The following is a 71884-nucleotide window of genomic DNA, read 5'->3' on the forward strand; positions in this document are numbered from 1 at the left end:
AGCAACAAGATAACCTCCTGCATAGTAGGGGGTGATGAGGTTTTCCATTTTCGGAGAATCAGAAGACGAGTAGCGATAAGTATATGTGAGATCCAAGCATGGAAGCGGTATGGGTGCGTGTCGATGCCTAAATGAAGGAGAGCTAGAGCAGGGTTCGGGGTTATGATACAGCCCGTTTGAGAGGCTATATATTTAAAGACGTTATTCCACAGACTTCTGAGGGAAGGACAGTCCCACAGAACATGCAGAAGTGTTCCTATGTGTCCGCAGTCTCTCCAGCATAAGGGCGAGTAGGCCTTGGAGAAGCCAGCCAGGCGGTAAGGAGTGTAATACCACCTGTTGGTGATCTTCATGGCCATTTCCCAGTGTGTAGTGCAGTGGGTATGTCTATGTACTATCCGTAAAGCCTGCTTCCACTGAGTGACAGAGAAGGTCGAGCCAAGATCTGTGTCCCATTTGAACATGGGTGGGGTTTTCAAAAAGGAGGTATTGTCCGAGAGAAGGTTATAGTAATCGGAGAGGCGTTTGGGGTTCTTTGGACAGGTGGTGTATGTGTCCCATAGTCGTCTATCAATCAGTATCTCTTTGAGTGGATGCAGGGATAGAAAGTGTCGGATACGCAAAATATGAAAGGAAAAAGAGGGCGGAAAATTGTAAGTTTGCAACAAAGTGGCACTGGGTAGCACTCGACCGCCTGTAAAAAACTGTGAAATATCCAGGAGACCATGATGTCGGAGGGTCTGGACAGGGAGGTCCGGGATATGTGTGGCTAATAGAGAAATAGGCATGGATGTGGAAGGGAGGATGTTCACTGCGAATATATGGGGGGTGCATTTGCGCCATGCCTTCAATGAAGCTTGCATGGGTAGAGGAAGCATCCTCATGTCCCATTGTAGCCACTTATCGCTGAGGAGGAGTAGGCGTAAGTTTTTGGTAGGGGCAATACCCCTTTCCAAATCTACCCAAAGTGGAGGTGAAGAGTCTTGAAACCACAATTTAGTTTGGGATAGAGTAATTGCCCAATAGTAAGCGGGGATGTCAGGTAGGCCCGCTCCACCCCATTGCTTTCGTTTATGGAGAAGAGAGGGTGCACACCTAGCGCGTTTGCCCTCCCATAGAAATTTATGGAGTTGTTTAGTAAACAAAGAGAGGCTAGTATATTGGAAGGGAATGGGTAAGTTCCGGAACAGGTAAAGAATTTGCGGGAGAACTATCATTTTGTAAGCTGCATGGCGCCCGCTCCATGTTAGCTCTGTTTTCTGTATATGTTGTAGAGTGGCCGTAGTTTTCTTAAGAATTTGTCGTAAGGTAACGGGGAGCAATGTGCAGGGGGTTATAATATACTTTCTAATATAGAAAGCATATTATAGTGTATTTGGGTACTGCAGAAATTTTGCCTCTTTCGCTGCTTTAACTCTGGGTAGCACTCGACCGCCTGTAAAAAACTGTGAAATATCCAGGAGACCATGATGTCGGAGGGTCTGGACAGGGAGGTCCGGGATATGTGTGGCTAATAGAGAAATAGGCATGGATATGGAAGGGAGGATGTTCACTGCGAATATATGGGGGGTGCATTTGCGCCATGCCTTCAATGAAGCTTGCATGGGTAGAGGAAGCATCCTCATGTCCCATTGTAGCCACTTATCGCTGAGGAGGAGTAGGCGTAAGTTTTTGGTAGGGGCAATACCCCTTTCCAAATCTACCCAAAGTGGAGGTGAAGAGTCTTGAAACCACAATTTAGTTTGGGATAGAGTAATTGCCCAATAGTAAGCGGGGATGTCAGGTAGGCCCGCTCCACCCCATTGCTTTCGTTTATGGAGAAGAGAGGGTGCACACCTAGCGCGTTTGCCCTCCCATAGAAATTTATGGAGTTGTTTAGTAAACAAAGAGAGGCTAGTATATTGGAAGGGAATGGGTAAGTTCCGGAACAGGTAAAGAATTTGCGGGAGAACTATCATTTTGTAAGCTGCAAGGAGCCCACTCCATGTTAGCTCTGTTTTCTGTATATGTTGTAGAGTGGCCGTAGTTTTCTTAAGAATTTGTCGTAAGGTAACGGGGAGCAATGTGCAGGGGGTTATAATATACTTTCTAATATAGAAAGCATATTATAGTGTATTTGGGTACTGCAGAAATTTTGCCTCTTTCGCTAATTTAACTCTGCTACACACAGTGACAATAGTTACTAGAAAATATTTTTCATAACTGGTGTGATAAACAAGTGGCCCCCCAAAACGTCAGATTGAAGCGGAGTGTTATACTTTCATAAGAGTGTATTTGGGTACTGCAGAAATTTTGCCTCTTTCGCTGCGTTAACTCTGCTACACACAGTGACAAAAGTTACTGGGAAAAAAATTATTATAACTGGTGTGATATGCAAGTGGCCCCCCAAAACGACAGATTGAAGCGGGGTGTTATATAACAATATACTTTCATATTAGTGTATTTGGGTACTGCAGAAAGTTTGCCTCTTTCGCTGCGTTAACTCTGCTACACACAGTGACAAAAGTTACTAGAAAATATTTTTCCTAACTGGTGTGATAAACCAGTGGCTCCCCAAAACAACAGATTGAAGCGGGGTGTTATACTTTCATAATAGTGTATTTGGGTACTGCAGAAATTTTGCCTCTTTCGCTGCGTTAACTCTGCTACACACAGTGACAAAAGTTACTGGGAAAAAAATTATTATAACTGGTGTGATATGCAAGTGGGCCCCCAAAACGACAGATTGAAGCGGGGTGTTATATACCTTCTTCCACATATACTGCGCTTCTCTAGAGACTTTTGTCACAGGGTCATTTAAAAAATGTCAGGCAGAGGAAGAGGCAGGCCCTTCCGCAGGGGTGGTAGGGCTAGGGCAGGAGCACCAGGCCAGAGGCAAAATGGGAAGTTGCAGAAGGTGCGTTAGATTATGTCAAAGGACGCACCAGACTTGGTTGAGTGGCTCACTCAGCCTTCCTCTTCTGCACCCTCCTCATCCTCTCTATCTGCACCCTCTTCACTCTCTGCTGTGTGCAACCCCAAAGACACCAACACCATATACCCTCCTCTTGAGTCACAGGAATTATTTTCCGATCCATCACAAGACATTTACGGTGCGCAGCCATTCTTGGCATCGGATCAGGAAGAGGAGGTAGCAACAGCCACCACTCAGCAGTCTGACGACAGTACCTAGATCAGCCCAAGGAGGTTGGTCCCCACTGTTGCTGCCTACTCTGAGATCTCTAATGTTAGTGGCGGGGAAGGTGACGTCGATGATGCAGAGGCAAAATGTGTGCAGTACCCAAATCCCAAATACACTATTATAAAAGTATATTGTTACATAACACCCCCGCTTCAATTTTTCGTTTTGGGGGGCCACTGGTCTATCACACCAGTTTTAATACTTTTTCTAATTGCGTTTTTCACTCTTTGTAGTTGTAGTATCGCTGCAGAACTGCTCACCAGTCACAATGCTGCACAATACAAATCCACTATAATATGCTTTCTATTGTCATCCAGCATTGCGACTTCCTCATCTTCCTGCTCCTGCTCCTCGACGGCTTTATCAATGACACAATGCAATGCACGCTCCAGAAAGAAGGCGTAAGGTACGATGTCACTGATGGCGCCTTGGCTGCGACTGACCAGTTTGGTGATCTCATCAAATGGCCGCAGAAGTCTGCATGCGTCGCACATGAGCAGCCACTGGCACGGTGAAAAAAACCCAAGCTCCCCAGAACCTGTCCTGCAGCAGAGTTCGTACAGGTAGTCGTTAACTGCACGTTTCTGCTGGAGCAGCCTATCAAGCATATACAAGGTTGAGTTCCATCGCGTCGGGCAGTCAAAAATAAGACGTCTGACGGGCATGTTGTGTCGCTGCTGAATGTCAGCAAGGCGAGCCATGGCTGAGTAAGATCTTCTGAAATGGATTTTCCTGGCCTGATGCAAGACGTCCTGGACCCCAGGGTATTTGACAACAAATCACAGCACGACCAAGTTCAGGACGTGTGCCATACATGGCACGTGTGTAATTTTGCCCTGTTTCAGCGTGCTCAGCAGATTGGCACCGTTGTCGCATACCACTTTACCAACTGTTAAATTGAGTCGTGTTAGCCACTGATCTGCTTGTGAACGCAAAGCTGAAAGGAGTGCAGGACCAGTGTGGCTCTTGACTTTCAGGCACAACTGAAGCAGCACAGCATGGCAATGTCTCACCTGGCATGTCAAATAGGTTCTGGGGATCTTGGGTGGCACAGCGGAAGAGACAGTAGCAGCGGAAAAGGAGGAGTCAGTTGAGGAGGAGAGGGAGGATGGAGTAGGAGGAGGAGAAGAAGAAGAAGAGGCAGGCCTGCATGCAATCCATGGCGGTAAAACCAAATCTACACGGGTGCCACGGGTTACATGCTTGACGGCCGTCAGAAGGTTCACCCAGTGGGCAGTAAAAGTTATATACGTTCCCTGCCCATGTTTGCTAGACCACGTGTCTGTGGTCAGATGTATCTTGGCACCGACACTGTGTGCCAGAGATGCATTCACTTGCCGCTGAACATGGCCATATAGCTCTGGGATGCTCTTCTGTGAGAAATATTTCCTTCCTGGGACCTTCCATACTGGTGTTCCTATGGCCACCAATTTTTTGAAAGGCCTCCGAGTCCACCAGTTTATATGGCAGTAGTTTGTGGGCTATCAGTTCTGACAAGCCAGCGGTCAACCGTTGGGCAAGAGGGTTATCCTGCGTCATCATTTTTTCACGCTCGAACATTTGTGAGGAGAGAGGAGAAGGAGAAGAGGCTGGAGTGTGGCTTTGTGGGTTCTGACGGCGTTGCTCCCACTGGGCTTGGTGATGGGAGTCCAGGTGCATTCTTAGGCCCCTTTCACACAGGTGGACCGTTCAGATCCGCCTGTCCGTTTTTTTGGCTGATCTGAACGGTCCCCCCATACATGTCTATGGGGCATAGGATGTCAGCAGAGACATGTCCGCTGACATCCGATCCAATCCGATCTGTCAAATCTGGACGGATCAAAACCCTATTTTCCATCCGTCCAATGGATCGTCCCTAGGTGAGTGTTGGGCTTACCGCGACTTATGCGTTGACTGCAAAGGCTCCAGCATCAGGGAACGCATAGACCCACAGGTGTCCAACTACATCGGGTTAACGGCCGATGTGGACGCTCTGAGAAGTGATGAACCCCTGGACTACTGGGTGGGCAGGCTTGACCTCTGGCCAGAGCTTGCACAATTTGCAATGGAACTGTTGGCTTGCCCCTTGTCCAGTGCCCTGTCCGAAAGGACGTTCAGCGCAGCAGGGGGTGTCGTGACCAATAAGCTCACTCACCTAGCTCACGACAGTGTTGACTACCTCACATTTCTAAAAATGAATGAGGCATGGATCTCGGAGGAATTCAACACATGTGACAAGTAGACCATGTTTGATTCAAATTCCTCATGACAGGTCACAAATATCCGCCACCACCCATAACAATTCATGTTCCCTGTCTTAGGTAAATACAACGGCATAAAAGGCCTTTTATGTCCATTGAATGCCTAATTGCTAAAGTCTATCCCAGCTCCACACAGCAACCTCTCCCTACACTGACAAAAGACTTTTGTGGACCTATTAGCTAGAGACTTGTGTAACTATACAGTCTGTCCCTGCTCCACACAGCAACCTCCAGCCACAGAATACAAAGTTCTTTGGTGTCAGGTGAACGCCTGTTGGCTAATTTTTGGGGCCTGTACTGGCCGACACTTACTTCTGCATCCTGTGTATGCCTAATGTACCTCCAGCCACAGAAAACCAAGTTCTTTGCTGTCAGGTGAACACCTGTGGGCTAATTTTTGGGGCCTGTACTGGCCGACACTTACTTCTGTATCCTGTGTATGCCTAATGTTCCTCCAGCCACAGAATACAAAGTTATTTGCTGTCAGGTGTACGCCTGTGGGCTCATTTTTGGGGCCTGTACTGGCCGACACTTACTTCTGTATCCTGTAAATGCCTAATGTACCTCCAGCCACAGAATACAAATATCTTTGCTGTCAGGTTAACGCCTGTTGGCTAATTTTTGGGGCCTGTACTGGCCGACACTTACTTCTTCATCCTGTGAATGCCTAATTTTTCAGACTGGCATTGAAAATCAATGGGTCTGTTCCGCTAAATTGTGGAACGGATTTGGACCCATTTTACAGACGTGTGAATGGACCCTATATGTATTTGACATGTATTTACCGGCTGCTGTCAGTTCTGGCTGATTTAGAAAATATATATATATATTTTATCGCAACTTTCCCAATAGCAATACTTCTGGTATGTCAGTGTCCATGTTGTGGGACTATGTGTGCACAGCTAGTAAGTATTTTGTGGCTGCAAATATGACCTGGAGGTTTTTAATGTTCGCCTGCCATTAAAGTAAATAGGGTGCGCCGCGAACTTGCGGTTCGCAAACATTTGAGAAAGCTTACGGATGGCGTTCATGAACCGCCCCGTCCGATGTTCGTTCATCACTAGTTATAAATACAAATTAGAACTAGAGGCAAAACTTTTTTGGACAGAGTACAGAAGAGTTATAATCCTATTAAGGTTTATTTTTGCCATCTGTGTCCCATTGGGGAGATTTTCCTTCACTTCTTGTGCTATAGTCAAAACAGGAAGTGAGAGAAAATCCCTCTAAAATGAAGGAATCCCTTGTTGTCACCAGGGTCCCCAGTGGAGGTTCTCCCCACTATTCCTATTTTGGGGACAACCCAAAATTCAGGATTTTTCTTTACTTTCACTAATAAGGATAAATAAAGAGAGTGGATCCCCTAACAAGGGAACAGGCACAATAAAAACCTGAAAATGAAAACTCGTCTTACAAGCTTTACTAGGAACTGATACAAGAAACAAGGCTGCGATATACTGCTGACGAGAAAACATATTTAGCAGTTCATATTTACTAAAATAATTGCATTTCCATGTTCTGTGTACTGTGGGAGATCAGATATAGTGAATGCAGGATCCTGGGTTTATTAACACTGTAAGCGTTATTAGTGACAAGAATTAGGGTTTATTAGTGACAAAAATTGAGGAATTATTAGTTATAAACATGGAGGTATTATCAATGATAAAAATTGTTGATAAAAATGAAAGGGTTTTTAGGGATAAAAATAAAGGGGTTGTCTTGTCAGGGAGAAGCAATCATCGGGTATTGTAGTCCAGTAATATCATAGAAAACTGCCATATGCTCCATTAGCTTAAATAAAAAAAGGTAACAAATGTAGTCAAAGAAAGTTGAATTTACTGTCAGCTACCCCAAGTCTATCCATCTTTTTCTAGTACAAGTTAGAAAATATCTCATTGCAGATTGAATATCTGATCATAGATTGGCTACCTTTGAAAATCCCTCCATTTTTTTCTCCGCCAGCTTCACTGCCACTTAAAATATTAGTTACTGTTTTCAATAAACATAGAATATCCGTCTCAAAAATGCATGGAGAAAATCTCAGAAACTGCAGGTGGCTGCTGCCCTCAAGTGGTTTGATTCTGAAGTAGCATATTAATGTCATGAAAAAGCAAGATATCTGTCATTGCTGTTCTGCCCTGTAAATGCTAGCTGCTTGGCTGTCAAGCTGACTCTCTTGCTTCAATACCTTGAGAACAAATATGTAGATAAGGACATCTGATTGTTTGTATATGTATGAATAGAATATCTGCTCTTTGGCTGGGATTTTTAAGGCAATTAAATAACAGCATATATATGTAAAATATATATATATTATTATTCACAAAGATAAAAACTGATTAAAAACAGAAAATTGTGTACACCATTTTATATATAAACTCAACAAATGACCAAAATGACATGTTAAAAAATTGTACAATGTTACTTAAGAAGTGGTTTTCCCAAGTCACTACTGGACACATTCCATGTAGGATGATTCACAACAGGTGGGGATATCCAACGCATTTCAAATTAAGTATAAAATAAATTCTTCCTCAGGGATATTATATCCACTTCTGCAACATAAATTAAAAATACAAAAAATTTATATATATATATATATATATATATAGAAAGATCAGTAACTTTCCATTAGCAATCAAAAAATATATATAATATGCTGACTTTTATGTAGGACAGCTGGAAATGTATCCAAGAAAAAGTTGACCCTTCACTAGAAAAAAGGGAGATAAGTGACTCATGTAACAGAGTACTAATAATTCTGGTCCAATTTAATGGAATAGGAACATCTTAAAGCAAGGAGCAAAACAGCTCATACTTACATTGGAAAGTGTCCGAAAAAAGCCAATCTCGTAATATAAGAAAATAAAAATTCCTACTGTTGAATGAGTCTAGATACGAATCTAACTGGAGCTCTCCAAGTGTCTCTTCCCAGCAAAGTGTGGGGAGAAAATGGCGTCAGCTGCGGTCCCTGGCGTCCTCAACATATAGCGCGTGTGTATCGTAACGGTGCGGCCGCGTCAGTTCTGTGTCGCCGTACAGAAACATCTGGAGACCAACCTACACCATGTTTGAGGACAAAACGCCGCCAACACAGATAACCTCTGATGGCTGAGAGTGATACCTGCCGACTTACATCAGAGTATAAATAAAGCCCCAAAGGGAGCCTTTCTGTGCTGGACATGGTGATGATAATGATGGCTAATGCTGTGAGAAAAGAAGCACTCACCTCAGTTACAATGCTTGTTAGATCGCATAGAACTATTTAGAGAATAAAAAGCAAAGGCCAAACAACAATAAGAGGAGGCTACAAAGCTCCACATAAATCAAAAAATTAATGAAAAATTATTATATATGTAAATACAATTAAATTAATTAGAAATTATACCCCAGAAAAGATGTTTTCATTTATAAATTTTCCTGCCGGTAGAACAAATAAAAAAAAAGAAGGAGGAAGAAAAGAGGGGGGAAAAGAGGGAAAGGAATGTGCAGAAAAACATGGATATAGATATGCTCATATTCACACTTTGGCTGTCAGACAACAGGGAGGATATTTTTTAGGAAAGAATATAGTAGGAGATTTAAAGAAAAAAAGTTTATATATGTATAGATTTCCTAGTCAGGTTTAACTGAATTGTAACCTTCCAAAAAGGGTCTAAAGCTTTCCATTTAATTTAGCCCTGGGGGGGGGTTGTGACATTAAGGCCCTTAATGCAATGACCTTTTTCCAACCCCCCCCCCCCCCCAACACTGTGAAGTTTACCAGAGGCATTTTGTATCCATGAGTTTTGGCAACATGCCATCCTAGGGGTAAATACAGATTACCAATCCTCATACTTTGCATATGTTTACTGACACATAGTCCTAGTTCTTGTTTATTTTTACCTACGTAAAAGGAACCACATTGACATTGCATAAGGTATACCACACCTTTTGATTTACAATTGGCTAAATGCTTTAAACAAAAAGTGTTACCATTGGGGAGAGATACCCCGGTTCTTTTTTGTATTATGGCACAATGTGAACATGCGCCACAGGGGAAAGTTCCCCATGTTTTACAGGGATCTTTCCTATATTCCCCTTTATATTCACTCTGGAAAGTTCCCCATGTTTTACAGGGATCTTTCCTAGATGTCCCTTTATATTCACTCTGAACCAGTGTTTCCCCAATGGATCCTGCCTTTCTTTAATAATTGATGGTTTCTTTGTCACCAAGTTTCCAAGAGTTGGATCCTCGGTGAGAATGAACCAATATTTTTCAAGAATACCCATATACAAATTTAATAAGGGATGTTGGCAATTTAACACCCTCAATCATCTGAGAAAATTCTATTTGGACATCTGATTATTTTCCCATTTTTCCTGATCTCTATACTGTGTTGATCAGTGAATTAGAAACACTGAAGTTAGTAGATCACTATAACAACCTTGTAAATACCATTTTTAGAAGAAGTAGGCAAGGGCTTTTCACTGTATTTTTCTCATGACAGGTTAACTTTTAAAAAAAACACTATTTTCATAGTAATCCCCCCCAGACTTAACCTAAATAAATGTGTGAATATCACAATTTTGTCTTTCATTAAGGGCTGATTCACACCAGGACGCAGTGCTGAAAAGGCACATTTCCTTCGCATTTCAAAACACAAGGTCTTTGCAATCTGTTGCAGGTGCCAATACAATGGATTTTGCAATTGTAGTGTATTTGCAGCCACCAAATCGCATGGTACTGCAGTACCATGCGATTTGGTGAGGCGTGTTTTTAAAAAGTGGTGCATGCGCTATGATTGTAAAAGCCGGTGGGATTCACAATGTGAAATGCACTGCAAAATTCACACTACAGGGGAACACACAGGAATCGCACAGGAACGCACACCACATTCCTGTGCAATTCTGGTGTAAACCAGCCCTTAATGGAAAAATGAGCTGTTAGCAGCACACACGTCATAACAAAGTTTTTTTTAACAGAATGCAAGTCATTTGCAACTGCTCAATCATGATTGAAGAATACCTTAGCGTGAGTGTCAGTGAGCGCCTGTGAGTGCTTATGAGTGCCTGTGAATGTCGCTGAGTACCAGAGGGTAAGAAAGTAGAGTTAGGAAGCTAGAAAACAGCCACACAGGACAGACTTAAATGACTGAATCCCCATCAGATTTGATTAGTGGGTACAATGCCCGGCGGGTGTGGAGATGCGATTCGGTGTACATCTTGTGGCATGTATACGTATGTTCCTCGATCATGCAATCGAGGGCGAATACAGCTGCACAAAATGTAAGCACGTTGCTTCCCTGGAAGCTCAGGTCCTGAATCTAAGGAAGCAACTGGCAACACTGAGAAGAATGAAGGAGAGCCGGGAGCGTACCTGTCAGGTGCGGGCAGGGGCCTGCACAGAGGAGGACGGAGATACAAGGGTGCAGGCATCAGAGCAGAGTAGATTGGTGACAGTTAGGAGGGGTGGAGGGGAACAAGGCAATGAGGCCGGTCTGGAGCACCCCAATAAATTCGCCCTGTTGTGTGATGTTGGGGAAACCAATCAGGGAGCAGCATTGCTGGAGCAGAGTGACTCCCCTAGCTGCCAGGGGAAGAACTCCTCCAGTGAGGGTGGGAGAAAGGGAAAGGAAAGACAGGTTCTGGTGGTAGGGGACTTAATTATTAGAAGGACAGACAGGGCAATCTGTCACAAAGACCGTGAGCGCCGAACTGTCTGTCGTTTACCGGGCGCTCGGGTTCGGCACATCACGGATCAGGTGGACAGATTACTGGGTGGGGCTGGGGAAGACCCAGCTGTCATGGCACACGTGGGTACCAATGACATACGCAGAGGGAGATGGAGAGTCCTAAAAAACGATTTCAGGGAATTAGGAGCTAAGTTGAGGAGTAGGACCTCCAAGGTAGTATTTTCAGAAATACTACCTGTACCTCGAGCCACACCAGAGAGGCAATGGGAGATTAGGGAAGTTAACAAGTGGCTGAGGAGCTGGTGTAGTAAGGAGGATTTTGGGTTCCTGGAGAACTGGGCCGACTTCCCAGTCGGCTACCGACACTTTAGTAGGGACGGATTGCACCTAAATGGGGAGGGTGCAACCGTACTGGGTGAGAAGATGGCCAACAACTTAGAGGTGATTTTAAACTAGGTGATGGGAGGGAGGGTACAGATGTAGAATTAGCCAGTGGGGAGCAAGGTTCAGCGGGCACAAATGGGGACATTAGTGATAGGGTGTTCAGAGTTCCTAAATCCAAGGTGGGTATGTGGAAAGATCACAAGAGCAGCCTAAAAACAACATCAAGCGAAGATATAGTTTGAATCCTATGTAGAATTAGCCAGCAGGGAGCAAGGTTCAGCAGGCATTATTGGGGGCATTAGTGGTAGGGTGACCAGAAATCTAAAACCCGGATACAGTATGCAACTGGACAACATTACGAGGGTTGTATACCAATGCTAGAAGCCTGGCCAACAAGATGGGAGAGTTGGAGCTGCTGATGTATGAGGAGGACTTAGATTTTGTGGGGATTACAGAGACTTGGTTCGACAGCCCTCATGATTGGCTGGCGACCATTCAGGAGTATTCCCTTTATCGCAGAGATAGAGAAGGTAAAAAAGGGGGAGGGGGATGTCTGTATATTAAGAACAGTGTCCGGGTAAATATGAAGGATGATATTAATAATGGAGCTATGGAGGAGGTAGAATCCCTATGGGTAGAACTTCAAAGGGAAGACACTATGGGGAAAGTAAAATTGGGTGTATGCTATAGGCCCCCTAACCAGAGGGAGGAGGGGGAGGCGGACCTCTTTTCACAGATTGGAATGGCAGCAAGGATGGGAAATGTCATTATAATGGAGGACTTTAATTATCCAGATATAGACTGGGCAGAAGGAACCGCGATTTCATCCAAGGCTCGGCAGTTCCTAAATGTTTTGCAGGACAATTTAATGGGTCAGATGGTGAATGCACCGACAAGAAACAATGCGGTACTAGACCTACCGATTACCAACAATACAGACCTGCTCACGGATATAGAAATATATAAATATGGGGCAACTTAGGAAACAGTGACCATATGTCAATAAGTTTCAGTATAAGTTTCAGTATTAATCATAGTAACAGGAAACACAAGGGTAATATAAGGACGCTGAATTTCAAAAGAGCCAATTTCCTAAAACGCTCTTAGGGTTAGAGAAACCCTAAGAAAAAATGGGATAGAACCCTGGGAACAAAGAACACGGAGGAAAAATGAGTGCTTCAAGAGCATACTATACAAAGGGATTGGCCAGTGCATTCCAAAGGGAAATACATTTAAAACTAAACCCTGGGTGGCTAAACTCCAACAAAAAAATGCATATTAATGTTAAGAAAAGGCCTTCAAAAAATACAAGGCTGAGGGGTCATTGGCAACATTCAAGCATTAAAAAGAATATAATAAGAAATGTAAAGGTGAAATCAAGGCGGCTAAAATAGAACACGAGACTCCTATAGCGGAAGTGGGTAAAAAAAAAAACCCCAAGAAATTCTTTAAGTATATAAATAGTAAGAAAGCGAGGCCAGAACACATTGACCCCATAAAAGACGATGAAGGGAATCTGGTCACAGAGGACAGAGAGAAGTCGAAAGTGTTAAATAATTTCTTCTCTTCAGTCTTCACAAAAGAATTGGGGGGCTACACTAACCCAGCTTGTAATGCTAAATTAAATACACATAAGGAAGTACCCCCATGGACAACAGAAGTTAGACTTAGAACTAAACTAGAGAAACTTATCATAAATAAATCACTGGGACCGGATGGCTTGCACCCGAGGGTTCTTAAAGAGCTCAGCCAGGTGATAGCCAGACCATTATTCTTTAAGGATAGTCTACAGACGGGTATGGTGCCAGCTGATTGGAAAAAAGCCAACGTGGTACCAATATTTAAAAAAGGGCTGAGATATATACCGGGTAACTATAGGCCAGTCAGCCTAACATCAGTAGTCTGCAAGATTTTGGAGGGGATGTTAAGAGACTACATACAAGACTTTAGTAATGAGAACGGTATTATTAGTAGTAATCAGCATGAAAAATCGTTCTTGCCAGACCAATCTATTAACCTTCTACGATGAGGTGAGTTGCCATCTAGACAAAGGAAAGCCTGTGGATGTGGTTTATCTGGACTTTGCAAAAGCATTTGACACAGTTCCCCACAAGCACTTACTGTACAAACTAAGGTGCATAGGTATGGACCATAGGGTGAGTACCTGGATAGAGAACTGGCTCCAGGGGAGAGTCCAGAGGGTGGTGATAAATGGAGAGTACTCAGATTGGGCGAGTGTGGACAGTGGGGTCCCCCAAGGTTCTGTCCTGGGACCAATCGGGTTTAATTTATTCATAAACGACCTAGAGGAGGGGATATCCAGAACAATCTCGGTATTTGTGGATGATACTAAACTAAGCATGCCAATATCTTCGATGCAGGAAACCTTACAAGCAGACCTGAACAAAATAATGGGGTGGGCAACTACATGGCAGATGAGGTTTAATGTTTAAAAATGTAAAGTAATGCACTTTGGCGTCAGAAACACGAAAGCAAGCTACTCACTAGGGAGGGAACATCTGGGTGAATCTATGATGGAAAGGGACCTGGGGGTCCTAGTGGACAACAGGATTGACAGTGGCATGCAATGCCAAGTCGCTGCAAGCAAAGCCAACAAAATACTGGCATGTATAAAAAAGGGGATTCACTTCAGAAATAAAGAGATTATTCTCCCACTCTACAAGACTCTGGTCCGGCCACATCTGGAGTATTCCATGCAGTTGTGGGCACCGGTCCTCAGGAAGGATGTGCTGGAGCTGGAGAGAGTCCAGAGAAGGGTAACAAAAATAATTAGGGGAATGGAGGACATCAGCTATGAGGAAAGACTACAAGCACTGAACTTATTCTCTCTGGAGAAGAGACGCTTGAGGGGGGACATGATTTCAATAGACAAATACTGTACTGGTGATGGCCCTTGCATAAGGAACAAACTTTTCATAGAAAGGGAATACAATAAGACACGTGGCCACTCACTAAAACTAGAGGAAAACGGTTTAACCTTAAAATACATAAGGGGTTATTTACTGTCAGAGCAGTAAGGATGTGGAATTCTCTTCCACAAGCAGTAGTATCAGCAGGGAGCATCGATAGCTTCGAAAAACTATTAGATGGGCACCTTAAAGACCACAACATACAGGGGTATACAATGTACGGTTGACAGCAAACACACACACACACACACACATCATAGGTTGAACTGGATGGACTGATGTCTTTTTTCAACCTCACAAACTATGTAATATTAAGGGCACAGTCCTTACGAATATGTGGTTTTTGGGTACATACCAACAAGTCTGAATTCCCCACAAGCTTCATATAACTCTCAAGAATCCAACAGCAATCTCCAATCAAGTCTAAACTCAGTAATCATGCCTTAAAGTCTCACTCGTGCGGTTCCATAGGTGAAGTCTAATCTCAATAATTTAACACACATCTACCAACATTAATGAAAATATCATTAACAGCAGAGTTGGGTATTTCAATGCAGAGATGTCACAAAAGTCACTGAATTTCTGTAAATAAACATAAAGCCCATAAGGCAATTTATTTGCCCAGCATTTACAAACAGCTGAAATTTCTCAACTTACACTTGAACTATAGGACAAGTCGCATCTCGCTATTAAAGTAGATATTTTGAAATGCAAATAAGGTGAAGCAAATGGGACCTGCTTGAGATTTGTGTACTTCCGATGAGTAAAATATCACAACATGCTCTGTGTAACAACAGTACTTTATTAAAAAATACAAATATGAAAATGGAAATAAATAATCAAAACTGTATTTTACAAGAATTGCAGAAAAATAGATTTTACAGATTTTAAAGACACATTCAGTTGAACAAATGTCTGATTTTCAGGTTCTCGAAAAGTTTTGGAAGCAAATTAGAATGAATGTAACTGTTAAACAAGTTATTGTCTTGATTTGGATCTGTTTCAATAAAATATAACTCCTGTGCATGAATGTCTGTAAAATTGGCTTCAAATGTAATTGGATTATATCCAACCCATGCAGTAAATCTATAGTCAGATGTTCTCATGGAATATCCCATAATTGTAATGTCTTTCAGATCAGGCTTATCTGAATTCCACTGTGGAGTATCAGAGGGTCTGGGATAGGAGCTGTAAGCAACTGTTTCATCATTTTTTCTTCTGTCCTGTGAAGTAATCAAGTACGAAAACAAACTTTGTCCTTCAGTGCAAATTTCAATGTCAAATGAAGGAACTGGACACTCTGATAGTGGAGGAAGCTGAGCAAGATCAGCAATGGTTGAAAAGAGTGAAACTAACTCTACAGGATCCTCTTTGACATTTTCTAAAAAAAAAAAAAAAAATAATAATAATAATAATAATAATAATAATAATACAAACATAAAACTTCATTTATATCCAATAAGCACATTTCACTCTTGGGAAGAGTTATAACTGATGTGGAAATATAAGTGAATAGCTATACCCTAACTATAGGTTTACTGTTTTACCTGCAAAAAGTAATAGTAGTTGTAATAATGAGCAGCCATTTTTGTGATACACACACCTCTAAAAGTCAGTGAAATTGTTAATTCCTGATTTACCATTACAGCTTCTTGGGTCAGCTTTACGGCTTCTGAGGTCAGCTATCTGTTCATTGAACAAAAGTGATGATACTGATTTACTGTCCAGCAATGTGGCTGGATATGGAGAGGTGATAAAGGAACTGAATTGCTATTTATCTACATGTTACCTGCCTGGTTAAACAACAAGTGTGTCTTGTAAATAGTTACACGTTTCCTGGGATCAATATCAACTGGTGATACTGCTGTCAAAGAATCTGCATGTTTTCTCTGGGTTTCCTGTAAGTGTTTTGGTCCTTACAGAGCCCAAAACCTTCTTCTAGATTAACTTTTGTCTGACTAAGCCTCTTTTTCTCATCCAGGGATCTGTGGCTCTTCCTGAAGTTGCTACAGGTTCCTTTAGCAGTAAGCAAATCATCTTGATTTCCCATCTACACTACTCACCAATGCAAGTGGACAAGTTTACACTTATAAGCAATGTAAGTGGGCACTTCCACGCCAACCACTAGTATTAAGAAACATCATAATTTTTACAGATTTAGTTACTTTTCTGTTATTTTTATTCATGTACTTTTAAAATTCCTAAAAATATGTTGTGGTGTAGAGTGTGTGTTGGGGGGGGGGGGGGGGATCAGTCCTTTTGGAGGTGAAAAGAGCAGCTGGTCCAGGGTTACCCTCCCTTAAAGAGAAAAAGAGCTGCATGACACACATTGGATATGGGGCATGGTGGTCCGGTGAGTTGCTTATGTTAAAGATGGTGGCACAATGGTGATTTTATTTTCACTGAAGATTTGTTTGTTTTACTGAAATAACACTGAAGACCACAGAACATTGCATGGACAGTTTATTGATGGACACTTGATTTGTTGCATATTGGTTTACCATATTCACTATATTGATTGCATTGTATACACACACACCTACATGCATTGAGGTAAAAAACCTTCAGCTTTTAGAACCACTTTAAGCTTTTTTTTTCTTTAACTCTAAATGCCCCTTCATGTTAGCCCTATATGTCCATGCACACTATAGGCATTTACAGGAGTTTAGAGGCAGGGGCATTTAAATGGAGACCCCCCCCCCGCCAAAGTCACGTTCAGAAGAGGAGCTTTCGACCATAAAGACCTCTGATGCGCCTAAACGCTAGGCACGTTTAGCACTTCAGCATATTTTCATTTCAATGGCCAAAATAAATTAATTTTCTGGCCAATGAAATAAACTCCCAAGCACTTGGCATGCATTTTTAAAGCTCCTTTTCTTCTGCCAGGAGAAAAGCATTTATAAAGGCCCAGTGTGTATTAAGCCTAATAAATGTTTGGGCATTTCCTTGTATAGTTGTGTAAGCTTGTATTACTTAGTTGCGGTTATAGTTGCCCCCAGCCATTCTTTTACTCGCTTTTCCCCAGCCCTGTGAGATACTGACTGTGCAGATTGGTACAGCTGGTTGTAAAGATCTCAGCCAGGCCTGTGCAGGCATTCTGCACTCTCCATGCAATCCTTTGGGAAGGTAATACCCCTTGAGAGCACTAAGTAAAGACTTCTATAGGAGTGAATGGAGAATGCAAATGTTTCGGCCTGGCCAGGTAGATTTTAACAAGTAATGCTGATAAGCTGTACAGCCAATACCACGCTGGACAAGTGAGTATAAGTCTGGTAGTTAGGGGGTATGAGGAAAGAGGGGATGGGGCTACAACATAAGTGCAACTGCACTAAGGGTGCATTTACGCTTTACAGTGTATTTGCCTATTTCCTGTTGTGTAAAAAAATTTTTTTATTTCCTATCACATTACCAAGCACGTACATTTTTTTGCAAGGGCATCTGCTGGGTGATTAGTTCCTACTGATTTAGACATGCCCCTAGAACTACAAGAGCTCTTTTCAGACATACAGTGGGTGGTCAGGTGCTTGGGAGTTAAGGCAGCAGCATTGTTTTGCTGGAAAATAAATTGTTTGCATTTTGAGCTAAGACAGAAAGGGTAGGCAGAGTTCTGCAGTCCACTAGACAGGGCTGACGGTGCTGGTAGGATTTCAGCACAGCAGAAGCACACTCTTGTCAACTCATACAGAAGGATATTTTTGTGTATCAAGAAATAAAACATGAGGAAATTTGCATGTATTGAAGAGAAGTATTGCATTTTTCCCCTAATTTTGTCATGATATAGACTTTAGGCAGATCACATTGCAAAGAAAAAAATGTATAAGGATTATTTTAATACCTGGAATGCTCCTATCTAGTTCATGGCTCAGAGGATCAATGTATGTAAATATGTTCTGCTGTGGCTGGCCTCTGCGAGTCACACCCGGGACATAAAACATTAATGGAACTCGAGTAGCCACATCAAAATTGCTGTACTTTGCCCATTCTCCGTGTTCTCCTAAGGACCACCCTGAAAGTATAGAATAAATTACAAATAAGTTACATAGCAATGAGCAATCAAAGAGAAGCAGCATATATCTGTTCATAAAGTACCATGATCAGAGGCAAACACAATGATGGTGTTATGGGACAAGCCAAGATTTTCCACTGTATTCAACAACTTTCCAACCAGACTGTCCAGGTATGAAACAGAAGCAAAGTAGCTTTGACGGATTAGGCGCTGCAGAAAAAAAAGAGCATAATAATAACTGTACTAAACTAGAATAAAGTTTAATCTTCAAACGCAAAAACAAAAACATAGTGCATGCAACATTTTAATTCCCTAAAGCAAGCTTGCAGGAAAAAGCTGAATATTTGCTTTAAAGGGTTAGTTCACCTTTATAAAAAAAAAAAAAAACCTATACAGGTAAGGTCACCTGTAGATAAAAACAAACTGTGCAGCTTTGACCAAAGTTGAATACTGCCTTAACAATAGGTGCAGGCCATGTACATATCTCCTGAAGCCTGACTGAAAAACTCCCAGAGGTGGCATCGCCCCATCTTGCCTTGTTGATAGGTTATTGCTAGGACACTCCTAGCTGTTACTGCTCACCCCCACCATTACAGGAGTGAGCTCTCCTACCCCCCCCCCCCCCCCACACACACACACACACGTGTGGTCCACTATCATCTCCCACTGCAGAATTGCTGAGCTCAGAACCACTGTGACAGGGTTAAGTGAGTGCATGTGTGGGGGTTTGTTATTTTTAAGTTGATTGATGCATAGTGTAAGGGTTAGCCAAATGGTGCTAAACTTGGTCTGGGGATCAAAGTTTAAAAAAAAAAAAAAAATGTTTAACACAATTTTATTCAGCTGATCAAACCCTTACACTGCTTATGATATATTCTGCAAAATCTAAACTTAAGCTTACAACAGGTTGTTGCAAATTTGGAAATCATTTAAGCTGTAGTAAAAAAAAAAAACTGGGCCACTGCAGGATTATGTCACAACATCGCATCGCCAATGATGGGGCTTTCATCTTCACCCAGTCTTCCTTCTGGGTTTGTGGGACTCGGCCGTTTGAATGGCTAAGCCACAGTGACATCACTCCCATGCATGCACACGGGAGTCACGGCCACAGCAAAGCTTTCTCAATGGATAGCATGCTGTTTGCTCTTATCTGCGCTTATCTGTTCGCAGATGAGAGGCATTCCCAAAAACAATCCCACTGCATATTTCCTGTTATCTCTCACATACAAAAAACCTGATGTATCTAAAATCGCAGTTTTAAGAACTTTCTCACAAATACCAATTTTTATACAAATTTTCCTTGGAAAGTTAAATCCATATTGGTGGTACATCAAACAGAGAAAAAGGGAGAAAATGGGTTTCAGATTTTGGAAGAAGACCCACCCACTCCACATGTGAGAGACTCTAGTCTATAAGATATACAAGCAGTGGGTTACATAGTATAGAAACTGTATGTCAACCCAAAACTTTCTTTTAGTTTTGAAACAGATGGAGAAGGCTTTTATCTATGTGGTTGGTAAAGGGAAACTCCAGTCAAAAATGATATTTTTCCTGTTAATAGTATGTTAAATATCTTTATCTTTGATATTAATTATTTTCTGCCTAGCTGCTTGTGTAGCTTAGAAAGTCTTATCTAATTTAGAGAATCAGCTTCTTCCTGTTCTTCACCAACAATGCTATCTCCCTTTACCTGAATGTGCTAAGCTGTCTTTCACTTCCTGAAAAGGTGGTCAGTCTTTCTTAGAAAGACATGTCTAGACCTGCCCAGCCCTGCCCCCATCCCTCCTATCCTTCACAGAACATGATCTCCTGTCTTCATAGCCTTGTTTAGGCACTGTGTGACAGCACTGATAACTGCAAAATAAAGGGAGAAAAACTGGAATTTTTTTCATTTTGACACATAAGGCTGAACTCAGCTTACATTAACGATTGCGGGGATGAATTTAAGGTATTAGGTTGTACTTCCACTTTAATGCTATTTGGGGCTTTAACAGAAACTTCCCCTCAAGTAAAGGGGAACTCTCCAACAGCAACACAAACAAAAATTAAACCATTTTATTAATAGGTTAGAGGACAGCTAAAACCATTTCAGAATGTTTTCCTATCTTTAATTTTTGCAATCCAGGTTTGAAAAAAAAAAAAAAACTGATTGCCTGGCTGTGCTCATCAACACTGCCCCTCTTTTTTACTTTCCATACCTTTAACCCCCTTCCTGCTGCCTCCTGGCAGCTCTTTAAGTGAGTCCTAACACGAGGTGGGATGGACTTCGCAATGATATAGTTACTTTGATCAGTCAATCGTGCTCGTTCCCCAGTGTAAACAGAGACTGGAAGTTGTCTTTAACAGCTCAGTCACTGTTCTGGGAGTGCGATGTGAGCAGGTTCTTACCACAGAAACCTTGTCCCCCAGGGATACATGTGTGGGCATTAGGATGCACCCTCCCTGCAACTGTTCATATGCATTATATGGTTGGCAAGAGGTTAAGCCTGATATTCTTCGGTTGGTAATAGTAATGCATTGTCGTGTGGCCTGCTAGCTCCATGACTATGACAATGAAGCATCTGCCCAAGGCATACCTGGAAATGTTCTGGAATTGGTCCATATGGAAAACTAATGTTTAATGCTTGAACATCCTCTCGCTCACGAATATCTGCCCATGGATTATAAGCTACCGGAGGGAGATTTCTAGGAATGTCTGGATCGGGTGCCAGGGAAATATTTTCAATTGGATACAGCTTTAAGAACTCCTGTGGGACAGTATACAAAAAGTACAGCAATAAATGAGAATTAAACAGCAGAATTACAAATATTTTTTGCAAATAAGACTGTTCATATGTCCATAATTAAAAAGTGCATTTAACGTTTTGTCTGGGATTCTGCATTAACAACAGTACAAACAACATACACTAAACTATAATTCATGCCACAGAAGCTTTCATTATTTTTACTGAACTATTTACTTCTAATTTCTGAATAGTTGCAATGCATTTTAAAAACAGACTAAATTCACTAAGCTGTAACACATTTTTTTAGCATTCTCCACCAAATGAGAGCTTAAAGCCCAAGACAAAAACAGAAAAAAATCCCTCATGAGCAGCCTAAAAATAAAAAAGCAGGTGCTGTACTCTACAGACTCTCTTACTCAGCTATCATTGTTTAGCGGGTTTAATGATCCTATCATTATAGATGAATGAACTGAGCCATATTATTAAATAAGAACTATTTAATTATTAGACCTATTGAATTATCTTCTTTAACCTACGTCAGTCGCGCGCCTGCTCCTAGGGGGCGAGCGCGCCCTGCCGGCGGCGGACTCCCGCCCCCACTCGGCAGCAGGGAAGCCGATGCATGGGGCAGGCAGCTCCGATTGCCGCCTGACACCCACCATCGCTGATCGTTCTTCTCCCTGGAATGATCACAGAGCCCCCTGTGATACTTCTATATAGGATCACAGGTCTCTATGATCATTTCACAAGCCACGCCCCCCTACAGTTAGAATCACTCCCCTAGGCTCACATTTAACCCATTGATCACCCACAATGTTAACCCCTTCCCTGCCAGTGTCATTATTACAGTAACAGTGCATATTTTTAGCACTGATTACTGTAGTAATGCCACTGGTCCCCCCAAAAGTGTCAAAAATGTCAGTTAAGGGTCCAATCTGTCCGCCGCAATGTTGCAGTCCCGCTAAAAATTGCAGATCGCCGCTATTACTAGTAAAATAAAAATTAAAAAACACAATAAAAATGACATAAATCTTTCCCGTAGTTAGTAGATGCAATAACTTTTGCGCAAACCAATCAAAATATGCTTATTGCTAATTTTTTTTACCAAAAATATGTAGCAGAAAACAAATTGGCCTAAAATGTTAAAAAATTGTGATTTTTACTTTTTTTTTTTTTGAAAAGCAGAAAGTGAAAAATATTGTTTTTTTTTTCAGAATTGTCGCTCTTTTTTTTTGTTTATAGTGCAAAAAATAAAAATCACACAGGTGATCAAATACCACCAAAAGAAAGCTCTATATGCGGGGAAAAAAAGGACATCAATTTTATTTGGGTACAACCGCGCATGACCGCGCAAGTTAAAGTAACGCAGTGCCAAATCACAAAATATGGCCTGGTCATTAGGGAAAAAAATCTTCCAGTCCAGAAGTGGTAAAGCTGGCCATACATTGATCGAAATCCGTCTGGTTCAGCAGGGACAAGCCAAGATTAGATTCATCTTGGGCAGGCTCATTATATCCAAGTTGATCCATAGATCAACTTGGGCACAGTCAGCCTGTCGGATTTTTTACATGCAATTACTGTCGGCGGCTATAGCTGCTAGCAATAATCATTGGGTTTTGCTAGCTGGGAAGGCTCCCTGTGCCCGCCGGCAGAATACAATAGCGCTGGGGGAGGCATTCCTCCATCAACACTGAGTGTGTCGAATCAAGCGATGTTCTTTCCTTCAACCTGTGGCGGAAGGAAAGAAAATCAAATCATCTATGGACTTCTTTGGAGTTACCAAAAGGTATGAATGCAAGGACCTACTCAAATAAACGATTTAATATGTATCAAATTGGAAAGGCCCCTACACTACACATAGTTGTTGGTGGAATTAGGATATTGCATTTTAATTTTGTAACGTGTATGGTTAGCTTCAGTGTCCAAAAACAGAACAGTCAACAGTCAGCAAAGTCTACAACATTTCAAATTCTAACTATAACCTTTAAAAAAGGAAAGAGCAATCCAACAGACAGCATTTCCCTCACACATCTATTTTAAATTTTTTTTTCCATAAGAAATATAAAATTGAATATAAAAGATGTGTCAACACTTCTTACTTTCGGAAATCTGAATGGGATGTGAGGTTTATGGTAGCCCACAGCTAAGAAGAATGAAGAATTTTGCTGCTTTACAAGTTTTAGTAGTCTGATGGCTTCTTCGGTGCTCTGTATATCTGGTAATGTCCCCTCTGGTACATCAGACAAATCCACTGGACATACCAAGTTGGCATGTAGCTCTCCATCTTTCCCCTTGCAGGTCTGTACAAAATATATACAATTAAGTCCCTCTCAAAGACTGAACTATGAATGACTAGCTATATCATTAAAACACATTCTTATAGTGGAAAAATTGAAGATTTGCTTCCATACAAGGAACATCTAGAATTTTTAATTGTGCCTAAAGTAAGCCTTGCAATTTTTACCTTTTGCCTTGAATTCTCACCAAAAGTTTACAGGCAAAACTCTGTGTCTCCCAAGATCCCTGCCTCCACTGTGCAAAATGAGGTATGGCAAGACAGAAATGGGGAAAGATCAGTTGCGGCCTTGAGAAAGTATTCATATCCCTTGAAATTTTCCACATTTTGTCATGTTACAACCAAAAATGTTAATGTATTTTATTAGGATTTTAGGAGATAGACCAACACTAAGTGGCACATAATTGTGAAGTGGAAGGAAAATGATAAATGGTTTTCAAAATTTTTTACAAATAAATATCTGAAAAGTGTGGTGTGCATTTGCATTCAGCCCCCTTTTACTCTAATACCTTTAAATAAAATCTAGTGGAACCAATGGCCTTCAGAAGTCACCTAATTAAAAAACACCTGTGTGTAATTTAATCTCAGTATAAAAACAGCTGTTCTGTGAAGCCCACAAAGGTTTGTTAAAGAACCTTCGTGAACAAACAGCATCATAAAGGCTAAAGCCCTGTACACACGCACAGATTATTGGCCGTAAATTGTTGGCCAACGTCCGATCTGCCGATTGTAGGCTTGTTAGTATGATGTTTCCGACAACCAACTGAGACTTTTCGGCCGGAAAAAATCTGGTGTGCATGCTATAAGATTTTTGTTGGCCAACAACAGAACGGCCGATTGTTCCTCAGTCAGTACAGATTTCGGCAGACAAAAATCAGATGAGCAAGACTGGGCATGCTCAGAGAAGAAAAAACACACAGAAAGTCAACCATCACATGACATCACTTCTGAAGTTAGTTTTTGTTGGCCAACAAAAGTCCAGTGCAAGTCTAGAGCACATTTCAACCAACAAACAACACTGGACAAAAGACGGCTGATCGGTGTACAGGGCTCAAGGAACACACCAGACAGGTCAGGGCTAAAGTTGTGGAGAAGTTTAAAAAAAAATATCGCAAGCTTTAAACATCTCATGGAGCACTGTTCAATCTATCAAATCTATCATCAAAAAATGGAAAGAGTTTGGCACAACTGCAAACTAGAGCTGCATGATTAATCGTTAAAAAAAAAAATAAAAAAAAAATTGCGATCTCGAAACATCCCCCCTCACGATCTTAAAGCGGCATTTTCTTGATTCATACAGAGCAGAGCTGTTCTCTGCACACTCACAGTTGACAAAAAAAAAAGCCTCTGGCAAATGTTTATCAACATTGTTAAGGCTGCTAGATAACTATAAACATGTTTTACAATGTATTATTTTGTATTTTGTTCTTATAGATCAAAGGAATGAACTTCCGTCTGTAAGTGCCGGTTCACACTTCTGCGATGCGGGAATGCTGCGAATATGCAGCGTGTTCCCGCATCGCATCCGCACATCTGGCCATTCACACTGCCATATGCGATACGCAGGGGGTGTCAATTAAGAGTTAACGACACCCCCAGTTGCGATCGCATATCGCAGTGCAATCTGCAAGTACGCACAGAATCCGATCGCACAAGTGTGAACCACTATGCGATCCGATTCTACTGCAGCTCTAAAAAAGCCTCGTGTGTGTTTGGTGCGGATACAGTGCGAATTCAGCCATACAAAGTGTATGGCTGAACTTGCATCCGCACATCAGATTGCATGTAATTAGGAGCAGTGCGCTCCGAATTACATTCGATCTCCGAAAACGCGGAAGTGGGAACCGGCACTAAGCCCCGGTTCACATTTGTGCGATGCGGGAACGCTGCGAATATGCAGCGTGATCCCGCATCGCATATGCACCCCTGGCAGTTCACACTGCCATATGACGGGGGGTGTCAATTAAAAGTTAACAACACCCCCAGTTGCAATCGCATATCGCAGTGCGATCTGCAAGTTCGCACAGAATCGGATTGCACTAGTGTGAACCACTATGCGATCCGATTCTGCTGTAGATAAAAAAAGGGTCAGGTGCGTGTTTAGTGCGGATGCGGTGCGAATTCAGCCATACAAAGTGTATGGCTGAAATTTGCACCGCACATGAGATCGCATGCAATTTAGGAGCACTGCGCTCCGTATTACATGCGATCTCCGTGATCGCACTAATGTGAACCAGGGCTAAAGGAGGGCAGTTTAACCTCTTAAAGACTATGCCTATTTCTGACACTTGTTGCTTACAAGTTAAAATCTGTATTTTTTGCTATAAAATTACAAGAACCCCCAATTATCATATAGTTTTTTTTTTTAGCAGAGACCCTAGAGAATAAAATGGCGATCGTTGCAATCTTTTATGTCACAGTCTATTTGCACGAAAGTCTTTCAAACGCAGTTTTTTAGGAAAAAACACACTTTAATGAATTTAAAAAAATAGAAACAGTTAGCCCAATTTTTTTTGTATAATGTAAAAGATGATGTTACGCCCAGAATCATGAGAGAATTGTGATCTATATTCTAAAGCAAAAAAATTGTGATTCTCATTTTATCCAGAATCGTGCAGCTCTCCTGCAAACCTACCAAGACATGGTCGTCCACCTAAACTGATAGGCCGGGCAAGGAGAGCATTAATCAGAGAAGCAGTCAAGAGGCCCATGGTAACTCTGGAAGAGCTGCAGAGATCCACAGCTCACACGTTTTAGATATTTTTTAAAAAGTTTGAAAACCATTTATCATTTTCCTTACACTTCACAATTATGTGACACTTGGTGTTGGTCTATCATATAAAATCCCAAGAAAATACATTTACGTTTTTGGTTATACGATGATAAAATGTGGCAAATGTCAAGGGGTTTGAATACTTTCTCAAGACACTGTATGGCAAAAGAGCCAGAGAGCACTATGGGTTAGCAACAGAGATAGCATAGCAAAAGCAGGGTGCCTTGAGGCAGGACTTGCCCCACTGAAACATTCTGAGCTATCACATATGGCCAGAGTCACTGGGATGACTGGTGCACCTAAACTTCAAATCACCTATTGAGTTCTATAAACAATAGCGGGGAATTTACTAAAACTGTAGTGTGCAAAATCTAGTGCAGTTCTGCATAGCAACCAATCAGCTTCCAGGTTTTATTGTCAAAGCTTGATTGAACAAGTTTATGTTAGAAGCTGATTGGCTACCATGCACAGCTGCACCAGAGTCTGAGTGCTCCACTTTAACAAATCTCCCCCAGGTTTTCTTAATATGTGAAAACAAAGAACATACATGGAAACAAAGTTAAACACCGACCAGCTACAATAAAAAATTAATACAGAATAAAAATATTTCATGTTTACTTGACTGCAAAAAAAAAAAGAAAAACATTGTTAAATTAGATTTTAACTCGTTCTCCCCTGGAGGATTTTTTTTTTTTTTTTCAAATTTACACAAAAAGTGCATTTTTTGTCTAGAAAACTACCTAAATCCCCAAAAACATTGACTATTTTCTGAAAACAATGTTCTGTAGTATAAAAAGGATTGCTGCATGACATGTGTGCAACTATTTATCAAATATTACATTTTTACATCGGCTATTTTCTGAAAACAATGTTCTGTAGTATAAAAAGGATTGCTGCATGATATGTGTGCAACTGTTTATCAAATATTAAATTTTTAGTAGAAAAATAAAAGATGAGGCAGTGTTGAGTAAATAGATGACAAACACGCCTGTGAGAGTCCTATGAACTTGTAATAACCTCCTGAGCTCTGGACATACCAGACAAGCCCAAAAGGCTAAAGTAGATAAACCAAAAAAAAAATCACAAGGCCCATATAATCCAAAAAAGAGATCTGTCCTCAATACAGTAGGGGTACGGTACAGTAAAGGTATATTGCTCTAGATTTCAGTAATTAATATTGTACTCACTTTCATATTCTCATATTTCTCAGAAGATGGATGGAAAGGTCTGACTGACCAACTGTATGGATAGTCATCACTATGATTAGATGAGATTCCTGTAATATGCAGAAAGAATGTGAAGTGATAAGATATAAATGGTATAAATATAAAGTTGGAGCTTATAGATGGTTGAAAAGAAATTGAATCTTAGATTGCCTTGCCTATGCCTAGCTAATATGAGCGTTAAACATACATTTTTTTATTCCAGTTTATTATGAATAAGCCACTATAAACTTGATTCAATAAATCAGTAAGCCAAACAGTCTAAAATGTTGTGCATAGAATCAATCTTTAATTGTCACTTGATATATTATGGATATTTCAAATCCCTGATCTGAATCATTATCCCAATTCAGCAAAACAAGCGTACAGACTGGCATCTCTATGGCCACATGCACACCTCCCCCCACCCCCCCGGACACAAATAATTGTAATATACCCGTGTTGGTCAGAGAAGATTTACAAAATCTTGAGGAAAAACTGGTCAGTTTTACTGGACGATAAGGGATTGCATGAGATTTTGCCCCAAAACCCGAATAACATTTCAGTGGGGAAAAATATTAAAGGACCTTCTTGCCCATAGGCATTTGGACAACATTCCTAAGCAAAAATACAAAGCAGAACTTCCAGGCTTCCAGAAAAATCAAGGGGCACATGTTGTCATTGTAAAGTATTCCCAATTGTACCAACAACAAAGGAATTTATTATTACAAAAATCCAAATGCCAAAATGATAACTAAATCTTTTTACAACTGTTGTTCCACTGGAGTAATATATGTGGCAAGCTGCCCGTGTCCCCTATTGTATGTATGACAAATGAGAAGGCAAGTTTTGGAGCATATAAATGATGTCACACCGAAAAAAGAAAGACCAGTGGCAAGGCACATCTTGGCAAAGGATGATGGAAAACCAGAATGCCTCATATTTTTGGATGGTTCAGGATATGAAAGGAGAAGGGCCAAAGCTCTTATGGTTCTGCTTTTTGTGTGGGTCACAGGATTGTCACTTAGTTCTGCACTTCTGTAACCCATATTGGGCTAAAGTCTGCTGTTGGCTGACATCACTCAGCCGGTCCAAGTTCTGGAGAGATCCTGGCTTAAATGTTAGGATCCACCCAGATCCCTGACCAGCAGCTGACTTAGCCTCTTGTGCTGCTGGGAGACTGAGCCAGCTGTTACCGCCCCTTTCCCCTCCAGCGCCCCACTGAGCATTGGAGGGGCAGTGCAGAGAGCTAGTGACTGAGAACTGAGTGATCAGCGCTCTTTGATCATTCAGTTCTCAGTCTTAAAGCCGGCGGGAGACAGACGCAGCATCAGACTGATGCTGCATACACCTAGGTTTTTTTATTCCCAAACTTCTATTATAAATTAGGTTCCAGAAAGGGAAACCTGAATAGAATGTTGTTAAAGACTGAGGCAAAATAGGTATGCAGTTTGGGATCCAAAGCACCATATGGTCTGAATGAGGGTTTTACATTTTACATTTTGTACATCAGTATGAAATGGTTTCTCCCTCTGTGCCATACCCTTTGTTTTTGATTATCTTTTTACTTTCTCCTTTTTATCAAAAGGATTGTATGTATGTATTTTATGTATAGGATATAATTTCGATGCCCAAATAATTACACTCTTGATGTTTATTATCAAGGCATTATAGACCATGAATATAATAGCCCCAAAAAGTATACATTCAGATGCTGGGGATAAGTATCTGCAAACATAATAGATACCTCAAATTTTTTCCAAAACCTGTATGGGATAGACGGTAGTAGTTTATAGATGATACATTGAGTGTTGGCAAGATATTAAGTGCCTGAATGTAGCGATGCTATCGCGCAATACGGGAGGTTACGTCACGGTGTAATGACATCACTATGTGTGTACTGTAATGGTGTGATGTCATCATGTGGTGGCATGATGCATTTATGCGTGTGTGTGACGTAATGATGTCACAACGTGGTAACTGTAAACATAAATATGGGGCAAATGCTGAGATGGTCACTTTTTGCCATTAATAAGGTTTGTCATTTTTTTGCACTTCACCCCGTTGAGGTTTTGTTCTAAAAGTGAAACATGTTGGGTTTATGGTCACTGTAGGGAATTTTTGAACACTTATATGTTATCAGGGGACTTTTTGAGATATGATAGTTTTGAATAATCCTGAGAGAGATTTAGCTCAGGAAACTGTCAGTGATCACTGTACTAAATAGTAGAGATTTTCTTTATTGTGAGAGCAGAGTTCTCCTGTTTGGTATTTAGCCAAATTAATATCACTTTTTTTTCTAAATAACATTTTAATGCAGCTTAAAAATTAAGTCTTAGTTCACAGCTGTACATTGTTTCTTGGATTTTCATACTTCTAGTGTTGTGTCTGTATTACCTCCCCCCATTATCCTAATAGAAGCCTGCTAGGACTTCAGCATAATGGAGGTACTTAGAAAGGTCAACAAAAAAAGTGGCACTACAGGTAACGTACCAGTTCCAGATGCTAACATGCAGTGCCAGCCTGAAGGGGTTATAAACAATCCTGATGATTCCTAATTAGTTAAAAAAAAAAAGGAGTTCCTTAGCTTTCTTTGTCCTTCAACAATCATGCTGGTGTAATACCATAAGAGGAATAACTAATATTATATTCCATTACTTTTATTCTATTTTAGTCATTGATGTCAGCAGCAAACCCAAGAAATTGTCTACAAAAGTCAGATGTGGAGGAAACCTATATAATTTTCTTCTTCTTTTTTTTTTTTTTTTTCTTACCTCCTGCCAAATTTAGGTGGGAATATGAGACTCATCATAGGACCAACACATTGATGGTTTATTTTAGGTTAAAGCTGAACACTGGGCAAATATAAAAGTGCCAACTAATGCAGTTATGTGACTGCATTATGTGCCAACTTTAAAAATGCTAACAGCAAGCAGGGTAGTGACCTCATCAGGCTGCTTTTGATTTGATTTTAAACAACAAAATATAGCTCAAGGGTGGTGAGGTTTTTTTTTTCCACTACAAATGAACAGGATTCCAAAAAAAACTTCTTAATAATTTACTAGAGAGGAAGTTGCACACTACCATGCACATAAACCCCCCCAAAAACCTTCCTAGGCATGCAACAAATGTGAAGCACACCTGGGCTGATATAATCAAGGCTGGGAACAACACGCCTGCTGGTCATCTGGCCAGGCATGTACCAGTCAGGAATTTGGATGTGCTGGGCTGGTATTTCTTGGGCAATGAGCTTCACGTTTCTCTCTCCAAAAATGTCCAATTTTTTTTCTTCTTCTTAATCAAAAACCTATGTGACCCCTTTGTGCTGGGAGATGGAGTAACCCCCCCCTTTTCTCTCTCTCCTCCCCGCCCCCCCCCCCCAGGGTATAAACTACATAGGCAACACTTTTTGAATGTGCTCTCGGTTAGAGAAGACCGAATATAGCTTTGTGACAGTTTGGGCTTGGTCTCCTGTCTTCCTGTTAAATGCTGTAATTCTGCCATCTTTGCCTCTCATTTTATTGTACTCCTTTGTGCATTACTTTTTACCTTTTGTTTTTTTACATTGCAAAACTTAATAAAAATCTTTGTAAAGCAAAACCCTACGTGATTAAAATGTGGAAAACCACAAGGGAAAAATCCCCAAGTGTTAATGATGTCAATTTTTCACTGTTTTATGATTCACCTGTAAAAAGATGGCCTAATATTCTAACTTTATTAAGGGCTAGTTGTAAAAATAGGGCCCTAAAAGTGAATTGTTGTGGGTGTAGCTACTTACAGTACAGGTCTGAAAGACTGGCTTCAGCATTATCTACATCTTCAGTAGGAAACTGTGCCCTACTTGGTTTGTTATTTCTGCCCTTTGGGTGACTTCTAATGACCCACAATCAGAAGAAGGTATTTAGAAGCCTCCTCACACAGAAATATGTACAAGCCTTGATTTTAACCGCTTGCCGACCGCCGCAAGTACATATACTGCGGCAGTCAGCCCCGGGCAGGCAAAGTGACGTACCGGTACGTCACTAGCCTGTGAGCCAATAGGGGGCGCGCGCGCGCGCCGCCGGAGGCGCGCTCCCGCCCCGGCTCGTTCCCTAACAAGTCCTGCTATGTAGGACCGTAGATCTCTGCTGTTACATGTAAAGCCACATCCCTGCACAGTTAGAAACACGCCCCTAGGAACACACTTAACCCCTCCTTCTCCAATAAATTTAACCCCTTCCCTGCCAGTGTCATTTTTACAGTAATAGTGCATATGTATAGCACTGATTACTGTAGTAATGTCACTGGTACCCCCAAAAGTGTAAAAAATGTCAGTCAAGGGTATGATCTGTCCACCGCAATGTCGCAGTCCCGCAAAAAAAAAAAAAAAAAAAAAACGCAGATCGCCGCCATTACTCGTTAAAAAAAAAAAAAACAACAAAAATCTTTCCCTTAGTTAGTAAAACGCAATAACTTTTGCACAAACCAATCAAAATACGCTTATTGTGATTTTGTTTACCAAACATATGTAGCAGAAAACAAATTGGCCAAAAATGTTAAAAAACTCGATTTTTACATTTTTTTTTGTGAATTTCATATAAAAAATTTGAAAAATATTGTTATTTTTGCAAAATTGTCGCTCTTTTTTTGTTTATAGCGCATGATCAAAAAATCGCACAGGTGATCAAATACCACCAAAAGAAAGCTCTATTTGTGGGAAAAAAAGGACGTCAAATTTGTTTAGGTACCGCGCAATTGTCCGTTAAAGTCACGCAGTGCCGAATCGCAAAATAGGGCCTGGTCAGGAAGGGGGTAAAATCTTCTGGGGCTTAAAGAGGAAGTAAACCCTCCTCAGGAAGTTGAACCTATAGGTAAGCCTATATTAAGGCTTACCTATAGGTACTGTAAATATCTCCTAAACATGAACCGTTTAGGAGATATTTACCTTTAATGCAGCCAGTGACGTCACTGGCGCATGCGCTCTGAAGGAACGGCAGATCGTGCCATTCCTTCAGAGCCCTGTGCCGTGACGCGGGAGTGACGTCACCGCGGCTCCGGCCAATCAGATGGCCGGATGCCGCGATCCCGGAAGACGGGTGACTATACATGTCGCCCGTCATACAGGTAAGCGGACGGCACGGCGGGGGCTCGTTCTAAGGTAAGTATTTCATAATGAGCTAGTATGCGATGCATACTAGCTCATTATGGGTTTCTCTTTCAGGATGTAAAGAAGAGAAAAAAAAAATTTCTCGGTGTACAACCTCTTTAAGTGGCTAATTATGCTAGATGGCTTTCCAAGACACAATGCAACAACAACCTCATGAAGCACTTCTGCGGATATCAATGGACCTAGAGTCAGGAGGAGACCTAAACATGACAGACAGACGGATAGACAGTAAGAGTGAGAGAGAATGAAAGAGACTGGAAGGTAGAAAAACATACAAACTCTTAAACACATTTAAACAGACAGCAAAATCGTAGAAAAGTAGGTACTTGCATAAAATATAATTAGTTTTCCATACAATGCAAAGCGTTTTCAAGATTTCTTATAACAGAACTAGTAGCATGAAAGGCTCATTGCTTGAAGACACGTGACAACATGAGTGCCACTGACATTCTCGGATTCTGACAACTAAAGCTAACCTGGATGGAAAACTTTCCCCAATGACATAGTCACATAGCCATGTTCTTTAAAATACTGTGGGAGAGTGGAGTAATTCCCTGCATGCTTCCTCCAATAGGAGTTGAAGTCGAACAGTCTGGTGGTATCAGGTCTTCTTCCAGTTAAGAAAGAGACTCTGCTGGGAGCGCACACCGATTGCTTCAAAAAAGAATAAGAAAGAGGCTTATTAGAAATGGCAGTGCTCTAGATAATAAGAATAGAAACAATGTTCCAGTTGTGTAACACTACTTGGCTCAGCGAGATGCAGAGCTGTCAATCATTTTAATGGCATGCTGCTATGCAGTATATCCACAGCTTTCAAAATTATAAATGAACGAGTGTCAAACTGCTATATTAGTCTGGAGATAAGTATAACAATGTTGCCAGATTGGTAGCATTTAAAATATTTCTGTATACCTAATCAAATGTCACCCATAGAGCTTCACAGTTTTCTTCATTTATTTTTAAGAAAGACAAAAGGTAGAACAGACAAATATCATCATAGACATTGAAATAACAAGAGACAGTAGGAGTGTGTGTTATCCACTATATTCATTAATAATAACAGGTATATCTATGGTAAACAAGGTTTTTCTTATTTCATACACAGATTATGAGAATAATGCCCCTGTGTATTCTAGAATATCAGGGCCCTCACGAAGACCACAAAAACAGCCCTTCCCATTCTGTAACTATAAGCAGTGATATTGAGAATGGTAGATCGCTCACTGGGAACACAGGACAGGGAGACATCGGATGGTCGCTCAATTCACAGTTTTCACATTATCATTTTGGAAGGCAATGAAACAGTGTTTAACCACTTCTGGACCAAGCCCATTTCTGACACATTGTTTACAAGTTAAAATCTGTATTTTTAGCTAGAAAATTACTTAGAACCCCTAAACATATATACATATTTTAGCAAAGACTCTGGAGAATAAAATGGAGGTCGTTGCAATATTTTTTGTTGCAAGGTATTTGCGCAGCGGTCTTTCAAACACCATGTAGCACCCTACAGGTAGGTGCTAGGTAAATGCATAGTGGGCCTTGATTGCTTTTTGGTTAGGGTGTCATGGCTTCCAGGTGTGTCTGCTGAGAGGGGAGTCTCCCCACTGGCTCTGTAAGAGGATTCTCATAGGGCAGTGGAGGAAACCCAATCAGGGACACATTCAGGCTTGTAACTACCCCAGAAGGCAGATTCTGCTGCAAAGGATTCCGGGAGTGGGTATAAGTCTGAGGGGAGTGCATGACTCAGCGTCTTTGGCAGGAGCAGAGTCCCAGGAGGAAGAGAATGGCTGTCTCTCCTCCTGTTTGAGGAAGTGGATGTCTCGGGGTGCTGTTTGAGAATCCAGAGGATGCTGAGTTGAGCTGCGGGGATCCTCTGTGCCGAGAACCAGCGGAGGGAAAGAGGGGTCCAGTCCCAGGAAAGCCTACATAGGTCGTGAGTACTGAGGATTGCCCATGGGGGTCTGCCTAGTGTCAGTGGGTACCACTCCAGAGAAGGTTCTAGGATCCAAGTGTCAGCTAGCTGTAAAGGGGGTACCTAGGAAGAGGCTCCTGAAGTGACAGAGGAGGAACCTAGTCAGGGGACCCTGAAGAGTTAAAGGGGGCGCCTGAAGTTTGGGCCCTGAAGAGTCAGTGCTCAGTGTGTAGTGCATCAGTTAAGAGTTGCAGCCATACAGGAATTCACAACAAGCTACCTCAAGCCAGTGCAAGGCTGGGAGTAGTCAGTGACTTTGCAGTGCCAGCAGTGTCAGAAGTTCAATATTCTACAGTTCTGAATCTTCTGGACTTAAGTCGGAGTTCCAGCACAGCTTTCAGAGATACAGTGTGTTCAAAGCGTCAGTAAGCGTTGGCTAGCATCGGCTGGCGTCAAGACAGCTCTAACGGGAATTTTTGCAATAAAACTCCCAGAATTGTACATAGTCGAGCCAAAGGAGTATCCCACTCATTCCCTTCTCCCATCCCCTAAAAATACAATAAAACAACCAAACAAAGATGTCGGAGTTGTCAATGTCTCAGTTCTCACACCCAGGGTTGCGGCTGGAGAGGTAACGGGTAACAATGGCAGACCCACATCAGGCCCAATGCCTGGAAAACCTGCTACAACCATTTTTATGGAAAAAAAACTGAATTTTTGTAAAATCTTACCGTAAAATTCCTTTCTCTGAGTCCTCCGACAGTCGCCGCCTCTTCATAATCTTCACCAATGGGGTAATTGACCTTTGCTCTGCAGGAGTAGCTAGGCAACAAGATTTGTTAATATCAAAGCTTTTAGCATATCACACCCCTAGGGGGTGGTCCCCTCAGTCAATACCTTCCTGCTTCCAGCATTCTCAACTCAGTTTCAGTAGCATAGCAGTAGAGTACATAAACAAACTCCAAAAGAGGGGCAGGGGCGGGGGCGGCGACTGTCGGAGGACTCAGAGAAAGGAATTTTACGGTAAGATTTTACAAAAATTCCGTTTTCTCTTACGTCCTCTGACAGTCGCCGCCTCTTCATAATCTTCACCAATGGGGACGTCCCAGAGCAGTGTAGACATGAGGGGTGGGAAAAAAAACGCAGCCGCGCATAAAGCAACGCAGTACCCACATCAGAGAAAGGAACCTTACCAAAGTAAGAGAACCAACCTGGCAACAGGAAAACGTGCTCAACAGGAGCAACAACCCAGGAAGAACAAGTAACCCAGGGGTAAAAACACCCCAACAGCCAAGGGCCCAAACAAGGGACCCTAAGGCACTGCCGCACTAAGAACTTTACGGCCAAAGGAAGCATCTGCCGATGCCTGAACATCCACTTTGTAAAATTTGGAGAAGGTGTGAACGGACAACCAAGTCGCCGCCTTACACACCTGGGCCACAGAAGCCTGATGACGATAGGCCCAAGACGTACTCAGAGATCTGGTAGAGTGCGCCTTCACAGGGAAAGGAGGAACCTTCCCCCTCAAAGCATAGGCTTGCACAATCGTCTGTCTGATCCATTTGGCGATGGTAGCAGCCGACGCCGCCATGCCCTTCCGAGGTCCCTCTGGAAGAACGAATAGGGAATCCGACTTGCGAAAGGACTTAGTCGATGACAGGTAAACCCTGATCGCCCGAACAACATCCAAGGCATGCAAAGCCACCTCCTTCGGATGCTTAGGCTTCGTGCAAAGCGAAGGCAAGACAATGTCCTCATTCAGGGGAAACTCCGAGATTCTTTTCGGAAGAAAAGATGGATTAGGTCGCAAGACCACCTTATCCTTGTGAATCACCAGGTAGGGAGAGCTGCAGGACAAAGCCGCCAGCTCCGACACCCTGCAAGCCGAAGTGATCGCCACCAAAAAGGCAACCTTCCTGGACAACAGAGACAACGAGATCTCCCTGATCTTTTCAAAGGGAGCCTGTTGTAACACGGACAGAACCAAGTTCAAATCCCATGGAGGCAAAGGTTCCCTCCTAGGAGGGCCAAATGTCGCACCCCCTGAACAAAGGTGCTAACCAATGAATTAGACGCCACAGGGCGTTGAAAAAGAACGGCCAGCGCAGAAATCTGACCCTTAATTGTGGCGAGCGCCAAACGCTGGTCCACTCCAGTTTGGAGGAAAGCCAACACTCTCGACACCGAGTATGAGCGAGGGGAATACCCCCTGGACTCACACCAGGCAAAGTATGCCTTCCAAGTACGGTAGTAAATTTTTCCCGAAGAGGCTTTTCTAGCCTTGATCAAAGTGGGAATGACCTCAGGGGAGAGACCCCTATCCTTCAGGACCTGGCTTTCAATAGCCAGGCCGTTAAAGCCAGCGACTGTAAACCAGGATGGAATATCGGCCCTTGAGACAGAAGGTCTTCCCGAAGCGGCAGGCGCCACGGAGCGTCGACTGCCAGATTTACGAGGTCTGCGTACCAAGACCGGCGAGGCCAGTCCGGTGCCACCAGAATCACCGCGTGCGGTTCCGAGGCCAATTGGCGAAGCAGCCTGGACAGCAGCTGAATCGGTGGAAAGGCATACATCAGACGATACTGATGCCAGGGCGCCACTAACGCGTCTGAGGCGTCTGCCTGAGGATCGCGCGTCCTCGCCACGAACCTTTCCACCTTGTTGTTCAGACGAGACGCGAACAGGTCCACATCCGCAAGACCCCCATTTCGCGCACAACTTCTGGAAGACATCCGGGTGAAGAGACCACTCCCCCTGGTCCAGGGTCTGGCGACTCAGATAGTCCGCCTGCCAGTTCTCCACCCCCGGAATGTGCACAGCCGTTATCGCTGGGACGTGCGTCTCGGCCCACGACAGAATGCCGTCTACTTCCCGAGCAGCACAGGCACTTCTGGTGCCCCCTTGATGGTTGATGTAGGCCACCGCTGTGGCATTGTCCGTCTGAACCCGAACCGGACGGCCCTGAAGCCGTTCCGACCAATGCAGAAGGCAAAGTTTTATCGCTCGCAATTCCAGAATGTTGATCGGAAGGGAGGATTCCTCCTCCGACCAAGTTCCCTGGGCGGACAGAACGCCCAGAACACCACCCCAGCCCGACAGGCTGGCATCCGTGGTGATCACCGTCCACAGCAAGGGACAAAAGGACTTGCCCCCCGACACCGCCGGGGACTGGAGCCACCACAAAAGATCCCTTCGGGTGTGGCGGCTCAACAAAAGCTGCCGATCCAGAGATTGCGGACGCCCGTCCCACTTGGCCAAGATCTCCGCCTGAAGACCCCGCGTGTGAAACTGGGCGAAGGGAATCGCCTCGAAAGCCGAGACCATTAGACCTAGACATCTCATACATGTCCGGAGGGACGAGCACTGAGTGTCCCTGAGGGACCTGACCTCGTCCTTAAGTGTCCGGAGCTTGTCTTCCGGCAGGAAGACCTTCGCTTGAGCAGAGTCCAGGATCATCCCCAGGTAGGGAAGACGAACCGACGGACACAACGTTGATTTTGGAAAATTTATCGTCAAACCAAACTCCTGCAGAGTCTGCATCGTGGTGGACAGGTCGTTCACCAGGCCCTGACTGGTCGCAGACCAAAGCAAGATATCGTCCAGATATCCCAAGACAGAGACGCCCTGGGCTCTCAATAAAGCCAGGACCGGCGCAAGCACCTTGGTGAAAACCCGCGGAGCCGAAGGGTAACGCCACGAATTGGTAATGATCCTCCGCAATGGCGAATCGAAGGTACCTCTGGTGACCCTCGAAAATGGGGATGTGAAGGTACGCATCCTTCAGATCGATGGAGGCCATGAATTCCCCCTGACTCAGGGCAGCCACCACTGAGCGCAGAGATTCCATGCGGAACTTGCGAACCCGCACAAAGCGGTTCAGAGCTTTCAAGTCCAGAATCGGACGTACCTTGCCCTCCTTTCTGGGCACAGTGAACAGATTGGAGTAGAACCCCCAAAATCTGTCCCGATGAGGCACCGGAACCACCACTCCCTGGGCCCGCAGGTCCCGCACCGCCAGGTGCAGATCCTGCAAACGCTCCGGAGACAGCTGAAGATTTGAGGGAAAAAATCTGCTCGCCGACCGAGAGAGAAACTCGATCTTGTATCCAGATCGAATGATTTCCTGAACCCACCTGTCCCGAATGCGGGCCAGCCAGGGTTGAAGAAAACCGAGCAAACGTCCCCCCACCCCAGAACCGGGTGAGGGCGCCCCTTCAGGCCGAATTGGTATGGGCAGCGGACCCGGACTGGCCGGGCTTCTGCTTACCTGCCCACGGCTTCTTCTGGGAGCCTTGGCCCTTGAAGGGCTTGCCCTTGTATTGCGACCGAAAGGCACGAAAGGACCCCTGAGAGGGCCTAAACGAGGTATTCTTCTTACCGCGAACAAACTTATTCTTGTGAGTTTGGGGTAGGAGAGTGCTCTTACCCCCGGAAATTCCCTTTATCAGAGTATCCAAAGACTCGCCAAAAAGGCGAGATCCCGCGTAGGGAAGATTAGCTAGAGTCTTGCGAGAGGATTGGTCAACCGACCAACATTTCAGCCATATCAGGCGACGGTTCAACACCGCTACACTGGAGAGACGTGCAGCCAAAGGGACTAAATCCAAGTCCGCATCGCACAAATACATGACACCCTGATGAATTTGATCTACCATAGCCAACGTTGTTGGCGGAGCAGAGTCAGCCACCAGGGTGCGCCTGAGCACCTGCGTCCAATCCGCAATAGCTTGGGCTGCCATAATGGAAGCAAAAATAGGCTTCAGCATAGAACCAGCAACCGTATAAGTATGACGGGCCAGAAACTCCAATCTCCTGTCCGTAGGGTCCCGGAACACCGGGGTATCCTCAGCAGGAATCGCAGTAGATTTATTCAAAACTGCCACCGCGTGATCCACCTGAGGCGGCACACACCAACGTTCATCAGTGGTAGGTGTAAATGGATAACGCAGCTTGAACTTACTTGGCACAGTAAAAGGCTTCTTTAAATTGCGCCATTGCTCATCAACAGCGCGCTGAAATTCCGCAGGGCAGGGAAAAGCCTGCGCTGCTTTGCGTTTCCTTTGCGTCCCATAAGAGGACATCAAAGCAGGAGGACTTGGTTCATCCTGCAGACGCAGTGTTTCCTTGATAGAAGTAATCAACTCATCCATGAGTGCAAGCTCTTCAGGCGAGCCAGGGGGAGAAGTATCAACTCCTTCTACCTCAGCCTCCCCCTCAGACCCCACAAGGTCCAGAGATGAACGAGACCCTGAGAAGGGCACTCCAGCCATAGCAGCCCCATCGCCCTCTGAATCAGAGGAAATAGATAACCTGGGCCGTTTTTCGGATCGATCAGCCATTAGCATCTGCACCTGAGAAGCCAAGTTCGCTACAACAGCAGCCAGATCAGCCCCCTCGGGGGATGCAGCAGCCCCTTGGCCCCCCACCAGGGTGGAAGGAAAGTTGCAATCCTGAGAATCCATGCCCCAGTATCAACTGAAATAAAGGACTGCCCCTTTAAGACCGCAGTGAGCGCAGCCCACCGTACACTACTGTATGTACCGACCCCTGCAGGGATAAGGAGCACTGAGCAAGAAAATACAGGATAAGGAAGGTAAAAACCTGGAGAGAGCACACAGCTGCTGCCACCGATCGCTGTTCCAGTGAAAAAGGAAGTGATGCAATGACTGACCGCCCTATATAGCCTATGAAGGCTTCACAAACATGGCCGCTCTGCTGAGGGAATCAAGGCAATAAGAAAATGGCGCCGACATGTGCTTGCAGGAGCGATCACCGCCAAAATGGCGGCGTTTGGCGCCAAAACACCGCGCTGTACCACACAGGGCCGGTCACCACAGTTTGCCGAGAAAAAATGGCGGGCCGCATCGGCGGTCGCCGCACAGCATGTCTGAGCCCAGTCTGCCCCATACATCTCACACAGCAGAGCAGGAGAGCCCCCCCCCCCCCGCAGCCCACAGAAAGGCAGCTATCACAGGAATCTGACGAGGAGCTCAGCACTTACACAGACATGCGGGTCACACAGTCACAGACTGACACCCAAACAGGCAGGCCCCCACATAGAAATTTACTTACCATTCCGGATGGCGTGGGGAGCCTTCTCTAGCGACCAAACCGCTGTACTGAGGACAGGGAGTGTCGCAGCCAGGACGCAGTGGACTGCAGTGCGAAACCGCAAATGGCGTCCGGTGAGGTAGCCACCTCACAGGCAGCATCCCTGCAGCGAACAGGGATGGGTCGTTCAATATGCCAGGAAAAACCTGAGCTGAACGCTCGATGGCAGACTGGGGAAACCACTGGCTCTCAGCCCTGGGATCCAGGGTGGCCAGTCCGAGACCCAGCTCCGCATGATCATCTTCATCCGAAGAAAACTAAACTAATGCTGAGAAAAAAACAGCTAAGTAAAAGAAAGAGAAAATTTAAACTTGAAATAAAATCAAAAAGAGGATAGAAGGCTGAGACTGAAAGCCCCAGCACAGGAACAGCCAGCTACTCCTAAGCTAGGCAATTGAAAACTGAGTTGAGAATGCTGGAAGCAGGGAGGTATTGACTGAGGGGACCACCCCCTAGGGGTGTGATATGCTAAAAGCTTTGATATTAACAAATCTTGTTGCCTAGCTACTCCTGCGGAGCAAAGGTCAATTACCCCATTGGTGAAGATTATGAAGAGGCGGCGACTGTCGGAGGACGTAAGAGAAAATATATTTCACTGCATTTAAAAAAACTAAACAGTAAAGTTAGCCCATTTTTGTATATTGTGAAAGATGATGTCACGGCGAGTAAATAGATACCCAACATGTTACGGCTTAAAATTGCGCACACCCGCCGAATGGCGACAAAACTACGGTCAATAAAAATCTCCATAGGCGACACAAATTTTTTAACGGTAACGGTTACCAGTTTAGAGTTACAGAGTAGCTCTTTTTTTAGAATTACTGTTCTTGTTCTGGCGATTGCAGCGATACCTCACATGTGTGGTTTAAACAGTGCTTTCATTTGCGGACGCGACTTCCATATGCGTTTTCTTTCGTGCACGAGCTCACGGCGACAGGGATGCTTTAAATTTTTTTCTATTTATTTTATTTAATTTTTTAATTTTAGCACAGTTTTTTTTTAAAAATAAATACATCTGATTGTAAGATTCTGGTACCTCTGGTACCCTTAATTTCCATTTCCTTTCAATATGCGTCCCACCTTTCTAATTAGGTGGTACGCATACACCTTTAAGACGGATGACGTCATCGCTGAGCGCCGCTCTGAGCGGCTATTTCAACCGCCGGCGTTCTCTCTCACGTTGTTCGTTCAATGTGCCTGTGCCTGTGCTTATGTGCCTGTGTGTCTACATGCTTACAAGCTTGTCTCGCTGCCGGAACCTCCAGCTATTTGCTTTTACCTGGAACAGACCGGAACCTCGCTACTGATCCCTGTATCTCGCTACCGGATCACTCCCTCACTACTGGACCCCTCTACTACTAACCTTACTAGTGATAAGTACCCCACAGGGGAATCCTCCATAACCTAACTTACACTACCTACCTCTGCACATTAAGGACTGTTACTATCTATGCATACTAATTCTATCATCTGCACTGTTACATAGATTGCTAGCTCTTGAGTCTACTACCATCTATCCTTGCACTGGGTTAGCCTATCCTGTATTTGTCATCTGCTGTCCTTACCACCTGTTACCATACTCGATTACTAACCTATCTGCATTCTACCTAAATACCATCTAATACTCTCCTGAACATTTCTATCAAGTGCTTACCATCTCTGTCACTGTTCACACCTGTCCCTTCAGCACATCACCTTCATACTATCATATACATCCTATCACTCCAGGAACATCTTGTGTGTGTATATCTGTATGCTGAAGCTGACGGGCCCACAGTGATGAGTCTGGAGAGTTGGATCTGGTTATTCAAAACATCTCTACATGACTACTGAGTGGAGATTCTGCAGCTGAAAATCCAGCCTACTACAAAAACGCAGGAGCGTTACAGATTGAACGAACCTAAAAAATGGATTCAGCAGAATTACCCACTCAAGTGACACAATTAACACAACAAGTAAATGCATTAATACGTGCTCTTACTGAAGTAAAAGAAGAAAATCAAACTCTGACACAGCAGGTAACCCGTCTTTCACGGCTTACTGCTGCTCAGCCCCCTGAACCTAAAATAAACCCTCCTCTAGTGTTTACAGGTGATCGGAAAAAATTTTGTGAATTCAAAAACGCATGCCAATTGCTTTTTTTGTTAAAACCTCGTACATACCCTACTGATCAAATTAAAGTCTGTACCGTTATTTCATACTTAACGGGTGATCCACGGGCCTGGGCAGACTCTCTCTTTGAGAAAAATGATCAGCTTCTCAACTCCTATTCTTTATTCCTAACGGAACTCGCTAGTTTATATGAAGACCCCAATAGGCAGAGTACTGCTGATATTCAATTGAGGGCTTTAAAACAAGGTAGGAGACCTGTAGAAGACTTTGTAGCAGAGTTCAAAAGATGATGATTCAGGGTGGAATGATACATCTCTGCGAACTCAATTCAGACTCGGGTTGTCAGAAGCTGTTAAAGACGAGCTCGCCCGAGCGGATTTACCTGGCACCTTGGATGCCTTAATACAACTCAGTATCAACATCGACAGGCGACTGCGAGAAAGAAAGGCTGAGAAAATGGGAATGCCATTGTCTAGTCCTTCTCGGATTTCGGCCGTTGACCCTACTCCCATGGAGGTAGGAACCATACGCCCACCTTTATCAACTACTGAACGAGCCAGAAGAAGATCCAGAAACCTCTGCATGTACTGCGCATCCCCGGATCATTTGATAAGCGTCTGTCCCCTTGTCCGCAAAAAAGAGGGTGAGTGTTCACATGTCTTGCTAGGAGGATTAACGACTTCCTTTTCTAACCCCTATCTCTTTGTTCATCTAACATTACAGTGGGACCAGACTAGGATTACCACCAAGGCTATGATCGACACAGGATCTTGTGGGAACTATATTGATACATGTTTTGTTACCTTAAATAAAATACCTATTATTTTAAAACCTAAACCTGTTTCTGTTAGTTTCATTAACGGTATTCCGCTATCTTCTGGTCCAATCACCAACCAGACACAAGCACTCCTTGTCACTGCTAACGAGTCTCATATGGAGACCACCACTTTTGATATACTACTTTCACCCCATTATCCCATTATTTTGGGACTTCCTTGGTTACACACACATCAACCAATCATAGATTGGAACCGACGGACTTTAACTTTCCCTTCTCACTATTGCGAGATTATGTGTAACCTCCCATCTTTTGGAAAGATCCTGTCTGTGGTGTCAGATGAGATTGCACCATTATGCTATCAGGATCTGTCTGAAGTATTCCTTGAGAAAAATGCTCAAGTTTTGCCTCCCCATAGGGATTAGGATTGCACTATCGATCTACTCCCTAACAGCAAATTGCCTTTCGGTCATGTTTATCCTCTTTCACAGGATGAACTTTCTCATCTCAAGGAATACTTAGATGAAAATTTGAAAAAAGGGTTCATTAGACCCTCTACTTCTTCCACAGCTGCAGGACTTTTCTTTGTCCGCAATAAGGATTCAAGTCTTAGGCCTATTATAGATTATAGGCAATTAAATACGATTACGATAAAGGATCGCTATCCTTTACCGCTCATCCCTGAACTCATCGAACAAGTGCGTGGGGCTACTTACTTCTCTAAATTGGACCTAAAAGGGGCATACAACCTAATCCGAATCCGTGACGGAGATGAGTGGAAAACAGCATTCAGAACCAGATACGGATTATTCGAATATCTTGTGATGCCATTCGGGTTGTGTAATGCTCCCGCAGCTTTCCAGAGGTTCATAAACGACATCTTTAGAGACTTACTTGATGTCTGTGTTGTAGTATATCTGGACGATATACTTATCTATTCTCGATCTCTGTCTGAACATATAAAACATGTAAGACTTGTGTTATCCAGATTACTCGCACACAATCTATACGTGAAATTAAAAAAATGCCTATTTCATAAAGAAGAAATATTATTCCTAGGATACATCATATCCAAAACCGGAATTAAGATGGATATGAGCAAGATATCCTGTATTCTGGACTGGCCTATACCAACAACTCGTAAGGCATTACAGCGATTCCTTGGATTTTCAAACTTCTATAGGAAGTTCATCAAGAACTTTTCTGCTATTGTGAGACCTCTCACACAACTGACAAGTATAAAGAAACCATTCAAATGGTCAGAAGAAGCAAATCAAGCTTTCTGCTTGTTAAAATCAAGCTTTACTTCTGCTCCCATACTACGCCATCCAGACCCATCCCTCCAATATATTCTGGAGGTAGATGCGTCAAATATGGCAGTAGGAGCAGTTCTCTCCCAACGACCAACAAATACTTCACCACTCCACCCAGTTGCTTTCTTCTCAAAATCACTAAGCAGCCCAGAGGTGAATTATCCAGTGGGTGAAAAGGAGTTGCTTGCCATAAAATTGGCACTGGAGAATTGGCGACATCTACTTGAAGGTACCCGGTTACCAATACTCATATATACAGATCACAAAAACCTTCAATACCTCCAGACTAACAAAACTCTCTCCCACATGCAGGTACGATGGTCATTATTCTTCCTAAGATTCAACTTCCTAGTGACCTACACGCCTGCAGACAAAAATAAAAAAGCGGATGCGCTATCACGATTAATCGAAGGTAACTGCGCCGAAATCCCTTCTCTTCCTATAATACCCTATGAACGTATTATTGGTGTTGTTCGTTCCTTGAAGGAAGAGATTTTGCACAGTATAGGATTGGATTCACCTCCACCACAACTAAGTACTGATGCAGAAGGCTTCCTCTATTACAACGACAAACTCTACATACCCCCTACTATGCGCACCAAGATCTTGGAGTTATCACATGATGTGCCCATGGCAGGACATATGGGTATGACGAAAACCCTTAATTTGCTTACCAGGCAGTTTTGGTGGCCTGATATGAAGACGTCTGTACAAAAATTTGTTTCTTCATGTGACATCTGTGCAAGGTCCAAAATTGACACTACAAAACCATCTGGTCTACTCTGCAGTCTACCAATACCCCAGGTTCCATGGGAAGTTGTGTCCTTAGACTTTATAGTAGAACTACCACCATCTAAAGGATTTAATACCATTCTAGTGTCAGTGGACCACCTGACAAAGATGGCACATTTCATCGCTATCCGTAGACTACCTTCATCTAAACAAACAGCGGAACTACTGATGAAACATGTGTTCAAGTTACATGGAATTCCAAAGACTCTTTTATCCGACCGTGGTTCACAGTTCATCTCCAAATTTTGGCAAGCTCTTTGTCAAATATTACGGATTGAGCGAAAGCTCACTTCACCCTACCACCCTCAGACCAACGGACAGACTGAAAGAGTCAACCAGTGTATAGAACAATATCTGCGTTGCTACACATCATACCTACAGGATGATTGGGTGGACCTTCTCCCTCTGGCGGAATTTGCTTATAACAACGCAACCCACAGTACTACTAAGCAAAGTCTGTTCTACTTGAACTATGGGTTTCATCCCACACTTCTTCCACCACGCATCCTACCATCAAGTAACCCAGTAGCCTCGGACTATCTTACCCAAATAAAAGACTCTCTGGGTTTACTTAATACCACTATCTCACACGCTCATAGTCAACAAAAAAGGTACTACGACCTTCGTAGAAGACCTTCTCCTCAGTATGCTATTGGGGACTTCGTTTGGCTATCGACAAAACATTTAAGGTTAAAGATCCCTAGCAAAAAGCTTGGACCTTTATTTCTGGGACCCTTCCCAATTAAGAAACTTATTGGAAAAGCTGCAGTACAGCTCACCTTACCGGCAGATCTCAAGATCCATCCCATCTTCCATGTGTCGCTACTGAAACCCCATGTTCCTAACCAAGGAATAAGGCCTACCATCTTGCCTCCACCTCCAGTACAAGTTGAAGGCGGAGAAGAATATGAGATTAAGGAGATTTTGGATTCTCGTATCCACAGAGGAAGACTCCAGTATCTCATAAGATGAAAGAACTATGGACCCCAAGACGACACCTGGTTGGATACCTCTGATGTTCACGCACCATGCTTATACGAAGGTTTCACTCGAAATACCCGGAGAAACCAGTACTATAGGCCTTCCGGAGCCGGCCTTAAGGGGGGGGTACTGTAAGATTCTGGTACCTCTGGTACCCTTAATTTCCATTTCCTTTCAATATGCATCCCACCTTTCTAATTAGGTGGTACGCATACACCTTTAAGACGGATGACGTCATCGCCGAGCGCCGCTCTGAGCGGCTATTTCAACCGCCGGCGTTCTCTCTCACGTTGTTCGTTCAATGTGCCTGTGCCTGTGCTTATGTGCCTGTGTGTCTACATGCTTACAAGCTTGTCTCGCTGCCGGAACCTCCAGCTATTTGCTTTTACCTGGAACAGACCGGAACCTCGCTACTGATCCCTGTATCTCGCTACCGGATCACTCCCTCACTACTGGACCCCTCTACTACTAACCTTACTAGTGATAAGTACCCCACAGGGGAATCCTCCATAACCTAACTTACACTACCTACCTCTGCACATTAAGGACTGTTACTATCTATGCATACTAATTCTATCATCTGCACTGTTACATAGATTGCTAGCTCTTGAGTCTACTACCATCTATCCTTGCACTGGGTTAGCCTATCCTGTATTTGTCATCTGCTGTCCTTACCACCTGTTACCATACTCGATTACTAACCTATCTGCATTCTACCTAAATACCATCTAATACTCTCCTGAACATTTCTATCAAGTGCTTACCATCTCTGTCACTGTTCACACCTGCCCCTTCAGCACATCACCTTCATACTATCATATACATCCTATCACTCCAGGAACATCTTATTGAGTGTGTGTATATCTGTATGCTGAAGCTGACGGGCCCACAGTGAGGAGTCTGGAGAGTTGGATCTGGTTATTCAACACAACTCTACATGACTACTGAGTGGAGATTCTGCAGCTGCAAATCCAGCCTACTACAAAAACGCAGGAGCGTTACACTGATGTTAACATCCCTTGTGAAAGTAATAGGCAGTGACAGGTACTCTTTATGGAGGGATCGGGGGTCTAAAAGACCTCAAACCCCTCCTCTGCACTTCAATGTATTCAAAATGACGAAATCATAATTTTTGAATGCTGACAGTTTTTTAAATTCTGCGCCTTTAGCCGAGTAACCCGAATGTAACGTCATCACACCGCTTCCGGGTTACTACATCGGAGACCTGATCAAAGCCGAATTCGGCTTCGATCAGGACTCCAACCAGCCGGCGGATGTGCCGGCTGGTTGTTCAGGTCTCGCGGTGGAACAGGAGACCCAGGTAGAGCCGAGGAAGGCGGTGGGCAGGGGGGAAGGCGTCCCCTCCTGCTCGCTGGGGTAACAGCCGAGTGGCTACGGAGCCGCATCAGTCATGATCACCTGAAAGCCAACCGCCGGCTCTAAAAAAATGGTACCGGGATGATGCCTCTAGCTGCAGGCATCACCCCGGTACAACCACTTCTCCGAGCCGAGTTAGAGCTACGTCGATTCGCAGGAAGTGGTTAGCAGTGTTTTAACATGTTGGAAAATCTTTGTGTATAAGGATCCATTTTCCTGCACCTGACATGCATTTCAAACACACCTCAAAGTGGTTTTAAAGCCTTAAAGCGGAGTTCTGCCCCCAGAAAAAAATTAAAAGTCATTAATATTCTAACACTTACCTGTCCTAGAATCCAATGATGTCGTACCACAGCCAATGTTTTCATTGGCTATTGGATGCTACTGCCACCATTGCCGGGAAGGGAACCCGGCAGTGAAGCAGTGTGGCTTCACGGGCAGTTCCTTACTGCCCATGTTCGATGCACGCAGCGCATTCTGAATGGTGTGCTGGCGGGCGAAGGAGTAGGGGGCTGGGCTTGTTTCGCACTTTGCAGCGGCCGAGTCCACTGGAAGTAGAGATGGGCACCAGAGGGGGGGAGCAAACAGATAAGTGGAAGTTCCACTTTTTGGTGGAACTCCACTTTAAGGTTTTTCACATTAATGCATTCTATGCATTAGGGTGAAAAAGTTTCTCTGCTGCAGCTCCCCCCAGGCACCCCCTTTTCCTTACCTGAGCCCATCCGATCCAGCAAACTGCACAAGCACAGTGGCTCCCGTTGCTGTCTCTCTCCTCACTGGACAGATTACTAGCATTGGCTCCTGCTGATTTTAATCAAATCCAGTGACATGGGAGCGGGGGAAGGAGCCGAGTCCCGCTGTCTGTGTCAATGGACGCAGCAGCGGAACTCGGGAGCAAGCATGCAAAAGTACCCTCAAGGGAATCGGCTTTCCCTGGGGGCACCCAAAGAAGAGGAGGGGCCTGGAGTGCTGGCAGAGGACCCCAGTTCTGTGCACAACCATTGCACAGAGCAGGTAAGTATAGGAATGTTAATTTTATATAAATGCTTTGGAACCACTTTAAATCCAGGTAGGAAAAATCCAATGAATTTCAAATGAGTAATACACCTGACGGTTTAGGGGCTGAAAACAATTAAATACACAGCTTAAACAAGTATATGTGTACTAATTTACTATAAAAGATGTGTCATTGTGTTTAGACACTTTTTTTAAATGAAGTACAACACAAGATCCTGATCCTGTTAAAGTGATATTAAAAAGGCAGCTTTTTTTCTAAATAAAAAACATGTTATACTTACCTGCTCTGTGAAGTGTTTTTTTCACAGAGCGGCCCCGATACTCCTCTTTTTGGGTCTCCCACAGGCGCTCCTGGCCCCTCCCTTCTGACAAGTTCCCCCATAGCAAGCACCCAAGCAAGTTCACTGCCAAGCCGCTGCTATGTGTGTCTATTCACGTATGGAGCGTAGCTTGGCCCTCATTGGCTGTGATTCACAGTAGCGGGAGCCAGTGGCTCCTGTTGCTGTCCCAGCCAATGAGGAGGAAGAGTCCTGGGAGAGCTGCTGCTCTCGTGAGCTTTGCTGGGTCGGGATGAGGCTCAGGTAAGTATTTGGGGGGCTGCTAAACACAGAAGGTAGAATGCATAGAAGGCATTGAGGTAAAAAAAAAACCTTGGGCCTTTACAACAAATGTTTTAAATTTGACAACCCCTATAAAAATATCAAACAGACTAGCATTTCCCTTCCCCTGTATTGGGTTGATCTACTAGACCCAAATAGGCTGTTCACTTTCCAAGGGAATTTTAAGATTGCAAATGCATTGTCCCTTAGATTAGTGAATGAGGTGAAGCTCTGCGAACTTCCATTATTCAACTGTGTGCAAATAAATATTTTTTTTTTTTCCCCTTTTTCCTTGCATGTGATTGGGTATTCTTTGCAAAGTGAATTCTCACTTCATTCGCTAAACTGAAAACTCCCTTACAAAGATGAAAAGCGTATTTGCCTTTATATATATATATATATATATATATATATATATATATATATACATACATACACACACACACACACACACACACACACACACACACACACACACACACACATATATATATATATATATATATATATATATATATATATATGTGTATATATACACACTGCTCAAAAAAATTAAAGGAAAACTTTGAAAACACACCAGATCTCAATGGGGAAAAATATTATGCTGGATGTCTACTGTATACTGATATGGACTGTGTAATGTGTTAGGAACAAAAGGATTCCACATCGTTTGATGGAAATGAAAATGATCAACCTACAGAGGGCTGAATTCAAAGACACCCCCAAAATCAAAGTAAAAAAAAAAAGTGATGCAGCAGGATAATCCATTTTGTTAAAGTTTCATTGCAGCAACTCAAAATTGTACTCAGTAGTTTTTATGGCCCCCACATGCTTGTATGCATGTCTGACAATGTCAGGGTATGCTTCTAATGAGATGACGGATGGTATCTGGGGGTATTTCCTCCCAGATCCGGACCAGGGCATTACTGAGCTCCTGAACAGACCTGTTGGTCCTAAACATAATGTCCTAGAGGTGTTCTATTGAATTTAGGTCAGGAGAGCTTGGGAGCCATTTATTGGTATCAATTATTCCATCCTCCAGGAACTGGCTGCATGCTCTTGCCACATGTGGCCGGGCATTGTCGCGCACCAGGAGGAACCAAGGACCCACTGCACTGGTGTAGGGTCTGACAACGGGTCCAAGGATTTCAACCCGATACCTAATTTGCAGTCAGGGTGCCATTATCTAGCCTTTAGAGGTCTTTGCATAACTACATGGATATACCTTTTCAGACCATCACTAACCTTCCACCAAACTGGTCATGCTGAACAATGATACAGGCAGCATAATGTTCTCAATGGCTTCTCTAGACCCTTTCACGTCAGTCACAAGTGCTCAGGGTGAACCTGCTCTTATCTGTGAAAAAGCACAGGGTGCCAGTGGCAGACCTGACAATTGCGGTGTTCAAAGGCAAATGCCAATTTAGCTCCACGGTGCCATGCTACCAGTAGTGACACTGACCCTAGCCAAATGCAAAACTAGGGAAAAACAGTCAGTAAAAATGAGTGGGAAAAAATGCTTCCACCTGCAAAACTTTCCTGTTTTGGAGATTGTCTCATTGCTGCCCATCTAGTGCACCTGTTAATTTCATTAACACCAAAGCAGCTAAAACTGATCAACAACCCCTTCTGCTACTTAACTGACCAGATCAATATCCCGGAAGTTTATTTGACTTGATGCTATACTCTGATTAAAAGGTGTTCCTTTAATGTTTTTTGAGCAGTGGTATATATATATATATATATATATATATGAGCGCCATTTGCTTATGGTTCTTATACGGTTAGCTCTCTCAGTGAATAGGGATATCCATTACACAGTCTGGACCTGGACAGTCTTTATACTAAATTACATACGCTGGACATTGCAATTTGTACATTTTCTATACTTTACATTCCCTAGACAGCTGTACACTGTGTGGTACACTTGTACCACTAGGAATTTATATTCAGGAGATGGAAATTTCCATTCAACAGACACACTTTTGGTAACCTAATGCAGTACAAATCCAGGTAAGTCTGCTATGGATTAAAAAAAACACAGGAAGGAGGGGTACACAAGCCACCAAAGCACATAAAATGGGGTAGGGGTGGAAGCCATAAAGAGAGATTAGAGTAGAAGATCCATATAAATACCCTACAAAAGGGAATTTAGGTTTTTCATAATGGCTACTATGATATCTGAAATGAAAATAATACAGTCATATTTGCTTACCTGCGCATAAGCATTGGTGAATAAAATACTGTGAGAAGCCAACTGATCAATATTGGGAGACTTGATAATTTCATCACCATAACAGCCTAGGCTTGTGCGGAGGTCATCGACAATGATCATTAGGACATTTTTATCACCTATAAGGGTAGATAAATCAAACTTAGTTCAGAAAATAACTTGTTGAAGAATTATTCTATCACATCTAGATGTATGCTGATGCCACATTGCATGAGACAAGACCTGAATTAGCACAGTATATTTCATTTATAAGTGAGTTCTTAGATGTTGTAGCTGCATCAGTTTTCAAGTTTCTGTCCAAGAATATTTTCAGCAAGTACAGAAAATGCCTATTGATCTTATTAGAAGTGCGGTGTCCTTGTCACTTCCTGTGAGCTGAACAGAAAACAAAACAAGCTTACTGTATCTTCCAACCTCCATGTAAAGGAAATACGCAAAGGCAGACATGTCTGAAGTATACAGTATCTTGTGTGGATAGCCACCCAGGGATAGGAAGTGTGTGATTCACAGATCAAAATAAAGAGAAAAAAAGCCCAAAAAAACCCCAGAATGCAGCAAACTTGTCTAACGGCTGGGAGGCTGTAATTTATAACATTATTGTTTTTTGAGTTAGGATGCACTTTAAATATGTACAGCACTACTGTACCATGTAAAATAAAAGATTAAACCTAGTGAGTATAAATTTAAATAGAACAGCATGAAGAAGCACCCACCCATTGCATGATCTCAGTATGTTATAAACATCTGCATTTCTGTTCATATTGGGCTCAGTAAAGTTTTAACTACAGAGAGACAGACAGAAAGTAAACAGCTTGTGCTGCACTCTGTTTAATAAACCAATAATGCTATTCAACTCCTGCACTGGAGTGTTATGCTAGGTACATATTGGCCAAAAATCGCCTGGTTCAGCAGGAGCCGACCGACATTCAGTCAGTGTGTACAACTGTCTGTTCCACAGAACCTGATCTAACAACCGGCTTTTGTCGAAGGGACCAATGACACCAACAATGGTGCACAGTTCCTCCCAATGACATCAACAATGGTGCACAGTTCCTCCCAATGACATCAACAATGGGGCACAGTTCCTCCCAATGACACCAACAATGGTGCACAGTTCCTCCCAATGACACCAACAATGGTGCACAGTTCCTCCCAATGACACCAACAATGGTGCACAGTTCCTCCCAATTACATCAACAATGGAGCACAATTTCACTCAGAGACACCAACAATAGGTTCCAGTGATACCAATGAAGAGGCACGTTCCCTCCCAATGATGACGGGACCTTTTCTACTCCCAATGGCCACTGCCCAGCCCCCCTCTGAAAGGCAGTAAACTGGCCCTTTATTTATAACTTTTGAAGACCCCTGCTTTAGACAGTTTGAGAAGGTTAGAGCCCTGATGAGATTATTAGGAGTTATCCTTTACTTCTTGTCCCCAAGACATGATAGGTAATCTCTCTAAACAAAGGGGAAGTTTCTCTTTAGAGATTTGTCACTGCAAAAGTTGCCCACACTGGGTGATTTTCTCTCACTTCCTGTTTAGGTGAAAAATGTGTCTAGTTTTGTATTTCCAATCATTTTCTGTGCCATAGTCAAAGGACATGGAGTTAAATTGAAACTCTCCAATAGGGAAAGACACAGCAAAAGACTCGTCAGAGATTCTAACATTTTTAATTAAATATATACCTTTTGCCTGGTGTTCCATTTTAAAGAATATTTCAGCCTTTTTTTTCCAAGTCAAAGCTTTTTTTTTTCATTTTGGATAGAGTAAGGGAAGGGTCTAACCCTTGTCATTATTTTTGCCATTTGTGCCCCATGGGGGTTTCTCTTCACTTCCTGTCCAATAGTCACAACAGGAAGTAAAAGGAAATCCCTCCAAAGTTAAGAAAATCCCTGGTAGTTACTAGAACCAATGACCAAAATTTGGGATTTTCTTTCACTTTCAGTCACACAAATAGAGAGGGTAAATCTCCTGAACGGGGATACAGACAGAAATAAAAACTTGACAGGTGTTCTAATCCCTCTTTACTCTGTCCAAAACTGCGAAAAAAAAGTTTTGTCTTTAGTTAAACCTAAAGGAGAATTCCAGCCTGACACTAATTTTGCTTAAAAAATGTTCCCACCCACCTCGGCCTCTCTATGCTGAATAACGTGTAAAAAAGATCTGTATAGTTAACCTATCTTTAGTCCGCTCCTGTATGGTCACATGATCAGCAGCCGCTGCAGGGGAGAGGAGGAAGTGCTGACAAAAGCTGGGACATGGGAGCTTATGGGTGACATCACAGGCCTCCTCCCCCCTGTAGCTGTCACTCTTGTGACGGGACCGGAGTGGACTAAAAATAGGAAAGTATATGCATCTTTTTACACAGGTTAGGCAAGATAGGTGGTTCAAGCGAAAAGGAAACATTTTTAAGCCTACAGTAGGCTGGAATTCCACTTTAAGTTTTGGATAGAGTGGGGAAGAGGTAACATTTCTTTTATGTTTGTTTTTCTTTCTTTGCCCCATTGTAGAGATTTTCCCCTCACTCCCTGTTCCTGTGACATCCATACAGGAATTAAACAAAACATTTGTCAGCAAACCCTTTTTCATTATAAACTGATCAAATTGCACACGCTGTGTCAGGACAGTTACCCAGCAAGGCAATGTAAAAGAATAGCAGGAACATATTTTATGGGACAGATTCACCATAAGGCGAATATAACCTATAACATTACCTAGGTAACACAAGTGGTAAAACAGATCGCTAAACCAAACATGGCAGCTGGACATGGTTGTACACATATTGTGACAAATTTAATGCAACATGTCTAGTTTCACTGGCGGCCAGACCTGTAAAAACTCACCCACCTATGTCATAGAACCATGCCGCAACCATGAACCAAATGCCTGGCCTAAATTTCCGGTGCGATAGTCCAGTGTAAAATCGCTGTTCAGCAAAAAAAAAAAAAGAAACACGGTATTCAGGAGGTGGAAGTTTCACCTGCAGAACACCTGGGAGCCACTGCTCTACCGCCCCCTGAAAGGTGATCCACTGCGATTGTTTTCAGAGGAACAGCAGAGACTGCCACCAGTGTGAATCTAGTCTAAGATGCTCATGAACTCATAAATCCTCCCTGCTCCCCAAATGCACTGTATAAAACATGTTCCTGATCACTTTTCTTTGGTGTGCATGTTTTAATTAATCAATATGAACATATACGCATAAAATCAGTGTGAATCAACTGAAATTTGCTCAATGGTTGACCCCGTTGGCTCCACCCCAATTGGACATAGTTTATTTTCCAATTGTCTTTTGTGGGAGGAACCAGGTGGAAAATTGTTGGCCAAACAGTGCCTGCATCCAATTAGGTGTTGCCTGTTAGAATACAATAGCCCACAGCGGGAGATTCATCCATCTGTGCTGTTAGTGTGGGTGGTAGAATCTGTGAGATTCCTTCTGTTCATCCTGCAGGCTGGATGTAAGCGGCAGAAAAATATTAAAGTGTTTGTTATCCTGACATTTTATATTCCTTATATGTGCCTGCTGTACCATGTACTTGTATGAGAAAGTAGCCTGTTCTCTTTGTATTGCTTTCTTTGTGTGAAATCCCCAGTGTTCTGCTAGTGCCATTGCTTTCCTATTAAAAACTGACCACACTAAGCAGGAGAACACACCCTGGTCAAATATCTAGCTATGCTGGGAACTCGGTGTGCTCTCCTCCAATGATCAGACTTGTCCTGACACACCTACCCTGTACAGCCATTCACTGGGAAGTTCAGTGCACTGCTGCTTCTCCTCCCCCCAGCTCTTATGCAGAACAGAGGGAATGTGATCACTTAAAAAAAAGGGTACTTATTTTTTTTTTCATATCCATTTCATATCAATTCAGGAGAAACTGGGGGTGGGCAAGGCTGTGTCGTGAAGGCAAGAAAAGGGGGGGGGGTATGGGGCTGGGAGGAGAAGGCAACTTCTATCTTTGTCTAACTCATTTACTAAATCAGAGCCTGTGTCCACAGACCTACAAAACGGCACCCTGGGTCTGGTAAGAGACTAATATCATACAAGTTAGTCTGTTGTCTGCTGGGAACTCTAGGGGTAGCGCTATATGTACTTTTACAGAACGGAGAACTATACTGGGGACGCTGTAATATGCAGGCATGCTTTTGGCAAATGACAGTAAAGGTGGACTAAAGTTTTAAATAGAAGGCAACCTCTGATTAAAGCTGAACTAAAGAGTGAATACTTACCTGTCCAACATTATATTATATATTATAGTATTCAGGCCTCCTCATTGGCCGTCGGGGGATGATGTCATTCCTGCATGCACAGCTCAGTTTACAGCGCCAGAGGAGACAGCAAGCAGGTAGGTAGGGGCATTTTATTGAACATTAGACAGTGTATGTCTTGTTTGCAATAAAGGTCCGTCTGCTCATTTATTTACAGCAGAGCTTTAAGTGATATTAAAGGTCTGTTTAAACATACCTGCTCTGTGCAATAGTTTTGCACAGAGCAGCCTTGATCCCCCTCTTTTTGGGTCTCCCGCTGATTTCACCCATAGAAAGTGGGCATTCGTGCATGCTCGCTTCCAAGCCCCACCCCCTCCTTCCTGGATGTGATTGACAGCAGCAGGAACCAATAGCTCCTGCTGCTGTGTCTGAGCCAATGAGAATGGGGACAGCCTTTGCTCTCGTGCACAGCACTGGATCAAGGTCGGACTCAGATAAGTACAAAGGAAGGGAGGGGCTAGGGGGGAGGAGCAGCACATAGAAAGTTTTTTACCTTAACCACTTTACGACCGCCCGCCGCAGATATACTGCAGCAGGCAGCCGCTCCCAGGCAAATCGCCGTACATGTACGGCGCTCACTCTAGGGAGTCTAGGGGGCAAGCGCGTGCCACTGGCGGCACGCTCCTGCCCCCGCTCAACAGCGGGGAAACCGATGCAGCGGCCAGGCGGCTCCAATTGCCGCCTGGCATCCGCGACCGTTCTCCGCTGAGAGAGAAGGATGGTCGGGTGTTGTAAACACAGCCGACCGTCCTTCTTTCTGGGATGATCATAGAGCCCATGTGATCCTGCTATATAGGATCACATGTCTCTATGGTCAATTCAGAAGCCACGCCCCCCACAAATAGAATCACTCCCCTAGGCTCACATTTAACCCCTTCCCTGCAAATGGCATTATTACAGTAACAGTGCATATTGCTAGCACTGATTACTGTAGTAATGTCACTGGTCCCCCAAAAAGTGTCAAAAATGTCAGTTAGGGGTCAAATCTGTCCGCCGCAATGTCACAGTCCCGCAAAAAAAAAAAAAAAAAAAAAAAATCGCAGATCGCTGCCATTACTAGTAAAAAAAATAAAACAAAACAATAAAAATTACATAAATCTTTGCCGTAGTTAGTAGATGCGATAACTTTTGCGCAAACCAATCAAAATACGCCTATTGCAATTTTTTTTTACCAAAAATATGTAGCAGAAAACAAATTGGCCTTAAAATGTTAAAAAATTTGGATTTTAAAATTTTTTTGGGGGGGAATGTCATAAAGCAGAATGTGAAATGATTTTTTTTTTGTTTTGGATAGAGTGGAGTGGGATTAGAACCCCTGTCAGTTTGTATTTCTGTCTGTGCCCCTGTTTGGGGGATTCCCCCTCTCTATTTGTCCTGTTTACCATTCTCATTGAAAGTAAAAGAAAATCCCAAATTTCGGTTTGTCCACAGAAAAGTAATAGGGGAGAAATCTTCCAATGGGGACATTAGTGCTGGTGACCCGGGGGTCCCCAAGGGATTCCCCTAATTTTCAGTGAATTCCTTTCACTTCCTGTTTGGCTATGGGACAGAAAGTTATGGCAAAAAAATTAACTGACAGCGTTTAGGACCCCCACCCCCCTCCCCTTACTCTAGCCAAAATGAAAGAAACATTTTTGCCTATAGCGCCACTTTAATGAGAGAGAATGCAATATGATAAAAATCCTATAGGGCTCGTTCATCCCAATGTGTGTATGAAAACTGATGGTAAAACCACGCACATTCACCTTGCACAGTGAAATCACTTGCGGGCTGAGTGCTCTGTGATTGTCGGGTCCTTTGGACTCGACTGATCACAAAACAGGGTAAAGGGCCTATCACAGCAGGCCTTTACCACATGATCAGCTTTCATCCAATGACAGCTGATCACGGAAGTAAACAGAAGTCGGTTATCTGCTTTTTTTCTCCTCACACTGATAGCATGAGGAGAAAAGAAGAAAGCCAGTCACCAGCTTCTGTTACAGGAACATCTGTCCCAACAGTGTCCACCAGCGCTGCTAATCAGTGCCAACCCATGGCACCTATCAGTGCCCACCAGTGCCACTAATCAGTGCCAGCCAGTGCCACCTATCAGTGCCCATCAGTGCCACCTATCAGTTCCCACAAATGCCCCCAATCAGTGCCCACCAGTGCTGCTAATCAGTGCCAACCAATGCCACCTATCAGTGCCCACCAGTGCCACCTATCAGTGCCCACGAATGCCCCCAATCAATGCCCACCAGTGCTACTAATCAGTGCCAACCAGGCCACCTATCAGTGCCACCTATTAGTGCCTACCAGTGTCACCTATCAGTGCCCACCAGTGCCCCCAATTAGTGCCCGCTCTCAGAGCCCATCGGTGCCACCTCATCAGTGCAGCCTCATCAGCGCACATTAGTAAAGGAGAAAAATTACCTGATTGCAAAATTTGATAACAAAATATGAAATATGTGTGTTTTTTTTTTTTTTTTTTACAAACATTTTCGGTCTTTTTTTTTTTTTTTTTTTTTAGCAAAGAATAAAAACCCCAGTGGTGATTAAATACTATCAAAAGAAAACATAAAGAAATGTGTGTGAAAAAAAATGATAAAAACGTTGTTTTGGTTCAGTGTTGCATGACCGCGCAATTGTCATTCAAAGTGTGACAACGCTGAAAGCTGAAAATTGGCCTGGGCAGGAAGGGGGTATAAGTGCCCAGTAAGCAAGTGGTTAAAATGAGAAAAGAAGTGTTTCAGTTACTAAGATAACTCCAATGATGAGAGAGAGAGAAAACGAGGGAGACTATATAAGCTGTTTACATGCAGTTCTGCTATTCGGCCACATGATGGCAGAATGTGCGAATACAACATAAACACATTCCTGAGAGGACACACGTTTTCCGGTGTGAAATCAGACCCATAAGAATGGATACTGTGTTCTATGATAGAATAAATACACGGGATAGGAGCACACTATATATATATATATATATATATATATATATATATATACACACACATACATATACACACATACACACTCTCTGTACAATGCGTCTCTATGATACAACCTGCAGCAGATTCTAGCTGTTCTCCGCCTGCAATGGAGGAAGCAGAGTGACCGAGCAGAAGAAGGAAGAAGAAGTAACATATCGGGGGATTCATGATGGAGGAGACTGAGGAGGGATCCCTCTGTATAAGTTATCCCTATCCACAACTTGTCACATGCTGTCAATACTGCACTTCCTGGTGGATCACTCATACCTCCTCTGATTGGCTGCTTTAGTTTGCTGACTGATGTATGGGAGATTATCATTGGTCCATCCTCTTGGCTCTACTAAAGGACAAGCTCACGTATGTCTTTATTCACTGGATTACAAACAATAAATACAAGCTGATAAAGGAGTCAATATCAAAAATAAAATCGAATAAACGAGAGTCTTATTGTTATGCAGTTTAGTGGTGAAAATGTTTTTATTAATATAGAGAAATATAATTTATAACAATAAGTAAGTCAAGTATTACAGACAATTCAGGTTTATAGGATCCAAAGTTCGAAAACAGGTAAAATCCGACGACAGAAAGCATTAGTAGGCTCCATGTACACGGGACGTTGTAAATGGCCGTTTAGGAGCAGTTGGGCGTTTTTTTTAGAAGCCCCTGAACCCATCTACATTTTATCTTATCTGTCCATGTACACAGGGTAGTTTACAGTCATTTGCAGGCAGTTGAGTTTTGGGACGTTTTTTGGAACACAATTATTTGCGTTCGAACGTGTGTTTCCTGGCGTTTGAAACGCAGAAATGCGGCCGAACATGACCAAACGTTCAGCCACGTTATACTTTTTTTTTCTTCCATTCAAAATCAATGGTTCCCTACGGGAGCCTATTGATTTGAATGGAAGTCGCACCGCAAGTCGGATCAGGATGATCCGACTTGCGGCGCGACTTGCGCTGTGAGAATCTTAAGGGGGAACTCCATGCCAAAAATGGGAAAAAAACGGCGTGGGGGTCCCCCCCAGGTTCCAAACCAGGCCCTTTGGGTCCGGTATGGAATTTGAGGGTAGCCCCACGCCGAAAAAACGGTGTGGGGTTCCCCCCAAAATCCATAGGGTGATAGAACCAAGGCATGATCACACACATAGGCAGCACACAAGGGTGTGAATACGGAGCATATACTGTACCGGTGATAGAACCAAGGCATGATCACACACATTGGCAGCACACAAGGGTGTGAATGCGGAGCATATACTGTACCTGTGATGATTGCACACAGCATTTAGGGAAAACTGTTGCATGCTGACCACAGAGAAATCTGAATATCAACAGAACTGACCGCTAATTGAATTTCTCCACTGTAATGATGCCACTGCCTCCACAGCGCCCACGCGGTTAGTACCTGGGCAGGAATAACCCAGGGATGCCTGGCCAGAATAAAGAGGGGCGGCTTGGAATGCAAATGCGCTCCAGCCGCCATAGACTGGAAGACACTAGAGCCAGGGAAGAAAACAGACAAACACACACAACTGCTGCCATGGACTAGGCAATCTAGTTTCCTGGAGTTGGGCTTTAAAGCAAACCTGTGCTTTGTCCATGCAGGGTAAACAAATTGGTTAGCTGTAACCAGTTGCCAACAGCCCCACGCAGATTTACTGTGGCAGGGCGGCTCGGCTGCGCATATTCACGTAGTACTACATGATTATGTGCATGCGGTCTCGGCGACTGTGCTCCCGCTGTGATTAGACACAGCGGGAGGAGCCGTGGCCCTTGGGCAATGCAGTGCACTGGGGCCCTGCTTACACAATCACCCTTGAGAGAGAGAGAGAATAGTTGATAATTTAGATGTGGCACATTGATATCCAGAAAAAACAAGCCACCAGTGACTCGAGAGAACATGCTGGGACTTGTAGTCCTACAGCCATGGGAAACTGATGTTGAAGGCTATACTGTCCCTATAATCACATTATCCCTGATATTAAAGTCATTTAAAAGGAAATCATAAAATGTAGCTAATTACACCAACGAGCATACTTGTCACTGATAAGATAACCTAGCAGAGCAATGAGTCTCCTATAGGCAGACAGACAGACGTCCTGTGTCAGGATGGAAGAACAAATGATACAACATTACTGCTTGTCTTCAATGATTACCAGCTAAAGACCCTACCGATCTCTATAGAGACAGAAGAGAGAGGGAGAAGAGTGACAGAGAGTGAAGAGAGAGAAAAAAAAAAATCAAGCAGCAGTCAGCCAGATTAATTTAGAAGGTGAACTTATGCGCTAAAATAGAGTATACGATGTCCCCGAGGACAACAAGCAACAAACTCCAGGCAGTCGTGGAACACCACAAGAAAGAGCAGCCAATTAAACAATGTCACCACATATCTCAACAATTAGTAAAATAAAATAATTAGCGCTCAAATCCTTCAGTGCTATGAACCACTCTTACTATGTAAAACCAGGAAAAAGGGTATATATAAATATTAATAATGCCAATGCATAAAGGTAGGACAATCCAAGACCAATAAATATTCTCTGTGTAGATATACAAATAAATTCAATATGATAAATAGATAAAATATTCAGTGATCAAAGGTGTCTAAAAAACGCGAAATGTTTAAGAAGGAAGCAAAACTCAGGGAGTTGATCACAGTAAAAATATAGGTGTATAAAATCTCAGCGTGATGAGTCCCAAAAAATTAGTGACAAAAAAAAAGTATAACCCAATCAATAAATGAATGAAGGTGACAGGTGATATAATAATTGACTTATCAAAAATAAATATATATATAACAATATTCCTTATATCAATCTTAAATTAATAAAGTGATGAAATCCAAGTGGCATTAAAAATTCAACAATGGTGATTAATTGCTTAAAAACAAGACATATATTTGTGAATAATCGATGAATGAGGAAAGTGCTAAAGTGCTATAAAAAGTGCATCAAAGTCCATTAAATTCTTGAAGAATATCTTGACAGTGGTTAAGGTGCTGGGTGCTCAAAAGAATCAAATAAGACATTCAGGTGAATAGAGGAGTGAAAACAAACTTCCAATCACAGCAAGGTGCATGTGCGGGTGAGCTAGCAATCCAACACTAAGTGAAATGGCCGCTCACCTCCATATCACTCAAAAAGAGCGTTTTAAGGATGCAATCTCAACTCCTCTTAGATATCTCAATCCTCTCCAATCAGATTTGCCTCCAACATTAATGGCTTTACATTCGGGAAGGAGCATATACTGTTTCCAGCTTTAGAATATGCCGATCTCCTTGTTTATCCAACGGTTGATCTTCCCCAAGCTTGGAATTATTTTTCTGAAATTCTTTTTATCACTTAGGACTCTTTGGACAGTACAACGTGGCCACAACCTCAGGACACAGGACCCGGAAACAGAGCACTATGGGACCTGCCTGAACGTACACTGCCGCCCCCAAGATTGATATAAGGAATATTGTTATATATATTTATTTTTGATAAGTCAATTATTATATCACCTGTCACCTTCATTCATTTATTGATTGAGTTATACTTTTTTTTTGTCACTAATTTTTTGGGACTCATCACGCTGAGATTTTATACACCTATATTTTTACTGTGATCCACTCCCTGAGTTTTGCTTCCTTCTTAAACATTTCGCGTTTTTTAGAAACCTTTGATCACTGAATATTTTATCCATTTATCATCTTGAATTTATTTGTATATCTACACAGAGAATATTTATTGGTCTTGGATTGTCCTACCTTTATGCATTGGCATTATTTATATTTATATATACCCTTTTTGCTGGTTTTACATAGTAAGAGTGGTTCATAGCACTGAAGGATTTGAGCGCTAATTATTTTATTTTACTAATAGTCAGCCAGATTACCTTCCACAGAGCACATGAAGGGAGGAGGTAGGTGGAGCCATTCTGGAATAGGCACAGAGGAGGACAAGGAAGATCCTCCTCCGCTCTGCATGCTGGGTCCTCTCCTCAGGACGCCACTGGTTGCTAGATGCCAGTCAGCTGGCCATCTTAGCAACCAGTGTAGCTCAGACTAAAGCGGCCGGCGGAGGTACAAACTGGTCTGGGGGGGGGGGGGGGGCTAGGCCACAAGGTAAATTAAAGTGGGGGGCCCCTGGGCAAGTGGAGCCCCCGGGATACTTCCCAGTGTGCCAATTCGGAAAGACGGCCCTGCCCCCCCCCCCCCCAGTCAGTAATCACATTTAGGCATACATTAACCCCTTTGATCACCCCTAGTATTAACCCCTTCCCTGCCAGTGTCAATTTATACAGTAACAGTGCATATTATTTATCACTGATTACTGTAGTAATGTCACTGGTCCCCAAAAAGTGTCAAAAATGTCAGTTAGGGGTCCAAACTGTCCTCCACAATGTCACAGTCCTGCTAAAAATCACAGATCGCCACCATTACTAATAAAAAAATAAATAAAAAGTCCAAAAATCTCTCCCGTAGTTTGTAAACGCTATAACTTTTGCACAAACCAAATTAAAATACGCTTTTTGCGATTTTTTTTTTTTTTTACTAAAAATATGTAGCAGAATACAAATTGGCCTAAACTGATAAAAATAGTTGATTTTCTAAATTTTTTTATTGGGAATGTTTTATAGCAGAAAGTAAAAAATATTGTGTTTTTTCAAAATTGTAGGTTTTTTTTTGTTTATAGCGCAAAATCTAAAAACCGCAGAGGTGATCAAATACCACCAAAAGAAAGCTATATTGTGGGAAAATAAGGACATCAATTGTATTTTAGTACAGCATCGCACGACCACGCAAGTAACGCAGTGCCGAATCGCAAAAAATGGCCTGGTCATTAGCTTCCGGAGCTGAAGTGGTTAATACTGGCCTTACCTTCCCTTTGTTCTCCCACTACCTAATTCAGCTGCTGAGTAGGGAACGAAAGCTCTGAGTCCCTCCAGTCTCTCCCCACCCCCATATAGCAACAGTGGACGAATCGTCAGCCAGCAAAACACAAGTGGAAGGGTAGTGAGTCACATGTCCCATTGTATGTGGAAGTACTGATTAGCCTTGCAGCACTGTGCTGACACAATAACAAGCCAAAGCCTTATTATTATGTCAGCACTAACAAATATGTAGTGATATGTGCACTATGGTGTGGACATGCCCTTTCTGCTTTAGGCCTTGTTCAGACAGCTGTACTTAAAGTGGATGTAAACCTCAGCCATAAAATATGAACAAAGCATATCCCTCTATAATGTGTGCCATTTTTGTCCACTGCTTTATTCCTCTGCTATAAGCATGAATGCCTTCTGACACGTTTTCCTGACACCAAGAGAAAAAAGGTGACAGGGGAGGAAGCTCAGGCAGATTGACAGCCTCAGCTCTGTTCCTGGAACACAATTATATCTCCGCCTATTCCCAGCAGCCCTTGGTATATATGACCGTCCATAGCGTCTATTAAGCCATGCCCCTGACAACGTCATATAGTGACGAAACGCATAGTGAGGAGGCGCCGATGACATATGACGCTGGTATACGCTGGGACATTGCGGACATTTTTTTGGCTTGAAACACAGGATTGACATATTTAGATACGTTGGAGCTTCACAACTAATGTATGAGTGGCTCTTTTTATTATAATAAAATCGGTTTATTTTTTCTACACCATGAGGAGTGTCTTATTTATCTACACATGATATGGTTTGCCTGCAGAGAGTGGATTGCTAGAGGATTATTGCAGGATCTTTATACCATCTTAGCCTGATGTATCTTACCATATTATTATATAGTAAGAGGCTGTGTGATTGGGTGCCAGTGGTGGTCCTCACATAAAGATTGAAGATTCTTACTTTTCTTTCCACTGGGACTCTCTCTCTTGATGTGGACTTTGGTTGATATTTAACCACTTAAGCCCCGGAGGATTTGGCTGCTCAAAGACCAGGGCCTAATTTGCAATCGTCATTTGCGGTCGTGCGACACTGTACCCAAATGAAATTTACGTCCTTTTTTCCCCACAAACAGAGCTTTCTTTTGGTAGTATTTGATCACATGTGCGATTTTTACTTTTTGCGCTATAAACAAAAAAAGAGAGACAATTTTGAAAAAATAACACAATTTTTCAAATTTTTTTATATGAAATTCCCCCCAAAAAATGTAAAAATCAAAATTTTTAAACATTTTAGGCCAAATTTTTTCTGCTACATATGTTTGGTTAAAAAAAAAAAAAATTGCGATAAGCGTATTTTCATTGGTTTGCACAAACAAAACATGTTATACTTACCTGCGTTTGTTTGCGTCTACTAACTACGGGAAAGATTTATGTCCTTTTTTGTGCTAGTAATGGCGGCGATTTTTTTTTTGTGGGACTGCGACATTGTGGCGGACAGATCGGACTCTTGACTGACATTTCTTTGACACTTTTGGGGGTACCAGTGACATTACTACAGTAATCAGTGCTATAAATATGCACTGTTACTGTAAAAATGACACTGGCAGGGAAGGGGTTAACTTTATTGGTGATCAGTGGGTTAAATGTATCCCTAGGGGCGTGATTCTAACTGTGGGGGGACGTGGCTTGTGATGTAACCACAGAGACATACGATCCTACATAGCAGGACAGTTAGATCTCTGCAGTTACACCAGGGAGAATAACAGACGGCTTTGTTTACATTAGCCACCTGCCTTTCTCCCTCTCCAGCGGGAGATCGCGAGTGACCGGCGGACATTGGAGCCGCCGGTCACTCGCGCTGGGATGTTAGTGATCGAGGTGGGAGCTCGCCCCCTAGAGGCTCGTGGTCGAGCGACGTAGCCCTACGTTGTTTTGCCTGTAGGGGGCTGACTGCCGCAGTAAATAGTCATCCCACTAATCCCGCCCCTCCACCCCCCCCTCCCCACCATTGCCCCCACTGATCCCTCTCCACCATCGCCCCTTCACCACTGCCATTAATCCCACCCCCCTCACCAACGCCATTGATCCCACCCCACCATCCACCCCCCCACCTCACCACCGCCACTGATCCCACCCCCCTCACCATCGCCGCCACTAATCTCACCCCCCTTCACCACCTCTGATCACACCCCCCTCCCCACCACTTACCTGCTCTATGCAGTGGATTTGCACAGTGCAAGCCCAGATCCTGCTCTTCTTGGGTCCCTCTTCGGTGCTCCTGGACCCTCCTTACTGTTGAGTGCCCCCACAACAAGCAGCTTGCTATGGGGGCGCCCGAGCCGAACTTTAGCTCCGTGTATCCATTCAGACACGGAGCTGTGGTTCGGCCCCACCCCTCTCTCTCCTGATTGGCTAACTGACTTTGATTGACAGCAGTGGGAGCCAATGGCGCCGCTGCTGTGTCACAGCCAATCAGGAGGGAGAGTCCCGGAAGGCCGATGGACATCGCTGGATCAAGATGGGCTCAGGTAAATAATAGAGGAGGCTGCTACACACAGAAAATAGAATGCATTAAGATAAAAAAAATCTTCTGACTTTACAACCACATTAAAGTGGAGTTCCACCCTGGATTTTTTTTTTTAATACCCCCGGGACAGTCAGGGCTAGTGCATTCCACAATGGCTAGCCTCTGATCTGTCCCGGGTTGCACTTACCTGTTAGGACAAATACTTACCTTGCAAACGTCTTGTCCAGCGCTGCCATCTCAGATGTGGGCAGCTTGAAGCCAGCGCGTCCTCTTCGGCGTCTTCTTCCGCCTTCTTTGGTCCCACGATGCTCTGCGCCGGCCCCGACGTCACTTCCGGGTCGCGCGTGTCATCCCTCCACAGCTTCTGGGCATGCCCAGAAGCTGTTTAGAAGGGGATGACGCGCGCGACCCGGAACTGACGTCGGGGCCGGCGCAGGCGCAATGATTCCTGGGAGCTTATGACGTCCAGCTCCCAGGAATCATTGCAGAGCCAGGAAGTGACGACGGGCCGCGGAAGGAGGAAGGAAGTAAGGTAAGTATATTTTCTTCGCTACGAGGTAAGTAAAAAAAAAAAAAATATGCGATTATCCATTTCTTTTTCAGGTGACCCGGAGCGAGAAGATGGAGGTAAGTATAAAAATAGGGTGGAACTCCACTTTAAGTCAGAAAATGAACACACCACAGTAAGGCTTCTTTCACACGGTCCGCCTCCGCAGGCGGATCCGTGTTACTCAGCGGGGATCGATCCGCGATCCCCGCTGAGCCGGGCGGATGACAGCTCCGTCTCCGCTTGCAGAGCGGAGAGGGAGGTGTCTCAGCACCCGCTGCCCTCTATGGGGGATCGGAGGAGAGCGGACCGCTTGTCCGCTCTCATCAGATCCGCTCCGCTCCGATTACTGAACGGATGGAAAAATAGGGTTTCCATCCGTCCAGATTTCAGCACAGGATCGGATGCGGATGGCAGCGGGTGTCAGCGGAGGTGACCTCCGCTGACACCCGCTGCCCCATAGAGCTGCATGGAGGATCCGATCAGATCCGCCTAAAAAACTGACAGGCGGATCTGATCGGACCGCCCGTGTGAAAGAGCCCTAAGGGCTCTTTCACACGGGCGTTCCTTTTTTTTTGCCCGATCAGGTCCTTTTTTTTTTTTTTTGTAACGGACACGGATGACACTTGTGTCATCCGGTCCGTATGTCCGTTTTTCATCCCATCCGTTTGCGGATGAAAAACTGACATAATGCATGTCTATGTAAATACGGATGTCTGCGGATGACACCACTGACATCCGTTTTTGCTTCCGTTCCGTTTTTTGAAAGGAAGAAAAAATAGGGTTCTCCTCCGTTCAAAAAAACTGAACTGAACTGAACTGAACTGAACTGACAAAAAAACGGATGTCAGAGGATGATCATCCGATGACATCCGTATTTACATAGAGATACATTATGTCCGTTTTTCATCCGCAAACGGATGGGATGAAAAACGGACATACGGAACGCCCGTGTGAAAGAGCCCTAAGGATTCTTGCTTACAAAAAAGGGACAATTACAGTGAGATTAACAAAAGAAAACCACATAAAGACCAGTATGGTGGTGACAGTGCTGTGTGAAGTGAGCCCATATCAGAGCGTTCTGAGCTGAACACATGACAAGCTCAGGCCTGGCCAGCTTTACAAATCAATCATTTTCAGCAAAAAGATAAAGAAAAGTGCAAACAGAGAAAACAAAATATTTATTTGTTACCATTAAAGAATCTTTTATTCATGACTTGGGTTCCACTGTGTGATGTATATTGTTTTTCTAATTGTTGTGTAGCACCCTACAGGTAGGTGCTAGGTAAAGTATAGTGGGCCTTGGCTGCTTAACAGCAGGGCCATGATTTCAGCTGGACTGTCATGTCTTCCAGGTGAGGTTACTGAGAGGGGAGTCTCCCCACTGGCTCTGTGAGAGGATTCTCATAGGGCAGTGGAGGAAACCCAATCAGTGGCTCAGTCAGGCTTGTATCTACCCCAAAGGCAGATTCTACTGCAGAGGATTCTGGGAGTGGGTATAAGTTTGAAGGGAACGCACGACGCAGCGTCTTTGGCGGGAAGTAGTGTCCCAGGAGGGAGAGTATGGCTGTCTCTCCTCCTGTCAGAGGAAGTGGGTGTCCTGGGTGGCGGCCTGGGAATCCAAAGAGAGTGAAGCTGAGCTGCAGAGGAATCCGGTGTGCTGAGAACCAGTGGAGAGAGAGAGAGGGGTCCAGTTCCAGGAAAGCATAGAAAGGTCGTGAGTGAGTGGGGTTCTGCCTTGTGTCAGAGGGGACCACTCCGGAGAAGGTTCTAGGGATCCAGGAGACAGCTAACTGTTAAAGGGGGTGCCTAGTTAGAGGACCCTGAAGTGTCAGAGGGGGTACCTGCAGTTTGTACAAAGTTGAGAGTTGCAGCAGCACAAGTATCTACACAGAGCTACCTCAGCCAGTGCAGGGCTGGAGGGAGCTGTTCAGTGACTTTTGAGCCAAAGCAGTGCCAGGATCTTCTGAATTAAAGTCGAGGTTCCAGCACAGTTTCAGTACTATAGTATCTATAAGCGTCACAAAGCGATGGTCGGCATTCAGCTGGCGTCAAGACAGCGCCAACAAGCATTTTTCTTCAAGTGTCCCAAAGTGTACCTAGTTGAGCCAGAGGAGCATCCCACTCATTCCCTTCTCCCATCCCCTAAATACAATAAAACAAACCAAAGATGCCGGAATGGTCCTTGTCTCAGTTCTCACACCTGGGGTCACAACTCAAATGTGCTGAAAGTGTTACCGGTAACAATGGCCGACCCACCTTAGGCTCAAGGCCTAGAAATCCTGCTACAGTTGTGTTATAGCATTCTGAGAAATAGCTGCATTATCCTTCCTGTCCATCAAACCTGTGCCCGGATCATTCCCAAACAAGGCTCACCTTCCTCCTTTCCAAAGCACTGTGTCCCCTTATCACTGATACCCTCCATCTCCAGCACTGTGTCCCCTTATCACTGATACCCCCCATCCCCAACACTATGTCCCTTTATCACTGAAACCCCCCATCCCCAGCACTGTGTCCCCTTATCACTGATCCTCCCCATTCCCAGCACTGTGCCCCCTTATCACTGATACCCCCCATCTCCAGCACTGTGCCCCCTTATCACTGATACCCCCCATCTCCAGCACTGTGTCCCCTTATCACTGATACCCCCCATCCCCAGCACTATGTCCCTTTATCACTGAAACCCCCCATCCCCAGCACTGTGTCCCCTTATAACTGATACTCCCCATTCCCAGCACTGTGCCCCCTTATCACTGATACCCCCCATCTCCAGCACTGTGTCCCCTTATCACTGATACTCGCCATTCCCAGCACTGTGCCCCCTTATCACTGATACCCCTGTGACAGGAGTCACTTTGGTAGGGGGGCTCGTGGAACCCAGATTACTTTAGAGAGGTCGGGAAACTCCTTGTCCAGCTTCCCCAACCCCTCTTATGTGTAAGTCAACCTGTGTCTATTAGGGGCATAGGGTGACCAAGAACCCCAGTCGAACTGCACCAATCAGACTCCCTGTACAACCACACCGCATTTCGTGTTACCCCGGTTATCCTGGGTTCTAATGTGTGGTTTGTGTTGAAAGAATGAAGGGCCTCTTTCACTTGGGACAATAATATTTCTGAACAATATCCCTCAAGAAATATATAAAGATAAACAATTTGTTTTTTCAGGTTGCTTGAATATTGTTGGGAGTCTCTCATAGACCCTTGCTAGATCGTGAGGTGGGGTTTGTTATTGGTAAGTGCCTGTATCCCATTGTTCTATTGTTTCTGTTTGCCTTAAGATCAACCATCTATGGGATCTATATGCGTATGTGGATTGGCTGCTAAGGGGAGGGGGGGTTGTCCCACAGTGTATATCTCTTTGTGCCTGTGTTTTAATAAGCAGTTCTTATTCTGGTTTCCTCCAAAACTGGTATTGTCTAGTTCTTGGGGTAACTATAGTCAGATTCACGGATCCCATGTTCCAGAGCTTAGGAAGCAGCTTCTTGGCGGAGATACCCAGTCGGGGTGTCTGGAGTCTGTCATACCCCCCATCCCCAGCACTGTGTCCCCTTATCATTGATACCCCCCATCCCCAGCACTGTGTCCCCTGATCACTGATACTCCACCATCCCCAGCACTGTGTCTCCCGATCAATGATACTCCCCCATCTCCAGCACTGTGTCCCCTGATCACTGATACTCCACCATCCCCAGCACTGTGTCTCCTGATCACTGATACTCCCCCATCCCCAGCACTGTGTCCCCTTATCACTGATACTCCCCCATCCCCAGCACTGTGTCTCCCAAACACTGATGCTCCCCCATCCCCAACACTGTGTCCCCTTATCACTGATACTCCCCCATCCCTAGCACCTTGTCCCCTTATCACTGACACCCCCTGTAGCACTGCCCCCATAGGGACTGCTGAATATCCACTCTGCAGGTCCCCCTGGTTACCAACACCCGGGTATAAACAAATGCAATTTTTACATTCCTCTTGCTTTTTCACTCCATTAAACAGTCCAGGGGTGTTTGGTTGTTTTTGTTGTTTATTTTGTAATGGGGATAGGAGTAGGTAATAGAGGGATACTCCAGTTTAACTAGTCACAATATCTGAGGACTTCTATCTTCTGCTTCACTTGTAGGTATGGAACAGCCAGGCTGTTAATTCATCCTGCTACTTTAGATGAATGGGAATAAGTCTCTTGCTTTCTCCCAAGGCGACTTGGTGGACAATATATTATCTTATCTTCAGGATACTCTCCCTAGCATCCTCTTTCTGCTGACACCCATCCACTGACTATCCTATGAGCAGGGGTGGCCCCCCTCAGGTCAGGCCCCTTGACTTGAGTCCCTGTACTCACAATACTGCAGCCACATGGTCTCCAGTGTCTCCCCTCTCAGTCAGCTTCCCTGGACCTCTGGTTCAACTCCTCTCAACCGCTCCACTGTCCCTCAGGACGACCTCCTGCGACTGCATGGCACCTCTACAGAGAAGGCAGCCGCCCCCTCCCATTCGGGACTCCGCTGTCCAACGAAAGATCTCAAGCACATGTGCTCCTGGCTTTTATACAGTATCCCAGCATGCCCCAAGGTGACCTGCCCACTGTCAATCATCAGGACTGTATCAAAAGCCTATGCACCCATTTGTCAGGTTTCCTCCCACTTTCCAACATGCCTCCCTATTCGACCAGCGTGAAACACTCTCCAGACTGAATGAATCGCGTACTAAGCACAATGAAGAGGAATATAGATTTACTTGCAGCCCCTCTGGTAAGCAGACAGAGCTCAAAATTATACACTCTCACTGGTACCTACCTAGGAGGGTGCTACACCCCCAACCCCAGCACTGTGTCCACTTATCACTGATACCCTCCATCCCCAGCACTGTGTCCCCTTATCACTGATACCCTCCATCCCCAGCACTGTGTCCCCTTATCACTGATACC

General features: G+C 43.7%; 1 protein-coding gene across 1 annotated transcript; it reads right to left on the bottom strand.

The window, feature by feature from the left end:
* Window positions 1–15235: 15235 nt before the first annotated feature.
* Window positions 15236–59227, bottom strand: IDS (iduronate 2-sulfatase). The gene is made up of 9 exons (XM_082262516.1): window positions 59101–59227; window positions 51767–51903; window positions 33033–33210; window positions 27396–27484; window positions 23239–23439; window positions 20990–21160; window positions 18497–18623; window positions 18243–18413; window positions 15236–15788 (listed from the first exon to the last, which is right to left on the bottom strand). The coding sequence occupies exons 1-9, from the start codon at window positions 59192–59194 to the stop codon at window positions 15307–15309; spliced, it is 1650 nt and encodes a 549-aa protein (XP_082118642.1). The 5' UTR covers window positions 59195–59227; the 3' UTR covers window positions 15236–15306.
* Between the last annotated feature and the right edge of the window lie 12657 nt (window positions 59228–71884).

The sequence above is a fragment of the Pelophylax lessonae genome, assembly GCF_965119305.1.
Source record: "Pelophylax lessonae genome assembly, chromosome: 7".
Classification (NCBI taxonomy): domain Eukaryota; kingdom Metazoa; phylum Chordata; class Amphibia; order Anura; family Ranidae; genus Pelophylax; species Pelophylax lessonae.

What these genes read in the sequence shown, in the direction of transcription:
- IDS (XM_082262516.1), bottom strand. Translation starts at nt 59,194, where the DNA reads ATGAATCCCCCGATATGTTACTTCTTCTTCCTTCTTCTGCTCGGTCAC. An exon ending in TCCCATTCAGATTTCCGAAA is followed by an intron (nt 21,161 to 23,238) that starts GTAAGAAGTGTT and finishes ACTGTCCCACAG; the next exon opens with GAGTTCTTAAAGCTGTATCC. An exon ending in TGTGTTTGCCTCTGATCATG is followed by an intron (nt 18,414 to 18,496) that starts GTACTTTATGAA and finishes CTATACTTTCAG; the next exon opens with GGTGGTCCTTAGGAGAACAC.